We start from the raw sequence: 72,089 nt of genomic DNA, 5'->3' as shown, positions 1-72,089 counted from the left end.
CAGAAGTTGGGAAGGGCCAGCCATACCACCATTAGCTTTATTTTTTTGCAGGTGGTCCTTGTTGAGACGGGGAAGCTTACCCTGCCATATATTGGAAATAATAAGAGAATCAAATTGGTCGAAAAATGATCTAGGGATAAAAAGCGGTGGGGCCTGAAAAAGATAAAGAAATTCAGGTAGGATGGTCATTTTGATTGAGTATTATTATATTATTATATTACTGCTTCGCAGTATACCCCCCAGGTTAGGTTGCAGGCTAAGAGCTCAACTCAGTGAAAGCACCGCCCGCTGACCAATCAGATCTCAGTGTGCGGAGTTTAAAGCGATCAAGTCATATTACAGGAGAAAGGGAATACAGAAAAACTGCCGTCGCAGGAAAGACGGCCGGCAAAAATCACCGACTGTGTGAACGTGAACATTAATAGAATATCACCTCCCATCTTCAGAGCAATCTGACTATTATAACATTAGCGTTAAGAAAGCTTACTTAAATATCGGCCACAACATAAGTAACCGGATCAGAGTACATTAAGTACAGTCCGCGGCATATCACTTCATAATGTATCATATCTCCTTATCTGAGTCAGCTGAGCCGTATCTGGCCGTGCAACACTCACAGTGTCACATACTGTATGCAGAAGTATTATTTTAAGCAACACATAAGTTGACAAAACACTCGAGACAAATGTAATTGAAGTCAGATCGTGTTTTAGACGGGGCAGTGATATCATAAACCTGTTAATGTACGCATTCAAACACTTTTTCTTTTACCAGCTGTATTCACCTTGCAGGTGCAGCTATGTGGCTTTTATCCTGGATAAAGTGTTTAAGTCATGGATGTTTAAAGTTTAACTTCTTCATTTTTGACTAGTATTAAAGTTCACTTTTAATTCAGGAAGTATGACGCTGCGCTGTCAGTGCGCTTCTCCATGTTTGTGATTGGTCGAATGCTCCAAATACCACCCCTTTCATGTGAACGCGCACCTAACTAGATAGGACACGGCTGGCTTGAGCGATCCACTTGATAACCAGCGTCGTAGTACAGTTTAGCGAGAGCGCGTATGTTTTGGATTAAGCCAACCGGCTAACTCAAACATATCCAGGTTAGGTTGAACCAGGTTCGCAGTATAGGCCCCTGGTCCCGATCAGGTTAGCTGCTTAGCATATATTACCATGGAGATCTAGCCTGCTAAAAAGAGAACCAGCTTCGTAGGACCGGAAAGCCGGAGTTTTCCCTGAATTTAGCCGGCTAAGCGAAAATCCTGCTTCGCAGTATACCCCCCAGGTTAGGTTGCAGGCTAAGAGCTCAACTCAGTGAAAGCACTGCCTGCTGACCAATCAGAGCTCAGTGTGCGGAGTTTAAAGCGATCAAGTCATATTACAGGAGAAAGGAAATACAGAAAAGCTGCCGATGCAGGAAAGACGGCCGGCAAAAATCACCGACTGTGTGAACGTGAACATTAATAGAATATCACCTCCATCTTCAGAGAAATCTGACTATTATAACATTAGCGTTAAGAAAGCTTACTTTCATATCTGCCACAACATAAGTAACCGGATCAGAGTACATTAAGTACAGTCCGCGGCATATCACTTCATAATGTATCATATATCTCCTTATCCGAGTCAGCTGAGCCGTATCTGGCCGTGCAACACTCACAGTGTCACATACTGTATGCAGAAGTATTATTTTAAGCACTCGAGACAAATGTAATTAAAGTCAGATCCACTCGTGTTTTAGACGGGGCAGTGATATCATAAACCTGTTAATGTATGCATTCAAACACTTTTTCTTTTACCAGCTGTATTCACCTTGCAGGTGCAGCTATGTGGCTTTTATCCTGGATAAAGTGTTTGAGTCATGGATGTTTAAAGTTTAACTTCTTCATATGTCTAATATTATAGTTGACTTTTCATTCAGGAAGTATGACGCTGCGCTGTCAGTACGCTTCTTCATGTTTGTGATTGGTCCAAATACCACCCCTTTCATGTGAACGCGCACCTAACTATGGGACACGGCTGGCTTGAGCGATCCACTTGATAACCCGCGTCGTAGTACCGTTTAGCGAGAGCGCGTATGTTTTGGATTAGGCCAACCGGCTAACTCAAACATATCCAGGTTAGGTTGAACCAGCTTCGTAGTACAGGCCCCTGGTGATCAAAATATATTCATCTTAGCCTATTGATGTGGTTTTATTTTCCCATCAATTGAAATATGTTTTAAGTGATTCCTTGTTTTCATACTACCTGTTTGAAAGATGAACAATAGGCCACTTGTTTCGTGATAATGACTCATACTGTACATTCACATGTTTTTTTGTATGTGTACTTACAGTAAAGAGATTGATTTCCTTCCTGGTAAATATACATTTCAGTTGAATTATTCTTGAGTAGCATTCCCTTAATAAAATGTGTTGTGACAGCTTGTAACGATCAACTATCTAAACTAGTTGTGTTAATTAAACGCACAAGGGGTTCTTGAATGAAATAAGATTATAAAGGTAAACAGAAATAATAAGCGGATAATCTGCTCCTTAAACAAAATAAACAGAGACAGATTTCATGCATGGATCCATTATATTGACAGTTTTCCAGCCAAACAACACAAACAAAACTAAACAGTCCGCTCTGCGATACACAAAAAGTGTCTTTACTGCCTAATCCAAGCTATTGTTCATTGACAAAAAAACTGTTGCTCCTGCGCCCGTCGGCGGCAAAAACTGAAATGTTTGTAGGCCTTTTCAGGCTATATTCCACACAAAAAAGAAACACGAGGTCCTGCGTGGCACAAAGGAGCGATCTCACCCTGTGTCGGAGAGAATCTCTCTCTCTCTCTGTGCGCGTCCTCTCCAAGGAGACGTGCTTCCAGGTCGGTCGATGCAATATCCACATACGGTTACTTTCAGTTACTTCCCCATTGCATTTTTACATATATACACATGCTGAGAAACTGTAACTATCCCGCTGAATACCCGCATTCACCACACACAGGCTTCCTCCTCCCGTGAGAACCACCCCTGGCATCCTGTTGACGTGCCCACTAAAAAGCCTCTGGGCGCGCCGCGACAGGTGAATATGCAAATGAGGCTTGCAGAACCACACCCTCAAACCTTACATAAAAGTGGACATTTTAACGACTGTAGTTGCGAGGATAATACACATGCATAGGGTTGGGTATCGTTTGAATTTCCACGATTCCGATTCCGATTCTACTTTTCGATTCCGGTTCTTAACGGTTCTCGATTCCGATTCTTTGAGGGGCAGGGTAAAAAAATGATACATGCTTCTTCCACCAAAAAAATTACATTTATTCGAGAAACTTTTACACAGGTTAGTTTAAAGTAATATTCACATTAATCAGTCTGTTTATATTCACTGTAACTGTAACCTGAACCACTGAAGCTACAACAGTGCAACAGTCCAACTTTTAAAAACAGTTCTTGTTGAGAAAAACAAGCATATCTGCGTCTCAGGCATACCTGGAAGAAATGTTTGAACATTTTGAAGTAAAATGCTTTAATCTGGTGCACTTTAAGCAGAATTACTAGAGACTAGATCTAGGGGGTACAACTCCAAACACCCATATGAAAAAGATCGGTTTACATTTTAATAATTAAATAACAAATAGCCTACATGTAACGCATTTTATTTTTGTTGTTCATTCATATCTTATTTTACTATTTTATTTATGCATATTTTTTTATCTCTCCAGTTTAAAACGATATGTCTGGTTTACTGTCCTATAGTTTACATTGGAATGATTTCAATTATCCCAATAATTATAAAAGAGTGCCTTGGAAATATGTGTTTACATAAATTGTGATCGAAACGTTTGAGACCCACTGAGATAACTTAGACTAAAGTGAACTATCTAAACCCTCAGAGTCCTTTACCTCACTGAGTTGAAGTTATCAGCCTCTCAGTCTGACTGGAGAGGACTCTCCCTCTACATCATTGGAGACACATCTTCTTCTTCCGTTAGAGCAGCTAGCACCAGATGCTAATAACAACAGCGCCGGTTCCATTGCACCCTGCCTTTCTCCGTCGCTCACGCGCACTTTGGCTGTGAGCTGCGGTTGCCAGATAAGCCAACATCCCCCATTTTCATCACTTGCAGCGCCCATCGTACAGGGCAAATGAAAAGTGTAACCGGGATGAAAAGGGTGTTACATTTACTTAATTATGAATGTTGTTACATCAAGGCCGAAAATTAGGATGAGCACTGAAGGATAAAGATAAGGCAAAAAGTAACTGTGAATATAAGATATAGTAAATCCTGTTATAGGAAACGCTAAAAACATTGAGCTGTCTGAGTGGAAAAATAACGTGTTAAAGTTTACTGTTGAGATGCCTCAGCAGTTTGGCCGGCTACATCCTGTTATCTTCAAGGACGAGAACACCATGGTACGGTATGTGGGGCCCTGACCTTCAAAAGGCGCAACCGTCTTGTGAGAAAACCAGTTAAAACAGGTAACAAAGACACACCGAAATTAGGAAAAAGGGAGTAGGGCCCTGGCCGTGACCTTAGCTAAAACTGTGTGTGGCTGGGCAGAAAAGGCGGATTGCAGCACAGAGAGCACCAAAGGTGGGGGCTTCACAGCAAATACTATAAAGAACAAGATATATTCAGAATTCGAGACTCACTTCAACTGGGATCTCACACTGACGAGCTTGTCATGGTGGGAACTCAAGAAGGAGTCCAAGGCGCTGGCGTTTTGTGGTATAGTATGGATTGATATATCTTTGTTGAACTGTGTAATAAAGTGCTTATTTGAAGAAACAATCCATTGGAGTGCAAAGTCTAGTTTTGTACAGCTAACAGAGAATAGTGTCTAGGACACAATTCCTTTCCCCTCAGAACTAAGAAAGGTCATCGGCAGATCCGGACGGCGACCCCGCTCTGGCCATATCCAAACGATCTGCGCGGAGGACGGACCTGGTCCGGTAGACTCCAACAGCTTGGTGACCCCGTGACGTGATGGTCTAGAGCGGGTAGTCTGGACACCGATGACTTTCTGAGAGGACACCAAAAAATAACATTGAGTTTACGGCTTTTACAAGAAACCATCTCACACAATCAAAAACCCGGGTAATTTAGAATCAAGGTAAGCATCTGCCTGTTACAACAAATAGATGTGTTTGAAATACCACTACATTTTAGGATTGTGTGAAAATGGCAGAAATAATTGTCTCAGCTAAAAAGATAAAACGTAAATAAAATTGTGTGCACTAAATAGATCAACAAGGGTATAAACAAATCTGTGATGAGAAGCGGGTGAAACCCGTAATTTATGAGGATCCGCCGCGGTCCAAAGGGAAGGTGTCAAACTAGTAAAACTAGTAGCCAATAGTACAGTGTAAAACTAGGGGAGACTCTAGTATCTAAAGGGAAGGTGTCAAACTAGTAAAACTAGTAGCCAATAGTACAGTGTAAAACTAGGGGAGACTCTAGTATCTAAAGGGAAGGTGTACAACTAGTAAAACTAGTAGCCAATAGTACAGTGTAAAACTAGGGGAGACTCTAGTATCTAAAGGGAAGGTGTAAAACTAGTAAAACTAGTAGCCAATAGTACAGTGTAAAACTAGGGGAGACTCTAGTATCTAAAGGGAAGGTGTAAAACTAGTAAAACTAGTAGCCAATAGTACAGTGTAAAACTAGGGGAGACTCTAGTATCTAAGGAAAGGTGTAAAACTGGTCGCCGTATCAGTAGCTAATATATCTGTGTAGGCCTACAATGTTTGATTGTTTGAGAAAGAATAGTTTGTGGGAAACCTTCCCTGGGAACTTAAAGGAGTTGTATTGATCTATTTGTTGATTGTTCTGTCTGTTGGTTGTCATTGTTGATTCGTAAAAACCTTGTTTTATGTTGGTAAATGTTTTGGTATACCAATAGTTTGTTGTTAGTTGTTAGAAGCCCCCCTTCTCTTGAAAAGGCTGAGAGCTCCAGCCGGAGCCGGGGTGTCAGTATTTGTCTGTGAAAGAATCTCCCCCCACTTTCGGATTCTGTAGAAGAGTACTCTTTGTTTCAATCAGAAAAAGAGCAAGCTATTCATCACAATTGTATTTTTAGGTTATGAATAAAACAAAAAGTAGTAGCCTAAGTGATAAGCAGGAGGGTTTTTGAACGCTTGTCAGTCAGAATAATGTTTATATAACAGGGGAAGCTCATTTGTGGTCAGCTGCCCTCTGTTCTTCAATATTCTGTGTTGCTCCACGGACATTCAAATAAATAAGAATAAGGACATTAAGAGAAACGACAAGATTTGTCCAGTGTATTAATAAATACAAGTGAACACATATTAACCTAGTCAGATAAATAGATACGAAGTCATTCTTATTTCAAGGAAGCCCCCCTCCTCCTGGAATGCCTGTTCCAGCCGGGGTGTCTGTGAGAGTACCCACACACCCCTCCTTCTTTTTTCTCTTCTTAAATGCATGAAGAAAGAGCATTGAATTTAAAACAAGGAGTGAATAACATTGAAAATTAATAGATCAATGTGGGAGCTGAAGTAGTAGATATTGAAATAAATAAGAAACTATAATTTGCTGTTTTTAGCATAGTTTTTGTAGGATACAGTTACGTCACTTTGTGGTTTTATGAGGGGTTTTGAGAACTGATTGGTACCATTGCATTACATTGTGAATGTCATGGTATTTGTCATTAACTAAGGATTGTACTTAATTATATTTCAAGGAAAACAATTATATTACAGATAGTAACGTTAAGGGAAAGTAAAAAGTGGTTCACGTTAAAACAGAGCATTGGTGGCATTTTCAGTTCATTGCTTACTTCCACACGCCTTTCCCCCTCCTTGTCTCTTTCATGACTTTATTTAATGCATTAGAACGATTGTTATCGTAACTTTCCGTGTTTATAGAATTCAAACTCACTGTTCACATTACGGAGTATATTTCCGGAACGGCCTTTCAAAATAAAAGCCACAGGCCGCTGTTCACCAGAGATGCCTTCACAATAAAACAGTAATTAGATTAACAATATATTTAACTTATATTACGTCCTTAAACATTGATTTTAATTCATTACAGCTTTCAAATACGGCGCGGATTGAATACAGTTATTTGTATTCTGTTACAACATCACCATGCTTGTAACACAACTTAGATAAACTATTTGAAAATGAATAGAATTAACCAAGTAGATAAAAGATTAGTATAGTGGTTGGAGGGTGTCTTTGTTTTGCCTATTAACTTAGAACTGAAGTAATAAAGAATAGGCAGACTACTATCATTAGTTTGTTTTAACACTCACATGTTTCAGCATTCCTGACCTCAGCCGTTTTATTTTGCAACCTGTTGGGAGAGAGATTTAAATTGAGTTTTTCTCAGTGGCTGGATGGCTGGGATTTTTATTTATTTATTTTTTTTTTTAATTTATTCTACTAAAATCATACAAAAACAAAAACGTATAATTCATACACACAAATGAACAAAATTAGTAGAAGCGGGAGGGCTGAAGCATAGCTTATGGGGAGTAGCCCTCCCGTGCATCACCATTAGCATCAATATAGTAATGGCACATATTTCGTCAAAAACGTATAGAAATTAAGGAGTACAAAAAAATAAAGAAAACTAACGAAAACTGGAAAAAAAATAAAATAAATAAAATAACAGTTAGGGCAAGAAAAAAGTAAATGCATATATAAGCAACACTGGGAATATCAAATACTTGTTAGCTGGAGTAATCTGCAAATATAATTGTTTTTACTTTAGTTTTGAATTGTTGATGACTAGTAATACTTGAAAGGTCTGAGTGAATTGGATTACAACAGCATTGGATAGTTCTGCACCACCTTTTGGGTTCTCTGAATCAGTGTGTTGGTGAAGAGCTGCTCACTGCGAACAGAAGAAGTGTGCAAAGAACGCATAGGAGATATTGACATTATGCTTGTGCCTCGTTGTCAAGGCAACAGTGGTGTGAAGAGGTACTGCGGTTTTGGGGGATTTCTGCTGTACAGCCGACAACGTGTGTCTGTCAAGTGATTCCTTCCCTCATCCCAAAACCAGGGAGAGTTTCCTTGGAGCCCACTGACCAGGGCCGGTCCTAGCTTTTTGGGGACCCTGCCACTGACTACAGCTGCATCACTGACTGTGCTCATTATGACAAGATCTTGAGACATGCTTGTCTCAGATTGTTCTGGAGGAATGATGCAATGATTTTACAGCATAATTGTGCAAGAGTTTCCCAGGGGGTGGTGTAGAAACCTTAATGCTTAGTGTTTAGATAAGAGGCTGCTTGTTTAAATGATGGTCTGGAATACTGAAAAGATTAAAGTTTAATATTCTTGTTTAGCAAACAAGACATCTGATTATTATGTCACACATAATAATCTTGTTATAGAAACTAGCTATGGGTAAAACGTGTGGTTGTTATACCATTGTTATCATGAACAAAAGATAAATAAGGAAATAGTATCTGCTTAAAGATGAACGGATTTCATACCCTAGAGAGGATTAGTTATTGTGAATACTCCACAAGGTATCTACTAATGTATTGTAAAGAACTTGAATTGACTTGATAAATAAGTGAAGATAAGAAGATGTATTAACCATGAATTAATCAATTGGTAAATAAAAAATAGCGGTAAAGAGAAAACTATTAAAGTGAAGTGAAAAATCATCCTAAAACACACTGAAAAAGGAGGGGGAGGGCATGATGGAGGTATGCACTGGACTTTAAGTAGTGGGTGTTTGGGAGTTAGGAGTACAGAGTAGAACCCTTTTCATCATGTTTACAAATTATTCTTTTAGAGTTTTTATTCAAGTGTGAATTTGGTAGTGTTTTAATTTGTTACAGTATTGATCAGTTCAAAGGGAGAGTTTTAGTAACAGCTCTATAAGATCAGACAAATATTTCTTTATATAGGTCATGTTGAAGGGAAAGCTAGTTCTAAACAAAATATAGTATTTCAATTTGAGGTACTGGTTTTACCATTGTGGCATAGTTATTACCATAGGAGGACTTTCGGATGGACATACGAAATGACTTCTGTTTTTAAATCCTTGATAAAGTAGGGAGTAATTGTTGCATGTTCGGACATCCAAGGTTCCACGCATTGTTAAAGAGGGTAACATTGTTCTTTAAGTGCACCAGAATTGAAGATAAATTAATATAATGAGTTATGAAATACATAGCAGAGCTTTACAGATCCTGATAATGTTTTGACTCAAGAAAATAATTATAGACACAAGTTTCTGAAGTGAGTTTTGTACCAAGTTGCAGGGAATGTGGGAAACAGCTGTCCCAATGAAAAGTTAGAGATATCTTGAAAAATATAGTTGTAATCGTGAATTAATAAATGATGGCGCTCCATATATGACATATTTTTGTAGACAAAGGATACTGGCCTATGCTGACATGTCAAAGTCTCTGCAGAGCACGACACATGGCCAAAAAGACTGAGACCAAATGACCTTTGACCCTGACCGACAGTGTAACTTGAGAAGGCACTGACAATGACTGACTCTGGGGTGAACCTGACCAAACTTGACTTTACAACCTGACAGTGTGAGTGTATGTCTGCATGTGATCAGTGCAACTGCATGATTTAAAACAATGACTATCAAGCATGCTTTTGGACTAACACATTATTTTAGGGGCTACTGTGAGAGATGTAATTCCAGAATGGAATACTGAAGAAGTTGACCTGTGATAATGAAACCATTTTGTAATATTTCAACAGGTATTAAAGTAACTGGGGTTTGAAATGTAGAAAGAACATATTACAGTTAAAGCTAAAACATAGTAATGTAATGACACAGCATTTAATTTAGACAACATCATGTAACTAGCCTGGTAAAGAAGTAAAAGCCATAGACTTTATTGTTTAGGTCATTATGGGGATATACATTTCATCTAAATTCATAATAGAAAGACATTTGATGATAGTTTGTTGGAATTTTGTATTCATACGCAGTGGAGGATCAAAAAAGCTGAGGGCCCAGGAGCCCTGAGCGTAGGCTTGAGGGATTTGTATCAGATTTCTCCACACAGGTTGCTGGGGCCAAAAGGGGGACCCAGGAGGCCGACAAAGCGGAGTTCGTCTGGCTGAAGGTCATCAGGACAAAGTGGCTCTCCGGCCCCGACCGAGTGACCCAGCGGACCTCTCATGCCGTCCGCATAGGAGGAAAGGGGGACAGCTGGTGCCAGTGTGCGGCGGGGAAACCACCTGCTAGGACCAGGGATGACATCAGGACGGACGGGGCCCTCGCAGAGGAGGTCGACTCGGAAGGAGCCATCAGTGGACCGGAGAAGGAGGATCGTGAAGACATCTCTCCAGCATCGACCCGGAAGCTGCCATCAGCGGGCCGGAGGAGGAGGATCTGAAAGACATCTCTCTAGCAGGCAGCCCAGAAGCCGCAGTAAGCGGATCGGGGGGACAAAGACACGGCAAGCCAGGACGGCCTAAAAGGGGCCTACGCTGTGAGTTCGCGGACGAATCCACAGCAGCCAGAGCCAAAGGACACACAGAGGAAGCTGAGGGCAGCAGGGACGCTGAATACGTCCGCCTGAAGACGTCCGCCTGAAGACGTCCGCCTGAAGACGTCCGCCTGAAGACGATCAAACCCAAGTGGTGTGCTCCAAGGTTCTCTGAACCACTCAAGGTAACCCAGCGAACAGATCATGCAGTCAGAGTAGACGGAAAAGGAGACACGTGGTACCACTGTAGCAGGTGTGTGGAAGCACCAGCACCTACCAGGACCCTCGCTGACACCATCCAGGACCTAGGCCAACTGAACATCAGGCAAACAACCGAAGCCCCCCAACCCCCAAGTGCGGACATCGACTCAACTTCCGAGGAGGAGGAGACAACAGGAGAACCAACGGCAGCCCAGGAGATAACAGCCGGCGAGGAGGCACAACAAGGGACCGCTCCCCCAAAGTAGGCGGTACACCACACGCATCACATACACAAACCACACAAGAGACACTCACCTACACTGATACACCAAAGAACTTTTACAAGAAAAACGAAGATGAAGAAGAACTCAGGACCTAACCAACACCTCTATTGCTTGGCCTTAACACTTTGTTTTTTCATCATTGTTGGAATAATCATTATCATAGTGGGTGAAAGGGGGAGGCAAATCATTGACCAAAGTAATAATCCAAATTCCCCACAAAATGAAACTACACAAGATATCAATGGACGTGTTTGCAGCAATTTTGACCTTGTGCGGGTGCTGCTGCATCCCATGTATCCGCTCAATGGTGGACAAAATAATTAGTACCGCCATAGCACCTTCTACTCCCCTGGGCCAACAACTCGCCTTGCTATCCTTAGAAAACAACCCAGACATTGAGGAAGGCGAAGAAGAAGCAGCAGCAATGGACACTTTCCCGACAGCACCACCAGTACCACCGTATGGCAGAATGTGGGAAAGAGAGACAGAGGCCTAAAACAGCTGACATAAATGTACATAAACAATAGCGTTGTTTTGTTGCCCCAATCATTAGAATGGGGCAAAAGGGGGATTGAAGGATAAAGATAAGGCAAAAAGTAACTGTGAATATAAGATATAGTAAATACTGTTATAGGAAACGCTAAAAACATTGAGCTGTCTGAGTGGAAAAATAACGTGTTAAAGTTTACTGTTGAGATGCCTCAGCAGTTTGGCCGGCTACATCCTGTTATCTTCAAGGACGAGAACACCATGGTACGGTATGTGGGGCCCTGACCTTCAAAAGGCGCAACCGTCTTGTGAGAAAACCAGTTAAAACAGAGACACACCGAAATTAGGAAAAAGGGAGTAGGGCCCTGGCCGTGACCTTAGCTAAAACTGTGTGTGGCTGGGCAGAAAAGGCAGATTGCAGCACAGAGAGCACCAAAGGTGGGGGCTTCACAGCAAATACTATAAAGAACAAGATATATTCAGAATTCGAGACTCACTTCAACTGGGATCTCACACTGACGAGCTTGTCACGGTGGGAACTCAAGAAGGAGTCCAAGGCGCTGGCGTTTTGTGGTATAGTATGGATTGATATATCTTTGTTGAACTGTGTAATAAAGTGCTTATTTGAAGAAACAATCCATTGGAGTGCAAAGTCTAGTTTTGTACAGCTAACAGAGAATAGTGTCTAGGACACAATTCCTTTTTCCTCAGAACTAAGAAAGGTCATCGGCAGATCCGGACGGCGACCCCGCTCTGGCCATATCCAAACGATCTGCGCGGAGGACGGACCTGGTCCGGTAGACTCCAACAGCACCAACGGTCAAAACATTGATTTTTTTCTCCCAGAGCTGTCAGCGCAGCGCCTCCACAGATCTGGCGCCCGAGGCGAACATTTATAATGCCAGTGCGACGGGCCGGCCCTGGTCTCAGGTTACACTGTAGGAAATGTAGATACAACACGACATTTCCCGCCCCGCTGCAGTCATGCAGTAGGCTACGGAGAGCGGCGAGAAACATTTCCTCAGGAATCGAAAAGCGGAACCGAAATTCACATTTCTAAATGATGCCGTTGGAATCGAAATGTTGGAACCGGTTCCGAACCGGAACCGGTTCTCGGTACCCAACCCTATAGATTCTCATTTCATTTGAATCTAAACTACATGCCTTAACCCTTTCCCCTGCCCCTACAGTTTATAAGAAACACTGAGATCAATCTGCGACTGTCACAAGCTGAGTTTTACAGATATGTGTCCATCCTCTGACACACCCTCACAGCTTTCTATAAAGCGTGAGGATCTGAGAACCTGCTCAACCTGATCTCACCAGAATGCGTGACTCCACCACGACTCCTTAACACCGCATTGCGTGGTGGAGTCACGAACTTTGTTCACATGTTTTTTTGTATGTGTACTGTTGAGAGCGCTATAGTATGTTGAATACTTAAAACGAAAGTTAGTTATAATCAAATATAATCAATTATATTCTTGTATAACCCACAATGAAAATGCTTCATATTTTAGGTTTTTCTATATTTACAGCATAAACAAAACAAAGTGGTTTGTTAAGTTGAGTGTAAGATCTATAATGATTTATGCCTTACTCTCTGATAAGAGAGTAGGCAGGTTCTTTCCTCTCCTCTCACAGCAGGGAGGGGGGCTCCGGACTTAAGGAGAAACACATTGAGGCCTCAAAAGGGTGGTTATGTCATAGCCATAGAATATGTCTAGTCATGTTTTGTTTTACACAAACTTGGGAAGGTGTGTCTTATGCCAGAGCCAATAGAATATGTTGGTTGGGTATAGAGGAGGTGTTTTTGGGGTTTTCTATCCGGTTTTTTTCGTCGGGGAGAGAGGGGGAAACCCCTGGTATACTCTCTCCTGGTAAGCTCTGTCCTTCAGAGCTGGGTTAATAGCTCTCGGTAAGGTTCTCTCAGACTTGGTAAATATCTCTTGATTTTCTTCATTGAAAGCTGAGTGAATTTCTTGGATGGAATGCTGAGTGAATTTCTTTGTTTGCTGAGTGGAATGATTTGATGGGAGATGTGTTTGTGAGTATTAGTACCCGCCACCTGTGAGGACCTTCCTCCGAATTCATGCGGATAAGAATGGGTTTTTGAATGTTAGTACCTGCCATCTGTGACGTAAAAAAGCGTTTGTAAGTATTAGTACCCGCCACCTGTGAGGACCTTCCTCCGAATTCATGCGGATAGGAATGGGTTTTTAAATGTTAGTACCCGCCATCTGTGACGTAAAAAAGCGTTTGTACGTATTAGTACCCGCCACCTGTGAGGACCTTCCTCCGAATTCATGCGGATAGGAATGGGTTTTTGAATGTTAGTACCCCCATCTGTGACGGAAAAAAGCGTTTGTGAGTATTATAACCCGCCACCTGTGAGGACCTTCCTCCGAATTCATGCGGATAGGTATGGGTTTTTGAATGTTAGTACCCGCCATCTGTGACGGAAAATGAAAAGGTATGGAATTGATTTGAATGGATTTGGTGAAAGAAAAGTTGAATGTGCTTTTTATTATCACCGGTCTTTTTATGAGGAAATGCCTCTAAATTCTATTGGGAGATTTTGAAATGTCACAACTGAATTGGGCAGTTGAAGTGAAACATTTTGGTAATAAATGTAAGACTGTGAATTAAAGTTTCATATTTGAACATGATCAGAGCATCATTTTTCTTTAGTATAATTATAATGTTGTAAAGAGAGAAGGTAAAAACCCTGTATTAGTTTGGACCTATTTTTCTTCAAATAAACTGATCCCACCTTTTGGACTGGGACAACTTAAAGGACATCTGTGCTCTCCTCTCCTGCTTCAAAGGTAAGATTGCACCCTGCCACACTCACGTTTAGGTAGGAACACACCTCATTTACTGATATCAAAATCCTTCGGTATCGCTTAAACAGATTAAAAAGAGTTGTCTGAATTGAAACAGCAGTTCAGTCAGACAACTCACGTGTTCCTTTAACATGTTTATTAGAAGCAGCATATAGTTGAGTTTGGCGACTAGGCTCGGGCATCATCACTCCATAGATATACATAGCACGATGAGTGATGATTAAATAACTAACCCCCGAGCCTACAGGTGGAAGCTGGGGTGGTGGTGGGGCAGGCAAGCAGCAGCAACATGAAACACAGCAGCACGAACATGAACGCAGCAATAGCAAATGAACGCAGCAATAGCAAGTGAACGCAGCAAGCAGCAGCGACGTAGCTGCAGCAATAGCAGCAGCACGCAATGCATGGAGAGAGATCTGGCAGGTTAAATAGAGCGGCATATTAAGGAGACTCTGTTTGGTTGGTTGTAGAGCGGCAAGGGGGCGTTATGTATGAATGCAGCATAAGTGCTCGAGTTGACTGCCTGAACTAGCTCGCAGGCTTCGCCCCATTTAATTGAACCTCCTCCTCCTCCCGTGAGAACCACCCCTGGCATCCTGTTGACGTGCCCACTAAAAAGCCTCTGGGCGCGCCGCGACAGGTGAATATGCAAATGAGGCTTGCAGAACCACACCCTCAAACCTTACATAAATGTGGACATTTTAACGACTGTAGTTGCGAGGATAATACACATGCATCATAGATTCTCATTTCATTTGAATCTAAACTACATGCCTTAACCCTTTCCCCTGCCCCTACAGTTTATAAGAAACACTGAGATCAATCTGCGACTGTCACAAGCTGAGGTTTACAGATATGTGTACATCCTCTGACACACCCTCACAGCTTTCTATAAAGCGTGAGGATCTGAGAACCTGCTCAACCTGATCTCACCAGAATGCGTGACTCCACCACGACTCCTTAACACCGCATTGCGTGGTGGAGTCACAAACTTTGTTCACATGTTTTTTTGTATGTGTACTGTTGAGAGCTCTATAGTATGTTGAATACTTAAAACGAAAGTTAGTTATAATCAAATATAATCAATTATATTCTTGTATAACCCACAATGAAAATGCTTCATATTTTAGGTTTTTCTATATTTACAGCATAAACAAAACAAAGTGGTTTGTTAAGTTGAGTGTACGATCTATAATGATTTATGCCTTACTCTCTGATAAGAGAGTAGGCAGGTTCTTTCCTCTCCTCTCACAGCAGGGAGAGGGGCTCCGGACTTAAGGAGAAACACATTGAGGCCTCAAAAGGGTGGTTATGTCATAGCCATAGAATATGTCTAGTCATGTTTTGTTTTACACAAACTTGGGAAGGTGTGTCTTATGCCAGAGCCAATAGAATATGTTGGTTGGGTATAGAGGAGGTGTTTTGGGGGTTTTCTATCCAGTTTTTTTAGCATAAAAAGACTGGCTTTTTTGGATTTCGTTGGGGAGAGAGGGGGAAACCCCTGGTATACTCTCTCCTGGTAAGCTCTGTCCTTCAGAGCTGGGTTAATAGCTCTCGGTAAGGTTCTCTCAAACTTGGTAAATATCTCTTGATTTTCTTCATTGAAAGCTGAGTGAATTTCTTGGATGGAATGCTGAGTGAATTTCTTTGAATGCTGAGTGAATTTCTTTGTTTGCTGAGTGGAATGATTTGATGGGAGATGTGTTTGTAAGTATTAGTACCCGCCACCTGTGAGGACCTTCCTCCGAATTCATGCGGATAGAAATGGGTTTTTGAATGTTAGTACCCGCCATCTGTGACGTAAAAAAGCGTTTGTAAGTATTAGTACCCGCCACCTGTGAGGACCTTCCTCCGAATTCATGCGGATAGGAATGGGTTTTTGAATGTTAGTACCCGCCATCTGTGACGGAAAAAAGCATTTGTGAGTATTATAACCCGCCACCTGTGAGGACCTTCCTCCGAATTCATGCGGATAGGTATGGGTTTTTGAATGTTAGTACCCGCCATCTGTGACGGAAAATGAAAAGGTATGGAATTGATGTGAATTGATTTGGTGAAAGAAAAGTTGAATGTGCTTTTTATTATCACCGGTCTTTTTATGAGGAAATGCCTCTAAATTCTATTGGGAGATTTTGAAATGTCACAACTGAATTGGGCAGTTGAAGTGAAACATTTTGGTAATAAATGTAAGACTGTGAATTAAAGTTTCATATTTGAACATGATCAGAGCATCATTTTTCTTTAGTATAATTATAATGTTGTAAAGAGAGAAGGTAAAAACCCTGTATTAGTTTGGACCTATTTTTCTTCAAATAAACTGATCCCACCTTTTGGACTGGGACAACTTAAAGGACATCTGTGCTCTCCTCTCCTGCTTCAAAGGTAAGATTGCACCCTGCCACACTCACGTTTAGGTAGGAACACACCTCATTTACTGATATCAAAATCCTTCGGTATCGCTTAAACAGATTAAAAAGAGTTGTCTGAATTGAAACAGCAGTTCAGTCAGACAACTCACGTGTTCCTTTAACATGTTTATTAGAAGCAGCATATAGTTGAGTTTGGCGACTAGGCTCGGGCATCATCACTCCATAGATATACATAGCACGATGAGTGATGATTAAATAACTAACCCCCGAGCCTACAGGTGGAAGCTGGGGTGGTGGTGGGGCAGGCAAGCAGCAGCAACATGAAACACAGCAGCACGAACATGAACGCAGCAATAGCAAATGAACGCAGCAATAGCAAGTGAACGCAGCAAGCAGCAGCGACGTAGCTGCAGCAATAGCAGCAGCACGCAATGCATGGAGAGAGATCTGGCAGGTTAAATAGAGCGGCATATTAAGGAGACTCTGTTTGGTTGGTTGTAGAGCGGCAAGGGGGCGTTATGTATGAATGCAGCATAAGTGCTCGAGTTGACTGCCTGAACTAGCTCGCAGGCTTCGCCCCATTTAATTGAACCTCCTCCTCCTCCCGTGAGAACCACCCCTGGCATCCTGTTGACGTGCCCACTAAAAAGCCTCTGGGCGCGCCGCGACAGGTGAATATGCAAATGAGGCTTGCAGAACCACACCCTCAAACCTTACATAAATGTGGACATTTTAACGACTGTAGTTGCGAGGATAATACACATGCATCATAGATTCTCATTTCATTTGAATCTAAACTACATGCCTTAACCCTTTCCCCTGCCCCTACAGTTTATAAGAAACACTGAGATCAATCTGCGACTGTCACAAGCTGAGGTTTACAGATATGTGTACATCCTCTGACACACCCTCACAGCTTTCTATAAAGCGTGAGGATCTGAGAACCTGCTCAACCTGATCTCACCAGAATGCGTGACTCCACCACGACTCCTTAACACCGCATTGCGTGGTGGAGTCACAAACTTTGTTCACATGTTTTTTTGTATGTGTACTGTTGAGAGCTCTATAGTATGTTGAATACTTAAAACGAAAGTTAGTTATAATCAAATATAATCAATTATATTCTTGTATAACCCACAATGAAAATGCTTCATATTTTAGGTTTTTCTATATTTACAGCATAAACAAAACAAAGTGGTTTGTTAAGTTGAGTGTACGATCTATAATGATTTATGCCTTACTCTCTGATAAGAGAGTAGGCAGGTTCTTTCCTCTCCTCTCACAGCAGGGAGAGGGGCTCCGGACTTAAGGAGAAACACATTGAGGCCTCAAAAGGGTGGTTATGTCATAGCCATAGAATATGTCTAGTCATGTTTTGTTTTACACAAACTTGGGAAGGTGTGTCTTATGCCAGAGCCAATAGAATATGTTGGTTGGGTATAGAGGAGGTGTTTTGGGGGTTTTCTATCCAGTTTTTTTAGCATAAAAAGACTGGCTTTTTTGGATTTCGTTGGGGAGAGAGGGGGAAACCCCTGGTATACTCTCTCCTGGTAAGCTCTGTCCTTCAGAGCTGGGTTAATAGCTCTCGGTAAGGTTCTCTCAAACTTGGTAAATATCTCTTGATTTTCTTCATTGAAAGCTGAGTGAATTTCTTGGATGGAATGCTGAGTGAATTTCTTTGAATGCTGAGTGAATTTCTTTGTTTGCTGAGTGGAATGATTTGATGGGAGATGTGTTTGTAAGTATTAGTACCCGCCACCTGTGAGGACCTTCCTCCGAATTCATGCGGATAGAAATGGGTTTTTGAATGTTAGTACCCGCCATCTGTGACGTAAAAAAGCGTTTGTAAGTATTAGTACCCGCCACCTGTGAGGACCTTCCTCCGAATTCATGCGGATAGGAATGGGTTTTTGAATGTTAGTACCCGCCATCTGTGACGGAAAAAAGCATTTGTGAGTATTATAACCCGCCACCTGTGAGGACCTTCCTCCGAATTCATGCGGATAGGTATGGGTTTTTGAATGTTAGTACCCGCCATCTGTGACGGAAAATGAAAAGGTATGGAATTGATGTGAATTGATTTGGTGAAAGAAAAGTTGAATGTGCTTTTTATTATCACCGGTCTTTTTATGAGGAAATGCCTCTAAATTCTATTGGGAGATTTTGAAATGTCACAACTGAATTGGGCAGTTGAAGTGAAACATTTTGGTAATAAATGTAAGACTGTGAATTAAAGTTTCATATTTGAACATGATCAGAGCATCATTTTTCTTTAGTATAATTATAATGTTGTAAAGAGAGAAGGTAAAAACCCTGTATTAGTTTGGACCTATTTTTCTTCAAATAAACTGATCCCACCTTTTGGACTGGGACAACTTAAAGGACATCTGTGCTCTCCTCTCCTGCTTCAAAGGTAAGATTGCACCCTGCCACACTCACGTTTAGGTAGGAACACACCTCATTTACTGATATCAAAATCCTTCGGTATCGCTTAAACAGATTAAAAAGAGTTGTCTGAATTGAAACAGCAGTTCAGTCAGACAACTCACGTGTTCCTTTAACATGTTTATTAGAAGCAGCATATAGTTGAGTTTGGCGACTAGGCTCGGGCATCATCACTCCATAGATATACATAGCACGATGAGTGATGATTAAATAACTAACCCCCGAGCCTACAGGTGGAAGCTGGGGTGGTGGTGGGGCAGGCAAGCAGCAGCAACATGAAACACAGCAGCACGAACATGAACGCAGCAATAGCAAATGAACGCAGCAATAGCAAGTGAACGCAGCAAGCAGCAGCGACGTAGCTGCAGCAATAGCAGCAGCACGCAATGCATGGAGAGAGATCTGGCAGGTTAAATAGAGCGGCATATTAAGGAGACTCTGTTTGGTTGGTTGTAGAGCGGCAAGGGGGCGTTATGTATGAATGCAGCATAAGTGCTCGAGTTGACTGCCTGAACTAGCTCGCAGGCTTCGCCCCATTTAATTGAACCTCCTCCTCCTCCCGTGAGAACCACCCCTGGCATCCTGTTGACGTGCCCACTAAAAAGCCTCTGGGCGCGCCGCGACAGGTGAATATGCAAATGAGGCTTGCAGAACCACACCCTCAAACCTTACATAAATGTGGACATTTTAACGACTGTAGTTGCGAGGATAATACACATGCATCATAGATTCTCATTTCATTTGAATCTAAACTACATGCCTTAACCCTTTCCCCTGCCCCTACAGTTTATAAGAAACACTGAGATCAATCTGCGACTGTCACAAGCTGAGGTTTACAGATATGTGTACATCCTCTGACACACCCTCACAGCTTTCTATAAAGCGTGAGGATCTGAGAACCTGCTCAACCTGATCTCACCAGAATGTGTGACTCCACCACGACTCCTTAACACCGCATTGCGTGGTGGAGTCACAAACTTTGTTCACATGTTTTTTTGTATGTGTACTGTTGAGAGCTCTATAGTATGTTGAATACTTAAAACGAAAGTTAGTTATAATCAAATATAATCAATTATATTCTTGTATAACCCACAATGAAAATGCTTCATATTTTAGGTTTTTCTATATTTACAGCATAAACAAAACAAAGTGGTTTGTTAAGTTGAGTGTAAGATCTATAATGATTTATGCCTTACTCTCTGATAAGAGAGTAGGCAGGTTCTTTCCTCTCCTCTCACAGCAGGGAGAGGGGCTCCGGACTTAAGGAGAAACACATTGAGGCCTCAAAAGGGTGGTTATGTCATAGCCATAGAATATGTCTAGTCATGTTTTGTTTTACACAAACTTGGGAAGGTGTGTCTTATGCCAGAGCCAATAGAATATGTTGGTTGGGTATAGAGGAGGTGTTTTGGGGGTTTTCTATCCGGTTTTTTTAGCATAAAAAGACTGGCTTTTTTGGATTTCGTTGGGGAGAGAGGGGGAAACCCCTGGTATACTCTCTCCTGGTAAGCTCTGTCCTTCAGAGCTGGGTTAATAGCTCTCGGTAAGGTTCTCTCAAACTTGGTAAATATCTCTTGATTTTCTTCATTGAAAGCTGAGTGAATTTCTTGGATGGAATGCTGAGTGAATTTCTTTGAATGCTGAGTGAATTTCTTTGTTTGCTGAGTGGAATGATTTGATGGGAGATGTGTTTGTAAGTATTAGTACCCGCCACCTGTGAGGACCTTCCTCCGAATTCATGCGGATAGAAATGGGTTTTTGAATGTTAGTACCCGCCATCTGTGACGTAAAAAAGCGTTTGTAAGTATTAGTACCCGCCACCTGTGAGGACCTTCCTCCGAATTCATGCGGATAGGAATGGGTTTTTGAATGTTAGTACCCGCCATCTGTGACGGAAAAAAGCATTTGTGAGTATTATAACCCGCCACCTGTGAGGACCTTCCTCCGAATTCATGCGGATAGGTATGGGTTTTTGAATGTTAGTACCCGCCATCTGTGACGGAAAATGAAAAGGTATGGAATTGATGTGAATTGATTTGGTGAAAGAAAAGTTGAATGTGCTTTTTATTATCACCGGTCTTTTTATGAGGAAATGCCTCTAAATTCTATTGGGAGATTTTGAAATGTCACAACTGAATTGGGCAGTTGAAGTGAAACATTTTGGTAATAAATGTAAGACTGTGAATTAAAGTTTCATATTTGAACATGATCAGAGCATCATTTTTCTTTAGTATAATTATAATGTTGTAAAGAGAGAAGGTAAAAACCCTGTATTAGTTTGGACCTATTTTTCTTCAAATAAACTGATCCCACCTTTTGGACTGGGACAACTTAAAGGACATCTGTGCTCTCCTCTCCTGCTTCAAAGGTAAGATTGCACCCTGCCACACTCACGTTTAGGTAGGAACACACCTCATTTACTGATATCAAAATCCTTCGGTATCGCTTAAACAGATTAAAAAGAGTTGTCTGAATTGAAACAGCAGTTCAGTCAGACAACTCACGTGTTCCTTTAACATGTTTATTAGAAGCAGCATATAGTTGAGTTTGGCGACTAGGCTCGGGCATCATCACTCCATAGATATACATAGCACGATGAGTGATGATTAAATAACTAACCCCCGAGCCTACAGGTGGAAGCTGGGGTGGTGGTGGGGCAGGCAAGCAGCAGCAACATGAAACACAGCAGCACGAACATGAACGCAGCAATAGCAAATGAACGCAGCAATAGCAAGTGAACGCAGCAAGCAGCAGCGACGTAGCTGCAGCAATAGCAGCAGCACGCAATGCATGGAGAGAGATCTGGCAGGTTAAATAGAGCGGCATATTAAGGAGACTCTGTTTGGTTGGTTGTAGAGCGGCAAGGGGGCGTTATGTATGAATGCAGCATAAGTGCTCGAGTTGACTGCCTGAACTAGCTCGCAGGCTTCGCCCCATTTAATTGAACCTCCTCCTCCTCCCGTGAGAACCACCCCTGGCATCCTGTTGACGTGCCCACTAAAAAGCCTCTGGGCGCGCCGCGACAGGTGAATATGCAAATGAGGCTTGCAGAACCACACCCTCAAACCTTACATAAATGTGGACATTTTAACGACTGTAGTTGCGAGGATAATACACATGCATCATAGATTCTCATTTCATTTGAATCTAAACTACATGCCTTAACCCTTTCCCCTGCCCCTACAGTTTATAAGAAACACTGAGATCAATCTGCGACTGTCACAAGCTGAGGTTTACAGATATGTGTACATCCTCTGACACACCCTCACAGCTTTCTATAAAGCGTGAGGATCTGAGAACCTGCTCAACCTGATCTCACCAGAATGTGTGACTCCACCACGACTCCTTAACACCGCATTGCGTGGTGGAGTCACAAACTTTGTTCACATGTTTTTTTGTATGTGTACTGTTGAGAGCTCTATAGTATGTTGAATACTTAAAACGAAAGTTAGTTATAATCAAATATAATCAATTATATTCTTGTATAACCCACAATGAAAATGCTTCATATTTTAGGTTTTTCTATATTTACAGCATAAACAAAACAAAGTGGTTTGTTAAGTTGAGTGTAAGATCTATAATGATTTATGCCTTACTCTCTGATAAGAGAGTAGGCAGGTTCTTTCCTCTCCTCTCACAGCAGGGAGAGGGGCTCCGGACTTAAGGAGAAACACATTGAGGCCTCAAAAGGGTGGTTATGTCATAGCCATAGAATATGTCTAGTCATGTTTTGTTTTACACAAACTTGGGAAGGTGTGTCTTATGCCAGAGCCAATAGAATATGTTGGTTGGGTATAGAGGAGGTGTTTTGGGGGTTTTCTATCCGGTTTTTTTAGCATAAAAAGACTGGCTTTTTTGGATTTCGTTGGGGAGAGAGGGGGAAACCCCTGGTATACTCTCTCCTGGTAAGCTCTGTCCTTCAGAGCTGGGTTAATAGCTCTCGGTAAGGTTCTCTCAAACTTGGTAAATATCTCTTGATTTTCTTCATTGAAAGCTGAGTGAATTTCTTGGATGGAATGCTGAGTGAATTTCTTTGAATGCTGAGTGAATTTCTTTGTTTGCTGAGTGGAATGATTTGATGGGAGATGTGTTTGTAAGTATTAGTACCCGCCACCTGTGAGGACCTTCCTCCGAATTCATGCGGATAGGAATGGGTTTTTGAATGTTAGTACCCGCCCTCTGTGACGTAAAAAAGCGTTTGTAAGTATTAGTACCCGCCACCTGTGAGGACCTTCCTCCGAATTCATGCGGATAGGAATGGGTTTTTGAATGTTAGTACCCGCCATCTGTGACGGAAAAAAGCATTTGTGAGTATTATAACCCGCCACCTGTGAGGACCTTCCTCCGAATTCATGCGGATAGGTATGGGTTTTTGAATGTTAGTACCCGCCATCTGTGACGGAAAATGAAAAGGTATGGAATTGATGTGAATTGATTTGGTGAAAGAAAAGTTGAATGTGCTTTTTATTATCACCGGTCTTTTTATGAGGAAATGCCTCTAAATTCTATTGGGAGATTTTGAAATGTCACAACTGAATTGGGCAGTTGAAGTGAAACATTTTGGTAATAAATGTAAGACTGTGAATTAAAGTTTCATATTTGAACATGATCAGAGCATCATTTTTCTTTAGTATAATTATAATGTTGTAAAGAGAGAAGGTAAAAACCCTGTATTAGTTTGGACCTATTTTTCTTCAAATAAACTGATCCCACCTTTTGGACTGGGACAACTTAAAGGACATCTGTGCTCTCCTCTCCTGCTTCAAAGGTAAGATTGCACCCTGCCACACTCACGTTTAGGTAGGAACACACCTCATTTACTGATATCAAAGTCCTTCGGTATCGCTTAAACAGATTAAAAAGAGTTGTCTGAATTGAAACAGCAGTTCAGTCAGACAACTCACGTGTTCCTTTAACATGTTTATTAGAAGCAGCATATAGTTGAGTTTGGCGACTAGGCTCGGGCATCATCACTCCATAGATATACATAGCACGATGAGTGATGATTAAATAACTAACCCCCGAGCCTACAGGTGGAAGCTGGGGTGGTGGTGGGGCAGGCAAGCAGCAGCAACATGAAACACAGCAGCACGAACATGAACGCAGCAATAGCAAATGAACGCAGCAATAGCAAGTGAACGCAGCAAGCAGCAGCGACGTAGCTGCAGCAATAGCAGCAGCACGCAATGCATGGAGAGAGATCTGGCAGGTTAAATAGAGCGGCATATTAAGGAGACTCTGTTTGGTTGGTTGTAGAGCGGCAAGGGGGCGTTATGTATGAATGCAGCATAAGTGCTCGAGTTGACTGCCTGAACTAGCTCGCAGGCTTCGCCCCATTTAATTGAACCTCCTCCTCCTCCCGTGAGAACCACCCCTGGCATCCTGTTGACGTGCCCACTAAAAAGCCTCTGGGCGCGCCGCGACAGGTGAATATGCAAATGAGGCTTGCAGAACCACACCCTCAAACCTTACATAAATGTGGACATTTTAACGACTGTAGTTGCGAGGATAATACACATGCATCATAGATTCTCATTTCATTTGAATCTAAACTACATGCCTTAACCCTTTCCCCTGCCCCTACAGTTTATAAGAAACACTGAGATCAATCTGCGACTGTCACAAGCTGAGGTTTACAGATATGTGTACATCCTCTGACACACCCTCACAGCTTTCTATAAAGCGTGAGGATCTGAGAACCTGCTCAACCTGATCTCACCAGAATGTGTGACTCCACCACGACTCCTTAACACCGCATTGCGTGGTGGAGTCACAAACTTTGTTCACATGTTTTTTTGTATGTGTACTGTTGAGAGCTCTATAGTATGTTGAATACTTAAAACGAAAGTTAGTTATAATCAAATATAATCAATTATATTCTTGTATAACCCACAATGAAAATGCTTCGTATTTTAGGTTTTTCTATATTTACAGCATAAACAAAACAAAGTGGTTTGTTAAGTTGAGTGTAAGATCTATAATGATTTATGCCTTACTCTCTGATAAGAGAGTAGGCAGGTTCTTTCCTCTCCTCTCACAGCAGGGAGAGGGGCTCCGGACTTAAGGAGAAACACATTGAGGCCTCAAAAGGGTGGTTATGTCATAGCCATAGAATATGTCTAGTCATGTTTTGTTTTACACAAACTTGGGAAGGTGTGTCTTATGCCAGAGCCAATAGAATATGTTGGTTGGGTATAGAGGAGGTGTTTTGGGGGTTTTCTATCCGGTTTTTTTAGCATAAAAAGACTGGCTTTTTTGGATTTCGTTGGGGAGAGAGGGGGAAACCCCTGGTATACTCTCTCCTGGTAAGCTCTGTCCTTCAGAGCTGGGTTAATAGCTCTCGGTAAGGTTCTCTCAAACTTGGTAAATATCTCTTGATTTTCGTCATTGAAAGCTGAGTGAATTTCTTGGATGGAATGCTGAGTGAATTTCTTTGAATGCTGAGTGAATTTCTTTGTTTGCTGAGTGGAATGATTTGATGGGAGATGTGTTTGTAAGTATTAGTACCCGCCACCTGTGAGGACCTTCCTCCGAATTCATGCGGATAGGAATGGGTTTTTGAATGTTAGTACCCGCCATCTGTGACGTAAAAAAGCGTTTGTGAGTATTATAACCCGCCACCTGTGAGGATCTTCCTCCGAATTCATGCGGATAGGTATGGGTTTTTGAATGTTAGTACCCGCCATCTGTGACGGAAAATGAAAAGGTATGGAATTGATGTGAATTGATTTGGTGAAAGAAAAGTTGAATGTGCTTTTTATTATCACCGGTCTTTTTATGAGGAAATGCCTCTAAATTCTATTGGGAGATTTTGAAATGTCACAACTGAATTGGGCAGTTGAAGTGAAACATTTTGGTAATAAATGTAAGACTGTGAATTAAAGTTTCATATTTGAACATGATCAGAGCATAATTTTTCTTTAGTATAATTATAATGTTGTAAAGAGAGAAGGTAAAAACCCTGTATTAGTTTGGACCTATTTTTCTTCAAATAAACTGATCCCACCTTTTGGACTGGGACAACTTAAAGGACATCTGTGCTCTCCTCTCCTGCTTCAAAGGTAAGATTGCACCCTGCCACACTCACGTTTAGGTAGGAACACACCTCATTTACTGATATCAAAGTCCTTCGGTATCGCTTAAACAGATTAAAAAGAGTTGTCTGAATTGAAACAGCAGTTCAGTCAGACAACTCACGTGTTCCTTTAACATGTTTATTAGAAGCAGCATATAGTTGAGTTTGGCGACTAGGCTCGGGCATCATCACTCCATAGATATACATAGCACGATGAGTGATGATTAAATAACTAACCCCCGAGCCTACAGGTGGAAGCTGGGGTGGTGGTGGGGCAGGCAAGCAGCAGCAACATGAAACACAGCAGCACGAACATGAACGCAGCAATAGCAAATGAACGCAGCAATAGCAAGTGAACGCAGCAAGCAGCAGCGACGTAGCTGCAGCAATAGCAGCAGCACGCAATGCATGGAGAGAGATCTGGCAGGTTAAATAGAGCGGCATATTAAGGAGACTCTGTTTGGTTGGTTGTAGAGCGGCAAGGGGGCGTTATGTATGAATGCAGCATAAGTGCTCGAGTTGACTGCCTGAACTAGCTCGCAGGCTTCGCCCCATTTAATTGAACCTCCTCCTCCTCCTCCCGTGAGAACCACCCCTGGCATCCTGTTGACGTGCCCACTAAAAAGCCTCTGGGCGCGCCGCGACAGGTGAATATGCAAATGAGGCTTGCAGAACCACACCCTCAAACCTTACATAAATGTGGACATTTTAACGACTGTAGTTGCGAGGATAATACACATGCATCATAGATTCTCATTTCATTTGAATCTAAACTACATGCATTAACCCTTTCCCCTGCCCCTACAGTTTATAAGAAACACTGAGATCAATCTGCGACTGTCACAAGCTGAGGTTTACAGATATGTGTACATCCTCTGACACACCCTCACAGCTTTCTATAAAGCGTGAGGATCTGAGAACCTGCTCAACCTGATCTCACCAGAATGCGTGACTCCACCACGACTCCTTAACACCGCATTGCGTGGTGGAGTCACGAACTTTGTTCACATGTTTTTTTGTATGTGTACTGTTGAGAGCGCTATAGTATGTTGAATACTTAAAACGAAAGTTAGTTATAATCAAATATAATCAATTATATTCTTGTATAACCCACAATGAAAATGCTTCATATTTTAGGTTTTTCTATATTTACAGCATAAACAAAACAAAGTGGTTTGTTAAGTTGAGTGTAAGATCTATAATGATTTATGCCTTACTCTCTGATAAGAGAGTAGGCAGGTTCTTTCCTCTCCTCTCACAGCAGGGAGGGGGGCTCCGGACTTAAGGAGAAACACATTGAGGCCTCAAAAGGGTGGTTATGTCATAGCCATAGAATATGTCTAGTCATGTTTTGTTTTACACAAACTTGGGAAGGTGTGTCTTATGCCAGAGCCAATAGAATATGTTGGTTGGGTATAGAGGAGGTGTTTTGGGGGGTTTTCTATCCGGTTTTTTTAGCATAGAAAGACTGGCTTTTTTGGATTTCGTTGGGGAGAGAGGGGGAAACCCCTGGTATACTCTCTCCTGGTAAGCTCTGTCCTTCAGAGCTGGGTTAATAGCTCTCGGTAAGGTTCTCTCAAACTTGGTAAATATCTCTTGATTTTCTTTATTGAAAGCTGAGTGAATTTCTTGGATGGAATGCTGAGTGAATTTCTTTGAATGCTGAGTGAATTTCTTTGTTTGCTGAGTGGAATGATTTGATGGGAGATGTGTTTGTAAGTATTAGTACCCGCCACCTGTGAGGACCTTCCTCCGAATTCATGCGGATAGGAATGGGTTTTTGAATGTTAGTACCCGCCATCTGTGACGTAAAAAAGCGTTTGTAAGTATTAGTACCCGCCACCTGTGAGGACCTTCCTCCGAATTCATGCGGATAGGAATGGGTTTTTGAATGTTAGTACCCGCCATCTGTGACGGAAAAAAGCATTTGTGAGTATTATAACCCGCCACCTGTGAGGACCTTCCTCCGAATTCATGCGGATAGGTATGGGTTTTTGAATGTTAGTACCCGCCATCTGTGATGGAAAATGAAAAGGTATGGAATTGATGTGAATTGATTTGGTGAAAGAAAAGTTGAATGTGCTTTTTATTATCACCGGTCTTTTTATGAGGAAATGCCTCTAAATTCTATTGGGAGATTTTGAAATGTCACAACTGAATTGGGCAGTTGAAGTGAAACATTTTGGTAATAAATGTAAGACTGTGAATTAAAGTTTCATATTTGAACATGATCAGAGCATCATTTTTCTTTAGTATAATTATAATGTTGTAAAGAGAGAAGGTAAAAACCCTGTATTAGTTTGGACCTATTTTTCTTCAAATAAACTGATCCCACCTTTTGGACTGGGACAACTTAAAGGACATCTGTGCTCTCCTCTCCTGCTTCAAAGGTAAGATTGCACCCTGCCACACTCACGTTTAGGTAGGAACACACCTCATTTACTGATATCAAAGTCCTTCGGTATCGCTTAAACAGATTAAAAAGAGTTGTCTGAATTGAAACAGCAGTTCAGTCAGACAACTCACGTGTTCCTTTAACATGTTTATTAGAAGCAGCATATAGTTGAGTTTGGCGACTAGGCTCGGGCATCATCACTCCATAGATATACATAGCACGATGAGTGATGATTAAATAACTAACCCCCGAGCCTACAGGTGGAAGCTGGGGTGGTGGTGGGGCAGGCAAGCAGCAGCAACATGAAACACAGCAGCACGAACATGAACGCAGCAATAGCAAATGAACGCAGCAATAGCAAGTGAACGCAGCAAGCAGCAGTGACGTAGCTGCAGCAATAGCAGCAGCACGCAATGCATGGAGAGAGATCTGGCAGGTTAAATAGAGCGGCATATTAAGGAGACTCTGTTTGGTTGGTTGTAGAGCGGCAAGGGGGCGTTATGTATGAATGCAGCATAAGTGCTCGAGTTGACTGCCTGAACTAGCTCGCAGGCTTCGCCCCATTTAATTGAACCTCCTCCTCCTCCCGTGAGAACCACCCCTGGCATCCTGTTGACGTGCCCACTAAAAAGCCTCTGGGCGCGCCGCGACAGGTGAATATGCAAATGAGGCTTGCAGAACCACACCCTCAAACCTTACATAAATGTGGACATTTTAACGACTGTAGTTGCGAGGATAATACACATGCATCATAGATTCTCATTTCATTTGAATCTAAACTACATGCATTAACCCTTTCCCCTGCCCCTACAGTTTATAAGAAACACTGAGATCAATCTGCGACTGTCACAAGCTGAGGTTTACAGATATGTGTACATCCTCTGACACACCCTCACAGCTTTCTATAAAGCGTGAGGATCTGAGAACCTGCTCAACCTGATCTCACCAGAATGCGTGACTCCACCACGACTCCTTAACACCGCATTGCGTGGTGGAGTCACGAACTTTGTTCACATGTTTTTTTGTATGTGTACTGTTGAGAGCGCTATAGTATGTTGAATACTTAAAACGAAAGTTAGTTATAATCAAATATAATCAATTATATTCTTGTATAACCCACAATGAAAATGCTTCATATTTTAGGTTTTTCTATATTTACAGCATAAACAAAACAAAGTGGTTTGTTAAGTTGAGTGTAAGATCTATAATGATTTATGCCTTACTCTCTGATAAGAGAGTAGGCAGGTTCTTTCCTCTCCTCTCACAGCAGGGAGAGGGGCTCCGGACTTAAGGAGAAACACATTGAGGCCTCAAAAGGGTGGTTATGTCATCGCCATAGAATATGTCTAGTCATGTTTTGTTTTACACAAACTTGGGAAGGTGTGTCTTATGCCAGAGCCAATAGAATATGTTGGTTGGGTATAGAGGAGGTGTTTTGGGGGTTTTCTATCCGGTTTTTTTAGCATAGAAAGACTGGCTTTTTTGGATTTCGTTGGGGAGAGAGGGGGAAACCCCTGGTATACTCTCTCCTGGTAAGCTCTGTCCTTCAGAGCTGGGTTAATAGCTCTCGGTAAGGTTCTCTCAAACTTGGTAAATATCTCTTGATTTTCTTCATTGAAAGCTGAGTGAATTTCTTGGATGGAATGCTGAGTGAATTTCTTTGAATGCTGAGTGAATTTCTTTGTTTGCTGAGTGGAATGATTTGATGGGAGATGTGTTTGTAAGTATTAGTACCCGCCACCTGTGAGGACCTTCCTCCGAATTCATGCGGATAGGAATGGGTTTTTGAATGTTAGTACCCGCCATCTGTGACGTAAAAAAGCGTTTGTAAGTATTAGTACCCGCCACCTGTGAGGACCTTCCTCCGAATTCATGCGGATAGGAATGGGTTTTTGAATGTTAGTACCCGCCATCTGTGACGGAAAAAAGCATTTGTGAGTATTATAACCCGCCACCTGTGAGGACCTTCCTCCGAATTCATGCGGATAGGTATGGGTTTTTGAATGTTAGTACCCGCCATCTGTGATGGAAAATGAAAAGGTATGGAATTGATGTGAATTGATTTGGTGAAAGAAAAGTTGAATGTGCTTTTTATTATCACCGGTCTTTTTATGAGGAAATGCCTCTAAATTCTATTGGGAGATTTTGAAATGTCACAACTGAATTGGGCAGTTGAAGTGAAACATTTTGGTAATAAATGTAAGACTGTGAATTAAAGTTTCATATTTAAACATGATCACAGCATCATTTTTCTTTAGTATAATTATAATGTTGTAAAGAGAGAAGGTAAAAACCCTGTATTAGTTTGGACCTATTTTTCTTCAAATAAACTGATCCCACCTTTTGGACTGGGACAACTTAATGGACATCTGTGCTCTCCTCTCCTGCTTCAAATGTAAGATTGCACCCTGCCACACTCACGTTTAGGTAGGAACACACCTCATTTACTGATATCAAAATCCTTCGGGATCGCTTAAACAGATTAAAAAGAGTTGTCTGAATTGAAACAGCAGTTAATTGAACCTCCTCCTCCTCCCGTGAGAACCACCCCTGGCATCCTGTTGACGTGCCCACTAAAAAGCCTCTGGGCGCGCCGCGACAGGTGAATATGCAAATGAGGCTTGCAGAACCACACCCTCAAACCTTACATAAATGTGGACATTTTAACGACTGTAGTTGCGAGGATAATACACATGCATCATAGATTCTCATTTCATTTGAATCTAAACTACATGCATTAACCCTTTCCCCTGCCCCTACAGTTTATAAGAAACACTGAGATCAATCTGCGACTGTCACAAGCTGAGGTTTACAGATATGTGTACATCCTCTGACACACCCTCACAGCTTTCTATAAAGCGTGAGGATCTGAGAACCTGCTCAACCTGATCTCACCAGAATGCGTGACTCCACCACGACTCCTTAACACCGCATTGCGTGGTGGAGTCACGAACTTTGTTCACATGTTTTTTTGTATGTGTACTGTTGAGAGCTCTATAGTATGTTGAATACTTAAAACGAAAGTTAGTTATAATCAAATATAATCAATTATATTCTTGTATAACCCACAATGAAAATGCTTCATATTTTAGGTTTTTCTATATTTACAGCATAAACAAAACAAAGTGGTTTGTTAAGTTGAGTGTAAGATCTATAATGATTTATGCCTTACTCTCTGATAAGAGAGTAGACAGGTTCTTTCCTCTCCTCTCACAGCAGGGAGGGGGGCTCCGGACTTAAGGAGAAACACATCGAGGCCTCAAAAGGGTGGTTATGTCATAGCCATAGAATATGTCTAGTCATGTTTTGTTTTACACAAACTTGGGAAGGTGTGTCTTATGCCAGAGCCAATAGAATATGTTGGTTGGGTATAGAGGAGGTGTTTTTGGGGTTTTCTATCCGGTTTTTTGAGCATAAAAAGACTGGCTTTTTTGGATTTCGTCGGGGAGAGAGGGGGAAACCCCTGGTATACTCTCTCCTGGTAAGCTGAATTGTCTGTCTTTTTTTATTTAGTTTTGAGCATATCTCTATACACCGGTCATAGCCTTAGGAGGTTCATTTATACAGAGGCTTTCATCAATGTGAAATTACACATCACATCAAAGGGCAAACATCAAAGGCTAATTAGATTAGACAACGAAGGGCTATGAGGGGCAGGGGTCAAAGAGACTATCTTATTCAATACATCAAAAGACCTATACAACAAAGGGACTGCCTGGGGCTAATCTAATTACTCCACTCTCAGGGGCAGGGGTCAAATACCTTAACTATCTTAATCAATACAACAAAAGACCTATACAACAAAAGGGGGCACCTGGGGCTAATCTAATTGCAGTCTAATTACTCCACTCTCAGGGTCAGGGGTCAAATACCTTAACTACCTTAATCAATACAACAAAAGAACTATACAACAAAGGGGGTGCCTGGGGCTAATCTAATTGCAGTCTAATTACTCCACTCTCAGGGTCAGGGGCAAATACCTTAACTATCTTAATCAATACATCAAAAGACCTATACAACAAAGGGGGTGCCTGGGGCTAATCTAATTCCAGGGCAATTACTCCACTCTCAGGGTCAGGGGTCAAATACCTTAACTATCTTAATCGATACAACAAAAGAATCACGCCGGGGGGCCTTTCACGCCAATCTGACATCAAAGAATGGGAGGCGGGACATGGGAGGCAGGACTTAGCTCATTGGCCAATGGGAGACGGACTTAGCTCATTTGCATAATTGGGGGCGTGTCCACCTGTTACTTTTATGCATACTAATGTGATTGAAACAGTATGATTACTACTACTCACGTTACTAGATCACGGCCTCCGTTACGGGTAATATAGCACTAAAAACATTGCATGGGAATATATGTAATTTATGTAACTAGTTTGTCTGTCTCTGTTTCCTGGTTTCATGTTAAAAGTGTTCCCCTTCCCCCATGTCTGTGGCTGTTGATTGTGTGCACCTGGTGCCCTGTGTTGTCTCCTCCCCCCCCCACCTGTGTCGAATTGCTGATTAGTGTGTGTATTTAGGGTCTGTTTTGAGGCTGGTAGTGTGTGTGAGATCCTGGTGGCTGACCAACTCCCAGGACGAGACATGGTAGAGTTCAGCCAATTTGATCTGATTTTGAAAGAAAAGGACAGATTTAAGTCATAGGTTGAAGACGTCGATTGTTTTGTAGCCATATTACAATATGTGACTTCTTTCTTTGGACAGACATTTTTTACATCTGTTTTTCTGAGTGTCATAGTCTCTTCACCACAGAGCCCTCTTACATAGATACAATGACAGCAAAAACATTCTTCTTTCCAGGCAAACCTAGTTTGTACTTCTTTTAGTTCAAGAGCTTATTGAAAAGTTCCACAGTATGTTATGACAATTCAAGCCTTTGAGAAAAAGGACTAAAAACCCCTGAAGCGGGAAGCAATGTGAAAACAAAGGTCAAGTGACAAAGCAAATGTGACGGTGTCGGGTAGGTAATGACAGATATCTGCCTTGCAGTCTGACCGATCACATGTTACTGTACCTACACAAACATGACTTTGTGTAAGTAACATGTCATCGGTGTTTCAGTTTGATTGTTGTGTAAGAGCTATCTGGTTGACCAATCTCTCCATTATATAATCAGTCGTTTATGGTAATGTGGTATGTAAATGAAGGTATAGATATATTTGCTGGCACTCAACATCCTATCTTCAATACAATATAATATATATCTTTTTTTTATTGGACATTTTTTACTCAAAATCCTGTTTATATCTTATTGTATATTTTTATTGCACAAAGTGACTTTGTAATTATGTAAAAATATTTAATTTTCAAATTATTTTATTATGAAATGGAACAACTTTTACAATTTCCCCCAGGATAAATGAAGAATTTGTTAATTGTGATTCTGTACGCATTATATGTTTACAATAACAACTTTTACATGCTTTAGACTTTGTAAGAAGGTATTACCGTGTTTTCAGGTTAAACTTTCTGAAACAAGGGACCACTTTTGAAGAAAGGAAAAAAACATAAACCTGTGAAGGTTAAATATAACATGGAAGCAAAGCTGTTTACTTAAATAAACTGACATATACAGTTATTATTATTATTATTATTATTATTATTATTATTATTGTTGCTATAATGCAGGGGTATTCAATTGCATTTCAAAGAGGTCCAGTAAGAGAAAGTGTCATTAAATGCTCTGTTTTCGCTGTCTAGCTTTCTCTTTTTTGAGCACGCCATTTGAAATTACTGCGACTGATTCTCTCTTCTTGTCTCGTCTCTGTGTGTGTGTTTGAATATTACATGCTGACTCACTGACTGCACCAATGTGATTGGCTGAGTAGCGTCACCTCCTTAAAACATTAACTTTTTAAAACCTTTTTATCTTTATGTTTTAAACATTTTTTTTTAACATTTTCAACATCGTGGATAAATCCTTATATGCCCCCGGCAACACACTGAACGTCAACTTTTCCTCCTTATTACACTCACTCACCGCTACTTTAGTGGGAACAATGTCATCTTTGATGCGCACAGGCGGATGATGCGGGGATGCAATGTAGACCGGTAGGTCGCATCTAGCTTGGCAGCAGCAGCTTCTCCCATCATTACCGAAACCATATCTTTAGCAGCAGAGAGGAGTAACTTTTCACCAATGTTGTGGGGTTTACCTGCCTTAGCTATGATGAGTGACGCCACTCGGTATGATGCTTCGGTTGCTTTTGTATTCACAGTGCTAAATGTGTCAATGACATTTTTCTGTGACTGCAATTCCTTGAGCTTCAGATAAAAAACTCCTGTGGCTTGGTCACCAAACTTGGGTGTTTCGTCTCAATATGACGCCGGAGTTTACATGGTCTCATAATGTCATTAGCTAGCACCTCGTTGCAGATAACACACTGTGGCAGTGGAGCAGGGCCGTCCCTGGCCAACTTGGGGCCCCAAGCGCCAAATATAATTCCTGTTTATCATTATTATCAACACAATTACTTTTTTATACAGTGAGGTAAATGGTAAATGTGCATGTATGTCGTTCAGTATGCGTTTACAGGTGAATACGTCTGCATTTCCTGCCAAATACTAGCCTCAAAAAGATTAAAATAGAATTAATGCAAATAAACTACTTCTACTAATAATCATAATCAATTCAATAATTTAAATACTATATTATTTTATTATAATATAGTTGTAATAGTCAAGACAAAACATGCTTATGACATGCTCAAAAACTGATGTTTCTTAAATCTGTATTCAAATGTAGTTCCCTCTGTCAGCAATGTATCAACAACTACACACACATTTCTATCAGTATTTCTCTGTGTTGTGGTTCACATGACGATGACTGTTAGGAGTTAAGGGGAGAGGCTGAGCATCACCATGGAATGTGCAAATTGACATAAAAACGAATAAAAGGGGGAAAAATGCTCCATGTTTTTTAGGCTGTAAACTTTAACTGTTATGTAAGCCAACTAGACAGACAGTCTAACTTAACTAACGTTAGAAAAACATGTGAATGCATAAGTCAACTTTCAAGTAACAAATGACCAAGTGTAAGCACTTTATTTTACACTCTATATTTTTTAAATGTATGGGCATAAAATGAATAATGATACATATGAAGAGATACCCTTCAGCAGCACATAACAGAAAGGTATGATTAATACGGAAAGTGAAAAGTAAATAAAAGGTATGGATTCAATTGTATTTATTTATCATAGCATCTATGGTAAACATACAGATTTGCCTACCATGCACTTTTTGGCAAACAAAAGGAACGTACAATATGAATTTCTTAGTGCATGGTTCCTATAACATAATTACAATAGTAATTAAATGCTTTGTATGTGATGATGTCATTGTTATCATCACTGTTCAAGCTGAGTTATTGACAATGGAAAAAATGCAATACTTTTCTACACTTCTGTCAGAAGGAAATTAATTAATTTGTGTTTTGAGCTTTTTGCAGCCTTTTGTACTTGCAGCGTTTCGTTTATGCAGTGCTTTTAGTAAACGTTGAGCATGTTTCCTCAAGTTGGTGAATGTTTTCTAAATGCTGCGCATGTGTTGTTAAATTGTTGAAGATGTTTCTTCATTTGCAAAACACATGCAAATGAAGAAACATCTTCACCAATTTAACAACACATGCGCACAAAATCTGTATGTTTACCATAGATGCTTTGATAAATAAATACAATTGAATCCATACCTTTTATTTACTTTTCACTTTCCTGGGGAAAATATTAATTAATTAATTAAATTCTTCTTCTTGAATAGTTTCACTTTAACAACATTTTTGACTGACAGCTGAGGTTTACAGATATGTGTCCATCCTCTGACACACCCTCATAGCTTTCCATAAAGCGTGAGGATCTGAGAACCTGCTGCATAGAGCATCACAGTCAGCTACAGCAGGTAAGCTCCACTGATCCTCTTCTCAGTATTTTTGTTCTTGTAAATAATTTAGAACGTATGTATACCAAACGTTTTCCTTAACCACCATACACTTTTCAGATTTTGACTTTCAGATTTGAGGTTTATCTGCAGAGGACCACCGTCATGACTCCTGTTTTGCTTTTCGTCCTCTTCCTCTCTTTGTCGGCCATTCCTCCGGTAAGTCTGTCTCTTTCATGTTAACACAAACAATTGCTGTGGGATTGACAAACATAAACTTTTTTGTAATAATTTAAAAAAGAAAAAATGCCATGATTACTTTTATTGGTATGAATTGAAATGGAATAAAAATAATATATTTTATATTTTGCATTGGTGTGCATTTGTGTTGCAGGGTGCTACTGATAACGGAGAAAGACGTGAGTTGAAAATGAAGAATTAATTTAACATTTTTGTTCCTTCTTAGTTTCTCTTGATTCACATCTGACATTTGAATGATTAACAGGCTGAACTGCTGGTAATAGTTTGTTGTATCATTGGTTTTCTCTGTGTGTTTGTTCTTTCAGAAGAGTTTCTGGACGCCTCTGATATCATCGAGAGAGCCAATGCTAACATAAGTAAGACACAAGTTTTATATTTTCTAAACAAAATGTCAGACATTTATTACAAATTTTCCCTGACATCTGATGGTTCCAGCTTCTTAAATGTGAGAATTATTTTTTTTATAGTTGGTCAGACGTGCTTGTACATTTTCTAACTTCTAAAAATCAATTTTTCCAGTGTTTTCTTAAATATTTATCAACAATGGAAAGAAACCCATAGCCTTAACCCATTGGTCAATGTCAATCAAACTTGTACCACTCCATACTCCTGGTACGGATATTCATGAACATGTCTGTTTGACTTATTGTTCTGCAGCAACGCGCCTGGTCGACGGCGACATTGTGGCAAATTTAAGAAGGAATGCAGATCCCTGCACGGCTACAGGCTGCAAATGGCCCAAATATAGAAGATACGTCTACGTACCCATCTACATCTCGACCAGCTACAGTAAATTCACTTTTGAGCCCTAAAATGTAATCTCAATGTGAGATTTTATGCTGGAAGGTAGACCAGGTTTGGCGAGAACACTGCTCAGCACCCTGTTCTTTGTCTCTGCAGCCACAACAGAGCGCAACATCATCATCCGAGCCCTACTGACCTTCCACGCATCCACCTGCATTCGCTTTGTCTGGAGGACCAGCCATCGAAATTACCTCTACTTCTACTCTGGATCTGGGTAAGAACACACATACAAGACAATACAATTACAAGACAATACAATTACGAGTACCTTTTGTTTGAGTACAGTACTTGAGTAAATTAGTTTCTGTCAATTCGGAATGTAAAAAAACAAATGATCCCCTTTGCTAGTTAAAGTTGAAATTTCCCAAACAACACAAGAGGTCAGGAATGTATCAACAATACCTATTCTTATTTTCGTATTTTCTCTGTGTGTGTGTGTGTGTGTGTGTGTGTGTGTGTGTGTGTGTGTGTGTGTGTGTGTGTGTGTGTGTGTGTGTGTGTGTGTGTGTGTGTGTGTGTGTGTGTGTGTGTGTGTGTGTGTGTGTGTGTGTGTGACAGGTGTTGGTCCTACCTGGGCCGACAGAGTAGAGGACAGCTTATCTCCCTGCAGAAAAATGGTTGTTTGTACAGAGACACAGTGCAGCACGAGGTTCTCCACGCTCTGGGCTTCCACCACGAGCATGTCCGCTCCGACAGAGACAGCTACGTCTCCATCCTCTTCCAGAACATTAAGTCAGGTCAGCTCACACACAAACGCTCTTATTTACAGTCCTGTATGTGTGTGTTGTATACAAAAGATGAGATCTACAGAGAGGTGAGTATAAAGTGTATGCCTCTTGACTGAAAATCCACCAACATCAAAGCTTTCTTGTTATCTCTCTGCAGGAACAAAACAAAACTTTATGAAGCGGCAAACTAACAACTTGGGTACTCCCTACGACTTCGACTCTGTCATGCACTACGGAAAGTGAGTGTTTGTGTGAGTGCATGTATGTATGTATGTTCAAATGTGATGTCAGTCAAGGAAAAAGTACTCAAATGTTCGTAGTTGTAAAAATATTATTTTACATGTAAAAGTCCTGCATTCAAAATCAAACATTTAATGATCATTTTTATTTCAAGTTAGGGTATTGTGAAGTTAAATTGCATCCAATATTTAATTAAATCAGTTTTAAGTCTTAAATCTAACTTGCCTAGTGCTGTAGAACCCTGTATTAGGTTGCCTACAACAGCTCACAAACGACTCCACATTACAACATCATTTGTGAGTCAGAAACAAGTGTCTGTGTGCTTGTGATGCGTGTGTGCAGCTCTGTTTGCCAAACATGTTGTCTTCTTTTGATCCTCAAGACACGCCTTCAGCAAAAACGGGGAACCAACCATCCTCGCTAAGAGCAATCCGAGTCTTAACTTTGGGACTGCTCGTACGATGAGCAAGAATGACATTGCCCGTGTCAACAAGCTTTACCAATGTTAATGTAAGTGGGAAATAATGCTATACTCTCTCCAAAACTGCGGGAAACTTTAACACAGAGGATACATTAAACTACTAATACAGCTGTTACAGCAGAACAAGAAAAAAGTGGTTGAAATATTATTTATCTGAATCTCATTGTTTTTTTTACTCACCAGCAACGGAAGGAAAAGGTCGGCCTTGAGATACTTCAACCCCCCGGCTTCTTATGATTCAACAGATCTGCTGTTTAACAGTGGCTAGCTTTCTGCTGAGGTCTATCAATCTAGATGGCTCAGCCTTTCTTTCAATCAATGGTTAATGGGTTTAAATCTATCACTCACTTTACTGATTTTGAAATATACACTTTAGTTTGATGAAAAACATGTTTATGTAATGAAATTGCTGATCCATACTGATGATTTTAATGACTTTGTATTTGTCTTTGCAATGAAGTTAGCAATTTGCTCAATAAATATTCTGAAAAAAATGTGATTTTAAATGTATTTTTATTAGAAATTAGGCTGTAATTACTCTCACTTTGCTCGATGGATGAAATGCAGAAGAAGGGGTTTTTGTAGGTTTAGTCAGAGCCATAGAGAGATAAGAGTTACGACACTCTTTGATGTCGCCGCCAGCCGGTCACGTGGTTTATGTATGCCGGGATAGTTCAAAACGCACTTCCGGGGCAATGCTTCTCTATGGCAAAAACAGCACAAACATGGTCAAAATAGTCATAGATTAAACCAACGCTGTTATTTTTTAAAGATTGCTTTCATATTTACATGATGTGGTTACACTTTGTATGGATTGGCAATATTTACAAGTTTTGTTATTTAACGATATTTTGAGGGGAAAGTGTGGCAGCACAAGCAGGCTATGTTGCTGTCACTGTCAGGTCAGTACTTTTTATTGACAGTTTTGCATTTGGAGAGGCAGGGTGACAACGGAAAGCTTGGTAGCCTATTACTTATTAAGAACAGTGTATGGAAAAAGTGATGTGTGTTAGAACAAAACAAAGTCAAATGAATGAGAAGGAGAACAAAGAGGGTTAGGGTTCAACAGAAAAAGATTAATTCAGCCAAAAAACACAATTTTGATTAATCTAAAGTGTAAAACAATCTTCAACACAGACCAAATGAGTGCCCTTGGACAACAAAATATATGGTGGGGCAAAGAAACGATAAATTAAATTGAGAGAGTGGGAGACTGAAAATGATACTATGATAAATATTCAAACTATTTACAAAACTATTTACAGAAGCTCCTGTTGAACCATGGTTCAACAGAGCAACAAAAACAGGTTTGTCAACAATACAAATTAAAATGACGAGGCCACTTTGCCAGGGGGAGGTGATCCAGCGATGAGACAATAAAGCAATTCATATTAAGTTCTGTTGAGACAACACAGGATATAAAACCTTCCAAGCGATGACCTCTCCTCACCTTTCACCTGTATTTCCTCAGGAGACTCAGGTCCTTCAACGTCTGCAGCACAATAAGCACCCACCTACAATTGTTGTTCGCACAAGCATAATTGTGCAAACAACAATTGTGGGTGGGGGCATTTTACAAATATTTACAAACAACTATTTGCAAAAAAGCAACTATTTACAAAAAAGCAATACAGAACTCTAGTCTAGGGCAGTGGTTCCCAAACTTTTTGTGCCCAAGGCACACCAAAGGACAAGTCAAAATCTCAAGGCACACCTATTGTGCAAAATAGCCCTGATAACACGTGTTATCACTCATATGTAAAATATCTGTAAATGTGCATAATTATTTACAAATGCCAAATAAAATGTAACAAAGACAACTATATTACTCATGAAATATTTAGTAACGAAATATTTCAGAAATGAATTTGAAACGTTATCAAATTAGGCTTCATCAAAGCAGCAACACACTCATTTAAACCAGACAGGTCACAACATTAAAAATGAGACAAAGGAAATTCAGCACAGATAACTGTCAATGCAAGGAAGCTGCATTGTCCATGGTCCTGAACTACAAATTATAAATGTAACATTTCAGCAGTCGTTACTAAGAAAAAGTAATATATTACATATTACATATTACTTAAGTATTACACTACTTCGTTACTCTCTACATAAAGTAACTCGTTACTTTACTCGCAGGGCCGGCCCGCCCCTCCCTGCAGGCAGATCACGCAGACTGCTAAAGTTTCAAATGTTCTCTTTAGTTCAGTTTCCATCCTGAATGTTTTCCTATCTGTCTCCTGCTATCTGTATATTTTGCGCAGTCTATCTCTGCTCACTCTGTTGCGTCGGCGTGTTCTCCTGCGTGCTGGCCATGTGTTGCACTGGAACCAGACACCGCAAAGACTTCAGCCGAGCACGTACGAACTGCGCATGCGTGAGTGGCAATAACTCTCCTTACCAGCAGGCGGCGGTAGTGTGTATTCGTCATTCAAAACAGGCAACAACCGGAAGACAGAGAAGAAGAACAGACTGTGATATAAACAAACACATAGCGTGTGCGGTAGCTCCACCTTAGCATGTGTTCTTTGCAGGTGCTTGTTGAGGTTTGACGTGGTGTTTACAGCAGTGGATAACAGCTTCTGGCCTGGACACAGTTTGCACCTCACCGTCACATTCCTGTCTATTCTTCGGATGAACTCAAAATAATGGGCATACGTCCTCCACCCCTCGAGAGTTATCGCTGACTCAGCCATGTTTATGCAGCACTGCAGGTGGAGATGTAGTCGCGCAGATTACGTACATATAAACCTACAAAGTACTGATATAGTAAATAAAAAAATAATTATTTTTATGTACTTTCGTTTATATTGCATTTTAATAGATCAGTTGTCATACATAGCATTTGGGTGCTCTAATCGATCCGAGAAGGGGTTCTGGATGTATGGCTTCCCTAAGGACGTAGAGCGAAGGAAGAGATGGATGCCAATGGTCAACAGACAAATCCCTGTGTCTGACAGAGGACAACAACAGCAGAAAACTCTGTCATGTAAGTAATGTTCACAGAGGTGACATGACTTGTTAACATTTTAAAGGGCATCATATTTCCAAGTGTCGAGAATTATGACTCTTCAATGACATTTGAAGTGTGCAGGGGAAACTGATCAAACCTACCTACCCACAGGTACACTTTGAAGACGACCAATATATTGGCAACAAATCAGGAGGAAATTTGAGGTTGAGGCCAGATGCTGTTCCAACAGTATTTATACATCGGCCTAAACCGAAAAGGAGAAAATTCACGTCAAGGAGTATGCCTCCAGCTGTCAGGAATAATGACCACACCTATTACTGCACATCAAACATTGGTATGATATATGAAGCTAACAATGTTTCCCATGTTATATAATTCAAGGATAGACTACACTCCTAATGCAACTTTCAGATTATACAGCTTCAAAAATACCAGGGTTCAGGGACTCTCTGAAGACTCATATACCACATGTAGATCATCTACAGATTTCTTCATACTGTAACATTGCCAATAGACGAACTTAGATGAATGTCACTATAGGAGTGTAGTGTAGTGTAGTGTAGTGTACCCTTAAACGACAATAGGTGCACATGTAAAGGCAGCATACACATATAACAGCAAGATTGCCTTGTTATTGTTACAGAGATTCAGGGAGATATTGAGGTGGAGTTCCAAGGGAATGAAAGGGACATCACAGACAGAGAGAGTGAGACAGATGTCAGCAGACTGCCAGGGGCCAGTATGTCAGGGGCCGACAATCAAGAGGCCACCTTACCAGAGATCAGTGTGCCAGGAGCCAGTCAGTCAGGGGTCAGCTATGAAGAGGCCAGTTTGCCATGGTCAGGTGCTCCAGGGACCAGACTGCCAAGGGCCAGTTGTGACCGGGCTCACGTGGAGGATCTAATGAGGCAACTGAGAAGGGAGAGATTACTAAGAAAGAGAGCCGAGAGGGCTCTGGTAAACCAGAAGAGGATTCATTCGGCATTAAAAACAAAACACAATTTGATTAATCTAAAGTTTCAAAAAATCTTCAACATAGACCAAATTAGAGCACTTGGGCAATCAAAAAAAGGTGGGATACGTGGGGGAAAGACACCGTGAAAAAAGCAATACAACTAAGGTTCTGTTGTGGCACTACAGGATATAAATGAGAGAGCTGGTCTGCTGGTATTAAAATAATTTAAAAGGGGTGCACTTTACCGTCCATCAGATGAGGTTTTCACCCTTGTTCAGAACGTGGAGCAGCTGTTCCGTGTGAGGATGAGCGATTCCCTCATGGAGTCCTCAAATGCAGTGTCACAGCTGGAACAAGAAGCCATGTTGCTGGACAGCAACCTGCCTTCATGCCATGACCTGAAGAAAAAAATCCTCTCAACATACATCAGGCTGAGGTTAAGGATTGCATCAGGGCTGAGAGGAAGGATAAACATAAAGGGTATCTTGGCAGCAGGAGTCAGAGTAAGAAGGCAAAGAAGACCCAACAGACCTCTGCACCGAAGGTCATAACATCTAGGCCACTGCCAAACACCTTACTCTGCCACACACCTATTCCCGGTCCTCCGTCAGCAGCCTCCAGCCTCCTCTTCCTTCAGCAGCAGCACCCTCCAGCAGCAGTACCCTCCTCCAGCAGCAGCCCCCTCCTTCAGCAGCAGTACCCTCCTCCAGCAGCAGCCCCCTCCTTCAGCAGCAGCAACAGCCATATGAGGCTGACATATTAGGCTGAATAAAAAAAAGTGCTAATTATTTTTTTTAAGTGTTTATTTTGTTAAAAATAAACATTTTGGATGCATGACCATGTTTTAGGCTCACCCTTCATTCACTGCTGTAGAGTAGCCTATGCAGTAGGCTATTATACTTTTAAGACTGAATAATACCTTTGAAGAACAATCATTAAACTAGTGTGTATATTACAACACAAAGGAATCTATCCTAGCATGCCATCAAGCATTAAAAAGTAGCGCTAGGCTAGTTGTACAGTACAGATAAGTTAACACGGAACAGTACAAAAAAAAAGTACAGTCAACATGTCACATAATGAAATGTTAGTATATCCCAAAATGCAATGAAATATTTATCACAAACGCCACTAGTGCTAGCAGTTAAGTCATATCATACAGAAAAAGTCATATCATACAGAAAAAGCCGACTAAGGATGGCTGACACAGTCAGGTTCAGCAGATAAAAACCAAAATAACAATAAAAACACATAATCAATCTAAATCCTGCTTGTTAGTTACCCAGCATCATTGATATATAAGCTGCTAGCGATTCATTACTGAAATCTTACCTTCAAATCAAAGCTGAGGAAGTCGCGCTAGCTAACTAGCAGGCAATGCTAGCAAAATGGGTTGTAATAACCAAGATAAAATATAGATAATTACGCTGTGCATATACAAATGAAGACCAGTATAAGCATCATAAAGGGCCTCTGATACAATATAGACAGTTGACAATTCAAAAGAGTTCGATATTTCAGCAACTTACCTCTGGAACTAATCGACGCGCCGTAATGTAAGTGAATGAGGTCCAACGCCCAAATGACAATATGTTGAACTATTTCGATGTCCATACCCCGGAAGTAGGCGCCGCCATTTTTTACAACGGAGGTCTATGGGAGTGTCGTAACTCTTATCTCTCTATGGCTCTGGGTTTAGTCATACGGTGCATCAACAGAAATAATGCACATTCTAAGCAGTGTTGGGAGAAATACTCTAGTAGTAGATATCTTACCAACACTGTAAAAAGAAAAAAAAGTTCAATAAATAATTGTCATACCGCCTGTTTTATGGGAGCATGTTTGTATACATTTCAGACAATTATATATCCCCCCCCCAAGAGGGGGGGGGGATATAGCCAGTCTCTGATTGTGTTACGTTATTATGAGAGTACTCTCATACTTGTTGATTCTGTATATATTTATATAAATATATATATAAATATTAATGCTGTCAAAATTATCGCGTTAACGGCGGTAATTAATTTTTTGAATTAATTGCGTTAAAATATTTAGTGCATTTAACGCATGTGCAGAATGGCCCGCCCCATACATCCCACCAGTGGCAGCGCCAGGGTATGGCTGGGGTAGGCTACACCCCATGGGCGTGGGAAGGGGGGTGCTGAGGGCGCTGCAGCACCCCCTAGCGGCAGGCAGGGGGTGCGGAGCTCCCCTGTCTGAATTATTATTTGACGGTTATTGCTGCTCCCGCTGTGCATAATCTGTGTAATATCTATGTAGCCAATAAATTCCACATTGTTGGTAAAATAATATTTTGGCCTGCCCCGAATGTTTTTTCCGTAGCACGTAGTAGTGTGTGAGAGAGAGAGAGGGACCGGTGCCAGCAGCAGGGTCCGTGTTGTTAGCATCTGGTTAGCTAGCTGCACTAACAGACATACGGAGCTGTTTGTTCCACAACAAGCTGGAGGAGAGTCTTCTCCTCTCAGACTTAGAGGCTCAGGTGAGCTAAAGGACTCTCTGAGTGTTTAGATAGTTAACTTTAGTCTAAGTTATCTCAGTGGGTCTCAAACGGTTTGGTCACAAATTATTCAAAAGATTATTTCCACGGCACACCTTCATATGATCATTATAGTTATACAAACAATAAGAGAATAAAGGAAAAACAGTTATGAAATACTATATGGCAGTAAATCAAGAATACAGTTTGAAAGGGGAGTGATTTGTAAAATATCCATAAAGAAAAAGAACATCTGCTTAGAGTTGTGTTTCATCTGGGCGTTGAGAGATGTATGGTCCATAGATCTCTTAATGTTGCTCTCAAAGTGCACCAGATTGATGCTTTTAACTTCAATATTTAAAACAAATCTTCCCGGGGGAGCATCCCCCCGGACCCCCCTAGAGGAGGTGAGGTCCGCTCCCCACTCGTAAAAAATAGCACTTTACCCCTGCCTATATGCAGTGAGCTGATTATGGAGCCTTTATAGAGAACCGCAGTGACGCGTCCTAAAACCCGGATGTAAACTTCTTCCGGTTCCTTCGTCAAAAGCGCAATGCAATTTCTCCATAGGATTTTGGAAAATAGCTCGAAATAAGGTCTGTGGTTGACACACATTTAAGAGAAGGATCACGTTTTGTTCAGCCGGATAATCTCCACATGTCTCCCATACTTTTATAATTTTTGAATCATAAATCTAGTCGCCAAAAGCGAAATGCTAACGTTATGCTATAAACGAACTACAAGCCAGTACAGCAGCAGGGTCGCACGACTTCAACGTCACGCCAACTTAAGATCGTTTCAACTGACTTGCACTGAAACTGCACTTTGAACACTTTAAATATATTAACATTTTAAACTGTATACCCCGGTTATCTAGGCCCTTTTTGTTTTGTTTTATGTATAGGCTACATGTCACACTGTGGGAAACGATATTTCTGGATGTATAACACATGTAGAATTTGTTTACAATAAAGCTGACTTTAACTTCTGCGTGCTTGCATATTTTAACAAAGCTTTTCATTTTAGCCACACTGAATTTAACTAGAAGTCATGGCTGTGTCAATTACCAGTCTGATATCGTTTTACAAAGATGACAAGAAGAATGGAGATAGAGGAGAGAACCACTACAAGTCAGGACACGTGCAGCCTCGATGAAGGTGTACTTACCGGTGTTGTCAGGGCTAGCATGAGGGACAAGGTTTATAGAGTGTCGGTGAGTAGTTATAGCAAGAGTACCGTTAACCTAGAGTTAATTTATTCACATTAATTCCCATCAACAAATCCATTTTATGTGTCACATGAAATCTTTATTAGGCAAAGCAAGTTTATTTATATAGCACTTTTCAACACATGGCAATTCAAAGTGCTTTACAAAAAAATGAAAGACATTAAGAAAATGGCATTTAAAATCAGTCATTAAAAAGAAAAGCTAATAAAATAAACATTAAAAGAAAAAATACATGGATACAAGTTACAGTGCAGTCTAAGATATGTTAAATAGTTAAATTAAAAGCAGCGACAAAAAGAAAAGTCTTCAGCCTGGATTTAAAAGTAGTCAGAGTTGCAGCGGACCTGCAGGTTTCTGGGAGTTTGTTCCAGATATTTGAAGCATAATAACTGAACACTGCTTCTCCATGTTTAGTTCTGACTCTGCGGACAGAAAGCTGACCAGTCCCTGAAGACCTGAGAGATCTGGATGGTTCATAATTTAGCAGGAGGTCAGAAATGTATTTTGGGCCTAAACCATTCAGTGCTTTATAAACCAGCAGCAGTATTTTGAAATATATTCTTTGACACACAGGAAGCCAGTGTAAAGACTTCAGAACAGGAGTGATGTGATCCAGTTTCTTAGTGTTAGTGAGGATTCGAGCAGCGGCGTTCTGAATCAGCTGCAGCTTCCTAATAGATGTTTTAGTGAGACCTGTGAAGACACCATAGCAGTAGTCGAGTCTACTGAAGATAAAAGCATGGACAAGTTTTTCCAGATCCTGCTGTGACATTAGTCTTTTAATCCTAGCTATGTTCTTTAGGTGATAGTAGGCTGATTTAGTAACTGTTTTAATGTGACTGTTGAAACTCAGGTCAGAGTCCATGACTACACCTAGATTTCTGGCTTTATCTGTTGGTTTGAACATTGCAGACTGAAGCTCAGCGCTAACTTTTATACGTTCTGACTTGGCTCCAAAAACCATTACCTCAGTTTTATCTTTGTTTAATTGGAGAAAGTTCTGACACATCGAGTCATTGATTTGTTCAATGCACTTACTCAGTGTTTGAATTGGAGCATAGTCTCCTGGTGAAATGGTTATGTACATGTGTGTGTCATCTGCATAGCTATGGTAACTTATTTTGTTGTTCTTCATTATCTGAGCCAGTGGTAGCATGCAGATGTTAAAGAGAAGAGGCCCCAAGATTACAAATATTACACACCAGAAAACACAGAAATATCCATGAAATAAACATACAGTAGGCTATAAACAATTAAAGGGATAATTGGGAAGGCATTACAAATGTAAATATATTTTAAATAATAAAACAATGCCACCACCACAGGTATCTACAGGAGAAGAGGGAATTCTCTCCACAAAATGTGAATGCCCACGTGGAGAATGGAAATGCAGTCATGCGGCTGCATTAGCCATCTTTGCCATCCACAGTTTCAGCTGCACTGACGTGACACCCCCTGTCAGTGGAAGAAGCCAACGGCAGCTAAACATACGCATTCAGTGGAGGAGCTATTTCCTCCAACCAATAACTAATTCAACCCGCTGACAAGAGAGCCCACCTCCGAAGATCGTGACTGGCTGAGGGACAGACTCGGGGGCAGGTTCTCAGGAATATCTTGGCTTCTCTCCCCCGAGCCAGAAGAGGAACACTACAGCTTGGAAACACATGTAGCTCAGTGTAAGTTCAATCAGGAAGACAACAGCATCGGGTGTCACACGTTATTTCAATAAGTGATCAGGGGCATTACGCCCCGGCTAGCCAATCATCGCACCTGCTAACCTCTTTAAATCTGCTCTCCCCTTCCTGTCAGTTGTCATTTCAGGTGTCAACGCAAAAGGTAGTAAACGAATACTCCTCCGTAAACACTCAGAAAAGAAAGAAAAACAAACCACAATGTCTAACACAGACTCTTCCGAGAACGAACCGTTTTCGAAGGATCTCGATCCTGGCTCCGATGTACCTCCGGATGCAGCTTCGAACTCCTCAAGCCTCCGGCGCATGAGCGCCCGCCTGGCTTCCCGTGACAGCTCACAATCAGCAGAAGCAAACTTCATAATCACCCATTTACGGCAGCAGGGTATCTCTGCAGCCTCAGATCTCCCTCTCTCCCAGCTCAGGGAGCTCTCGGACCAAGTCTCCGGCGCGGTCCATCAGCCCAGGGCAGCAGCCCCAGCAGCTCCAGCCAACTCTCCAGCTATCACCCCCGAGAGGCCGGAGCGAGGACGCGGGCGGAGCCGCGGGGGGAAAAGGAAAAAAAAGTCAAGTCCCTCTAGAGCCGGTCCATCTAAAAGGTCCACCTTTCCACAGGCTCACCCAAGCGTCGCCCAGCCCGGGAGCCCCGGTAATCAGCCACTAACGGATAGCATAGCAAACTCCCTGCAATCGTTGGCTAGCTCTATGCTGCTAATTGACGCTCGCCTGCAGGCCATGGATAAAGGCCCCATCGGAGCTTCAACCTCTTCTGCGAACTGGGCCTCGGTCCCCGCTTCGCTGCCAACAGGATTTATGCCAGGTCTCGGGGGTTTCCCTCCACAAATCATAGCTCCCCCTCACTCCCTGGCTTCAGCACTCCCAGCGCCTCACTCAGGTAGGCCTCATATTCCCCAGAGCGCTCACATTTCCTCTCGGCTGAGAGCGAAAATCCTCGAAGGGAAAGACATACATTTAGTCACCCTCATCTTGCCTTCCCCGGAGTGCGACAAGTCAATCGCCACGGGAGGAAGCATCACTGCCGTTTTTAAGTCCGCAGATCCTCGGCTCCTCAGAGACCTCAACATAGGACAATTTCTGGTTGCTTTCGGCATCTTCCGCGATGTCCTGTGTTCCGTTTACCCGGAAAGAAGAGTTGAGTTAGACGCTTATCTGGGCCTCATCGGCGATCTTTATCTCAAATTCGGGAAATCCACGTTCTACTCCTATCACAAGAGCTTTTCTAGCAAAGCAGCGCTTCACTTAGCCCACTGCAACGTTCGCCTGGACTGGTCCGTGCTGGACACCGAGCTGCTCGTGATGGCGACTGGCGGGCAACAAGTTGTTTCGTGCATCAGCTGCGGGACGCAGGGCCACACCTCCCCCTTCTGCCCATCAGTGCCTTTCTCCGGGTTCAGAGCTTTTCCTGCGTCACAGTCGGGGAATAATAAACAAAAAAACCAGGTGCAGAATAGGCAAGAGGCGCAGATTAGGGCAGACGACAGGATCTGTTATAAGTTCAACGAAAATATCTGCACCTTTGCTTATTGTTCTTATCTCCATATCTGCAGTACCTGCAGGGAGGCTCACCCGAAGTCAGTTTGCCCCAGGCGCGGGCACGTGAAGTTCCCGCAGCAGAAACCACGTGGGGGAAAAAACTCCTGAAACATCACCTTTCCACCCCCATCAACATCCCACATTTAGCAGCAGCGCTTTCTACTCACCCAGATCCCGTGTTCGTAGAATATCTTCTGTCAGGGCTCTCAAGGGTTCAGGGTCGGGGTTATTTCTCCTCCCTCCGTGTCCCTTGTTTCAAAAAATCTGCAATCAGCATTTAAAGAACCCACCATAGTCTCCCAGCTTATCGAGAAAGAACTCAACAAAGGATACCTTATCGGTCCGTTTCACTCACCCCCGTTCTCAGTGTTCCGGACAAGCCCAATAGGAATAGCCACGAGTAAATACTCTGAGAAAAAAAGGCTGATTTTCGATCTGTCCGCACCCCGCTCCGGCCCGTTTTGCAGTATTAACAGCCTTATTCCTCCAGAGCCATTCTCCCTTCATTATGCCTCAGTCGATAACGCAATCAAACTAATTAAGTTTGCGGGGCAAGGAGCCTGGCTCTCCAAGGCAGATATTACTGACGCATTCAAGATCATTCCCATCCATCCATCCCAGTGGAACATGTTCGGTATTAAGTGGGAAGCTAAATTCTACTTTGCAGTTCGCTTGACTTTCGGGTGCAGAAGTAGCCCCTGTATTTTTAATTCCTTTTCCGAAGCTCTCTGCTGGATTCTGCTGAATAATGTCAGGATTCCCTCCGTTCTCCACTTGCTGGACGATTTTCTCCTCATAGATCCCCCTCGGGATAACTCAGGCGCTTCCCTGGCGAAACTCAAATGCTGCTTTCAGGAGCTAGGCGTCCCCCTGTCCGGAGAGAAAACCATAGGACCCGACACTAGCTTGGAGTTTTTAGGCATCACACTCGACACTATAGACATGAAAGCATCTCTCCCCATCGCCAAACTGCAGCGCATACGCGACATCACTAAATCCTATTGCGAGCAACAAGTCATCACCAAACAGCAGCTGCTCTCCCTCCTCGGGCACCTCAACTTTGCCATGCGCGTCATCCCCCAGGGGCGCTCATTCATCTCCCGCCTCCTGGACGCAGCGTCGGCTGTAACAAACCTCCACGACCGCGTGTTTCTAGACGAAGGCTGCCGCTCAGACCTATGCTTCTGGTCTCTCCTGCTCGCCCACTGGAATGGCATCACCTTCTTTTACGACGACCTCGTGTACTCCTCTGATTCCATGAGGTTTTTCACGGACGCTGCCCCATCCGTGGGTTTTGGGGGTTTCTTTCAGGGAGAGTGGTTCGCGGGCCCGTGGCCTCCCTCATTTCCCAATCATGCCTCATCCTCCGCCCTGCACGAGATCTATCCGATTGCTGTTGCCTACCACGTGTGGGGCCACCTCTGGCTACGGAAACGCATCTCGGTCCTCTGCGACAACCAGTCAGTGGTCTGGATCATCAATAAAGGTCGCTCCTCTTGTAGTGACATCATGCCGTTCATGAGAAGCATCACGTGGTCCTCCCTCACTCACAACTTCCTCATCTCAGCTCGTCACGTCCCCGGCCACCTCAATATAGTGGCTGATTCCCTCTCTCGCTTTCAATTTCAGACCTTCCGGAACCTCTGCCCGGAAGCCAGCCCGCAACCCGTTGGGATTCCTCCTCTGCATCTCCTCTCTCTACATTAAACAAGAGCCCCTTAGCTAGGCACCTAGAGTCGGCCAGATATTTTATGAGGAAAGGCTTAGCCACTTCCACCCTCAGAACGTACGACTTTGCATGGAGAACGTTTGCGTTCTTTTGTGTTTCCGTAGGCATCTCACTTAGACCCGTTCTCATCCCCACCGTGTGCGCCTTCATGTGCTACTGCGCCACTGATCGCCACCTCAAACCCCAATACATCCGGGGCCTCTTAGCAGGAGTACAATTTAACGTTCGCTGCTTCGATCCCAGCTTCCCCAGCTTGCTTGCTAACCTATCCGTTAAACTCATACTTAGAGGTCTTCTAAAAACGTTTCCCCCAGCGTTAGACCATAGACGACCCATTACACTCTCCACTCTGCGCCTTATGCTCTCCAAACTTAGAGAAGGATTATTTTCTCCCTACATCGACGCCCTACTCGACGCCGTATTTCTGCTGGCATTTTATGCTTTTCTTAGACCAGGCGAATTTACCACAGCTTCACGATCATTCAATCCCAATCAAGACGTCTGCCTTAACGACCTATCCTTCCACGCTAGCCATTTTAGTTTAAACATTAAACACTCAAAATGCGGAGGCGCTTGCTCCGTCATCGCAGCTCGCAACGATTCCCCGTTCTGCCCTTATGGATCCATGATCAAATTCCTGCGTCTTAGACCTTCCATTAATCCTCTCTCACCACTATTTCTTATTTCAGGGGATTTTCCCTTAACTCAACACCAGTTCAATCATTACCTTAAGCAAGTTCTCATTAGATCCGGCTTATCGCCCCAATTATTCTCGGGGCATTCGTTCAGGATAGGCGCAGCTACCTCCGCTGCTAATCAAGGCGTCTCATCCTCATCCCTGCAACAACTCGGACGATGGTCCTCCTCTGCCTTCACATCCTACATCCGCCCGGACATCAGTGCCGTGCTGGCTATCCAAAGGTCCCTCAAACACTAAAAGATGGTAAATATACCTATAACTGGTGGTGGTAACATGTCAGCATGTATACGTGTCTACGGTTCCGGATCTGTCAGGCTATGACTCCGGATCTGCGTATGCTAATCCCGCAAGTGCAGGTCGCGAACGTGGGTCCGAGTCAAGTTGCCGACTCAGGTCCGCGGTTAGGTTTAACCCTGCGGGCGCAGGTTGCGGACACAGGTCCGCGCTTAGGTTTAACCCTGCGGGCGCAGGTTGCGGACACAGGTCCGCGCTTAGGTTTAACCCTGCGGGCGCAGGTTGCGGACACAGGTCCGCGCTTAGGTTTAACCCTGCGGGCACAGGTTGCGGACACAGGTCCGCGCTTAGGTTTAACCCTGCGGGCGCAGGTTGCGGACACAGGTCCGCGCTTAGGTTTAACCCTGCGGGCGCAGGTTGCGGACACAGGTCCGCGCTTAGGTTTAACCCTGCGGGCGCAGGTTGCGGACACAGGTCCGCACTTAGGTTTAACCCTGCGGGCGCAGGTTGCGGCCAGTGGGTCCGCGCTTAGGTTTAACCCTGCGGGCGCAGGTTGCGGCCAGTGGGTCTGCGTCATGGTAAACCTGCGTGCAGGTTTCGGGCAGTGGTCCCGCACATGACTAACCCCGCAGCCCGGAAGCGATTCCGGCGCTCATCATGTCCCCATGTTAATCTCCTTTTCATCCATAGATCTCCGCAGCCAGCCGCAAGGTAAGGATTGCTCACAGCTCCGTACTTCATACTTCACTTCTTTTGGGGGTTCATCAGAGCGATTCTTTCCCTCCTGAATGATCATCCTGCAAACCCGGGGCCTAGTCGCCAAAACATCATTACAGTTACTTGTTGTAATACGTCAATCACTATTCCCGCATATCATGTGTCCCGATAAATAAACATGTACTCATACATCACGTCTCTCCTGATTGAAATGTAGCTCAGTGTAAGTTCAATCAGGAAGACAACAGCATCGGGTGTCACACGTTATTTCAATAAGTGATCAGGGGCATTACGCCCCGGCTAGCCAATCATCGCACCTGCTAACCTCTTTAAATCTGCTCTCCCCTTCCTGTCAGTTGTCATTTCAGGTGTCAACGCAAACCCTCCTCCACCCCTTCGCCTCCTGTCTCCTAAATACAGGGCCAAGCTAAACCTTCTCCCTTCAGATCGGACTGAACTACTATCACCACCACCAGTGTCTAGACCCCGGGGGTTCATCAGAGCGATTCTTTCCCTCCTGAATGATCATCCTGCAAACCCGGGGCCTAGTCGCCAAAACATCATTACAGTTACTTGTTGTAATACGTCAATCACTATTCCCGCATATCATGTGTCCCGATAAATAAACATGTACTCATACATCACGTCTCTCCTGATTGAATTACTGTTCCTGAAATTCTCAAATCTGTTGGGCATCAGGGACCTGAGGCAATTGTGGCAAGCATGGCATTGTCTGAGGAGCAACAGAGGGCAATTCAGGTGGCTACCACTGGTCAGCGAACCAACCCAAACTGGCATTTGTTCAGGAAAGGAAGGTTGACTGCCAGCAACTATGGAGCTGTCCTGAGGTCAAAGCGTGTGACTGCTTCCCTTATTGCCAGGGTGCTAGGGCAACAACAGGCCCTTGATGGTGTTTTGTCTGTACAGTGGGGGACTATGAATGAATGTGAAGGCGTCAGGGCATTCACCACTGCAACCCAGATGCAGATCCATGAGTCAGGTTTGTGGCTCTCCCAATCAGGAGTGTTGGGGGCATCTCCAGATGGTCTGGTAGGGTCTCCCGCTGTGCTGGAGGTAAAGTGTCCCTACGGAGCCAGGGAAATGACAATTAGTGAAGCATTGCAAATCAAGGGCTTCTGTGTCAGTAAGGAGGGAGAAACATTCAGCCTGCGTGAGGAGCATCCTTACTGGCACCAAGTGCAAGGTCAGCTTCACCTCACTGCAAGAAAGAAGAAGACATTAAGAAATTGTGAATCGTTTTTAATTTACCTTTACTCGCCTTTGCAATGTTGTGGTTGTTAGAGTGTTAGGCTTCCTGTCAGCTCGTCTGTTGGGAAGATATAAAATATTAGTTTCATGGAAGTCACACCGTCACATATAAGAGCATTAAGACATACAGTACATAGGCTAAAACAAAACATCTAAAGATATAACCTTGCACTTTGTCTCGTGAACATTTTCACTATTTTGACATTTTTATAGATCAAAATTGAACTAAAGAAATAAAGGTAGATTAATCCATATTGAAAATAGGTGTCAGCTGCTACACTAATTATAATAGTTATATTTCTTAATTAATTAAGATATTACTGTATTGATCCCAATTGGGGAAATGTTTGTGTTGCAGCAGCATAACAAGAAAAAAAATATATAAGTTATTATATATACAAAAGTATGTGAGGGATGGAATATTAAATTGAATATAAATGTAAAATGTACAAGAGAAGCTATGGAGCAGAGAGTTCTCTGCCAGGCAGAGGTTATTTGTTATTAGTTCAATATGTCAAACTGATTTCCCTGAATACAATCTTTAGTTACATGGTGAAACGTTATGCTGCTTGTACTAATTAGACTTATCATATAAGCCACACAGGTTTTAATAGGATGTATTCATTATCTTTACTTATGTTGCGGTCTTTTCAGCAGTGCCATCTCTAAAACGGCGATACACTACCCATCATTTACATTTCACCATGACATGGACAAAAATGTAACGTCAGCTTACCTCATGACACGAATCCAGACTCTCCTTTGGAAAACATTGGCCGGGAAACGATAGAACGAGCACGTTTCATGCAAAGACCTGTGGCTGCAACCCGGAGCAAAGCAACAAACCATTGCGTAGCTAACTAGTAGCGCTAGCTTTAGCTAACGTTAGCCAACTAAACGAACTGCCGAGTCAAATTGGAAAACACTGGTAATTAATTGTTCTATAATTTGTAAAACTACGGTGTTAAAAATGACCATTTCAAAAATAGAGATTCTAATGGTAAGATATAGATACTAAAGATACTACAGATAGGCTACTAAAGATAGGCAGGTAGGCCTACTTGCTTTCAAGCAGAACACAGGGGAAAACAAACTTAGCGGGAGTGTTTACGTGTGTAGGCGTAATGACGTACAACGGCCTCGACAATTTCTGTAGTCCTATTCAGCCACTCGGTAACAACCATCATTTTTCAGACACGTAAACTCTTCAAAAATCACCAGTGGGGTCACTGCTGATGTATCTACTGTCATAGAACAAAACGTGATTTATCTCTTAAATTTGTGTCAACCACAGACCTTATTTCGAGCTATTTTCCAAAACCCTATGGAGAAAATACATTGCTTTTTTGACGAAGGAACCGGAAGTGCTAAAAATGCTAACTTACTTCCGGGTTTTAGGACGCGTCACTGCGGTTCTCTATTGTAACAGTCGCGGGTGTACTGTGTGTTTGCGTGTGGGGAGTGCTTTTGTGCGTGCTCTATAGTGCCCGTAATAGTGTTCACTGGAGTCCAGCACCTCAGCACCCCCACTCAAAATACCTTCCCGCGCCTCTGCTACACCCATACCAAGAAATGGCTTAGCCCCACCATGAAAAATGATGTTAAAGTAAGCAAAATAATGTCTGCCAACTCGTGCGGAGTAAATTGCACAGACAGCAGTTAGTAAGATTGATTTCAGTAGCCACTTGTCTGGAAATACCGAAGACCAGAAACGGTTTTGAAAACTTTTGTCACGTAGTGATCGTCTTCTCAATAGAACATCTTTGATAATGTCTTCTGGCCAATCAGAATCAAGATAACGGCGTGGTGTTGTTGCAGGAAGTCCCGACGGAGAATAATTTTACTGTAGTACAGGTAACACATAACTGGTACGCAGGTTATGTGCTTAATCTGAAATGCGTACCGTCACTTGTGTCACAAAGCGCATTTGCGTACCGACGTACTTGTGAAGCTTTTCCAGAAGGCGGTTAGATCACCGGACGAGAGATTCGGTCTCCGTGTGCACAGACAGGGCTGCTGTTAACGTCGGTCTGGACAACGGAATTGTGCCAAAAAACTACGCCAACCGGCTGCGGAGGGAGACTCCCCCCCCTTCACTGGAGAACTGCGCTAAAACAGCTGATCACAACGTTCACACTCTGTGGTCATGAAGTACTCCACTAGCCCCCCCCCTGTCGACTTTCCTGATGTACTCCCCCGTTGATAGAAATCAACACGAATTAAGACCCCACGGTTTGATGATTGATAGGTGTGTGGGCTGTCTTTCATTTTGACACGCAGAAAAATGTTATAATAAACATAGATACTGTATGTTAAATGGATATATCCGCCTTCTTTCATTTATCTTTCCATTCCCACAACAATATACATAAAGAAATGGCATGTTTTGGACATAGTTCGAATGGTGATTAATCATGATTAATTAATTTTTAAGCTGTAATCTGATTAAAAATTGTAATCGTTTGACAGCCCTAATAAATATATGTGTGTGTATATATGTCCGCATCTGTAGCCTGTTATTGTCGTCATGAACACATCTGTCCATCAGACAGAGTGCTGCTGTGCCTCCTGTCATCATTGATGGACGTCTCTTTAAAATGACCGCTCAGAGGAGAGGATTTCTCATTTCTCTAACGGCCCGTCCACACTACAGCTTTGACAGCTTCAAAAACGGTTTCCAACGCATCTGCCCATTCACTTTGAATGGGGTGACGTCACGTTGCCTTGCTTTTCGCCGAACTGAATTGTGTGTAGCATAGCGGTCCGTCTCCGGCGTCTCCGGCGTCAGAAGTTGAACGCCGGAGTAGCCAGCGCCAGCCAATCAAATCATATGCCAGTACAAGCTCTAGCCAATCAAACCGCTGCTTGTGTGTCAGGGGCGGGAGATTCATGTGATTGGTTGTTGGTCGAGCTTCAGACGCGCCCAGCTCCAGGCTTTTTTTGAAGCTGTAGTGTGGACGGGCCGTAACCGCCTGCTGCTTCCCCTCCTCTCTCCTCGGTTCCACTCCTCAGTCCTCCGCTCGCATCTCCTGTGGGCGGGACTAAGTCTCGAGGATAGGAGTCGAGGATAGGAGTCGAGGATGGGAAATTAGAGTATTGAGAAAATTCTAGTGGCGTTTTCCCCTGGAGGCCAAGGGAAGCCAGGCTTCCCCTGAGTGAAATAGCGCCCCTCTAGATGTTATGGTGAAACAGTAGATTGCACTCTGTTGCGAGAGGAGGCTAGCCGAAATTGGCTTCCCTTGGTGAAAAAAAATGGAGGAATTGACCAATCAGATGAGGCTCACGTCATGCCTCACAATCCAATCAAATCACATCAACTTCAGTTCGTACTGTAAATGTCATCACCACCCTTAAAAAGTAGCAAGCAACTGAAGCAAGTGCAATTATGGAGGGTGGAGATTATCAAAAATAATTTTACTAAACTTCCGCTACAGCAGCAACTAAAAATGAAATTTGATGACAGGCCAATGCCCAAACTGGAGCTGTGTACAGAGAGGAAAAAAGGAGCTAATCGGACATAAAACTTTAAATAATAAACAGCGGATTTCTAACATTTGACATTTCATGTGGCCGGACTGGGTCAGTTTCCAGGGCTGCATTTTAGTCCCAGTCCGCCCCTGGTGATGCCCCTGCACAACATAAAGGATAGAGGGCAGTTTCAGTTTACTTGACATGAAGCTCAGCGCAAGTTCAGACAGGAAGACCTAACACTCCGTATTGCTCGTCATGGCAATACTCGCTCCCTCCACTGGATGACAGGGAGCGCCACTCCTTAGCCAACATATCACTTCCCTCCATTCACAAGCCTAATTATCGCACCTGTTAAACCCTCTATATATGCTCTCCCCTTTTCTATCAGCTGTCTTCCAGGCGTCAACGCGCAAGCAGCAGCAGGGCTTCGTCCCAGCTCCAGGCATTATTCATCAGCTCCGCAGTCTTGCGGATTAAGCTACAGATGGCGTTCCCCAGTTCGGCTAGCGGGTCCAGCCGGCCGCCCCGCAAACCCGGACGCGGGAGGAAAAGACAAGGAAATCGGGCTCCACGGAAGTTCCTCCGGGCTTAATGGAAATGGGCTTCTTCACGCAAACAATTGACGCACGCCTTCAGTCTCTCGAGAGGGCATCACTGGCTCAAATGCGGCGCTTCCGGCTTCACGCGGAACGGTCCTCATCGCAGGCAAAGCTTTACCCATTCTGGCTTCAACCACAACCCCTCCTGCAGGCAGGCAGGCAGGGGTTAAGCTACATCCCATTGAAGTTACTTCCTCCTGCGCCTCACCTCTAAAACAGGCGTCAGGGTAGCGCTGGCAAAAAGGCAGTTGCAACAAATTCACGAGATGTTTCGTTATATTGTTATGACATTTGGGTCATAACAATATGGGTATGGTAGAGCGAGCGAGCGGGATACATGTTTTCTAGAAGTAAACAAGGCAGCAGAAAAAGGAAGGTCTGTGATCTTGCGAATCTATCTCGCGAAACAGAAGAGCTAAATAAATGCAACGACCTCCCAAGAAGAGCTCGCCTCTCTCCAGTCTTTCCGATAAAATGGGTTATTGAACCCGAAGCGTGTTGCTTCTGCTGGGAGACGACAGAGAGTCAACCCCCCCCCCCGTTTCCACGACTACGGTCTGGGAGCCGACAGGAAATTCAACACTATACATTTCTACCTTTAGTTCAGGGTTAAGGTGAGTTCCAGGCAGTGTTGGGTGTAACGTGTTACAGTATGGAGTTTCAGTAACGTATTACTTGCGTACGAAGAACGTAATGCATTACTAATGCAGTTCGGGTAATTACTACCCATTACAATGCTCAGTAACTAACGCAGTTTCAAGCTTCAACACAATATTACCTGAAATGAATGGTGTTTCGTCGGGCTTCTTCTCCTCAATGACAAGTCGCTGCACATTATCCTGGTTATGACATGACCAGATACTAAATAAATTAGGAATTCACTCCCAATATTAATTTAATGATTATTGACTAAATGATCGTATTTTTCTCTTTTTTCTTCCCCAAAAAAAAAAAGATTCCGTTTCTCGGTGCACCAACGGCTGAATCTGCTACAACAACATCTCCTCGGCAGTAGGGGTGCAACAATTAATCGACTTAATCGATCAAAATTGATTACCAAATTAGTTGCCAACTTATTCAGTCGTCGATTCATTGGTGATGTCATCACGTGTGTTTTACGCGCCGTTAAGCTCCAACGTATTGGTCTTTTATCGGTACCGGAGACATCTATAATAGGCTATATGTCATGTATATTGCTAAAAAACGAAAATCGCAACGATTCCCCGTTCTGCCCTTATAAATCCATGATCAAATTCTGCATCTTAGACCTTTCATTAATCCTCTCTCACCACTATTTCTTATTTCAGGGGATATTCCCTTAACTCAACGCCAGTTCAATCATTACTTAAAGCAAGTTCTCATTAGATCCGGCTTATCGCCCCAATTATTCTCGGGGCATTCGTTCAGGATAGGCGCAGCTACCTCCGCTGCTAATCAAGGCGTCTCATCCTCATCCCTGCGCAGGTTGCGGACACAGGTCCGCGCTTAGGTTTAACCCTGCGGGCGCAGGTTGCGCACACAGGTCCGCGCTTAGGTTTAACCCTGCGGGCGCAGGTTGCGGACACAGGTCCGCGCTTAGGTTTAACCCTGCGGGTGCAGGTTGCGGACACAGGTCCGCGCTTAGGTTTAACACTGCGGGGGCAGGTTGTGGCAGTGGGTCTGCGTCATGTTAACCCTGCAGTGCAGGTTGCGGCCAGTGGGCCCGCGCATGTCTAACCCCGCAGCCGGAGTGATTCCGGCGCTCATCATGTCCCCATGTTAATCTCTCTTTTCATCCATAGATCTCCGCAGCCGGCCGCAAGGTAAGGATTGCTCACAGCTCCGTACTTCATACTTCACTTCTTTTGGGGGTTCATCAGAGCGGTTCTTTCCCTCCTGAATGATCATCCTGCAAATCCGGGGCCTAATCGCCAAAACATCATTACAGTTACTTGTCGTAATACGTCAATCACTATTCCCGCATATCATATGTCCCGGTAATAAACATGTACTCATACATCACGTCTCTCCTGATTGAAATGTAGCTCAGCGTAAGTTCAATCAGGAAGATAACATCATGGGGTGTCACACGTTATCTCAATAAGTGATCAGGGGCATTACGCCCCGGCTAGCCAATCATCGCACCTGCTAACCCCTTTAAATCTGCTCTCCCCTTCCTCCCATCATCCTCACTCAGATGATGGAAGACAATCTTAATCACTCAATCAGTTTATCAGCATCTATGACTCATCCTGGCGCACTTAACTGCTATTAAGCTATACTATATCGTGGGTCATGTCTCAGCATTTAACTAAGTGTACGTCTTTTCTGCGTGCATTCTGCACTTCATTCATATTCTCGGGTTTGCTCACTTGGCTCGCATCAATCCAGGCTATGATATTCATGCATTACTGTACTCCAGCTAACAGCTCGTGCTTACTTATTTACATCTCCCTCTTCGCCCGGACATCGGCTCGTGCTGCAATCCAAGAGCTCTTCAGTTTACCGATGGTAAATAATGCATAACTGGTTGTGGCGTCTTAATAGCATATCAGGGCTTTCGTTCAGATAGGCGCAGCCACCTCTGCTGCAATCAAGCATTTCTCCCTAATCCCTGCAACTCGGGCGGTGGTCCTCCTCCGCCTTCACATCCCACATTCGCCAGACATCAGCGTGTGCTGGCTATCCAAGGTCTCTCAAACACTAAACAAAATGGTAATTATGCCTATACTGGTGGTGGTGGTTTCATAGCACGTCAGCATACGTGTCACTGTGCTCATGTTTAACCCTGCACGTCAGGTTGTGACCTCCGGGTCCGTGTTCATGTTTAACCCTGCACGTCAGGTCGTGACCTCCGGGTCCGTGTTCATGTTTAACCCTGCACGTGACTCAGGTTGTGACCTCCGGGTCCGTGTTCATGTTTAACCCTGCACGTGACTCAGGTTGTGACCTCCGGGTCCGTGTTCATGTTTAACTCTGCACGTCAGGTTGTGACCTCCGGGTCTGTGTTCATGTTTAATATTATTGCCATATCTAACCCTGTATGCCAGGTAGTAAACCTTCGGGTCTGTATAAATGTGTCCCTGCTAAGTTCAGGTTGCCCCGCACGTTCAGGGTGCCCCGCACGTCCGGGACGCCATGTGCGGCCAGGATGCCCTGTATGGCCGGGATGCCCCGTATGGCCGGGATGCCCCGCATGGCCGGGATGCCCCGCACGTCCAGGATGCCCTGTATGGCCGGGATGCCCCGTATGGCCGGGATGCCCCGTACGGCCGGGATGCCCCGTACGGCCAGGAAGGATGCCTGGGAGGCATCAGTACGTCTAAATTCCCACATGTATTAACCTCTCATTTTCATCCATAGATTTCCACTGCATCCCACAAGGTAAGATGTCTTCACGTTCAGTACTTCATACTTCACTTCTTTTGGGGGTTCATCGGAAACGATTCTTTCCCTTCCCGAATGATGTCCTACAAAACCTGGGCCTAATCGCCAAAACACATTTCATTCACTTGTTATAAACTGTCATCCTTATGTTTCATTTATATAATGTGACCGATAATAAACATGTATTCCATACATCACGTCTCTCCTGATTGAAATGAAGCTCAGCGCAAGTTCAGGCAGGAAGACCTATCACTCCGTATTGCTCGTCATGGCAATACTCGCTCCCTCCACTGGATGACAGGGAGCGCCACTCCTTAGCCAACATATCACTTCCCTCCATTCACAAGCCTAATTATCGCACCTGTTAAACCCTCTATATATGCTCTCCCCTTTTCTATCAGCTGTCTTCCAGGCGTCAACGCGCAACCCTCCTCCACCCCTTCGCCTCCTGCTTCCAACTCAGGGTCAAGCTCAACCTTCTCCCTTCCAACCGGACCTAACCACTTATCACCATCACCAGGTCTAGACCCAGGGGGGTTCATCGGAAACGGTTCTTTCCCTTCCCGAATGATGTCCTACAAAACCTGGGCCTAATCGCCAAAACACATTTCATTCACTTGTTATAAACTGTCATCATTATGTTTCATTTATATAATGTGACCGATAATAAACATGTATTCCATACATCACGTCTCTCCTGATTGAACTAGTAGGCCTACTAACTAACTTGACTATCCGTACTCCTCTTCTACTATTTTTATTTGAAAACATTTTGATCACTTGCAGAATACAGAATGTAATCAAAAAGTAAATTATGATTCAGTATTACAGCTTATATATTATTAAGATAAAGCTGTATTGCTCCTCAGGCTTGTTGTAAGACTTGTATTCCTACACTGTGTTATTGATGCTTTTACTTAATGCTGTGCACGTTCAAGTGGCCGGAGTAACTGACACCAGTGAGTGCTGCTGAGAGCTGAAACTGGAGTAAAGGGTCTGTTGGAGCCATTTTCACTGAAAAAAGCTGATACACAAACCGGTCATTCATGGTTATTATGGACATCTTCCGATTTCTGTCGACACAGTCGTACATTCCCAGAGCTATGTGCAGTAACAATAAACATGACAATTCCGACTCACAGGATTTTAAAGTTTATTGTTGTTACAGTTTTTCTCGATTGCTAACACACTAAAATTCTACATAAAGCACAATTATTTTAACTGACACTCAAAGAGCAAAACATCGGCTCAAATCTCCAAAACTCTAAACACGTTTTCAGCTTTTCACAAAATGTGCAAATCAACATGGCACTTTCTGCAAACCACTGCACACGTTTCTCCACGTAAGACACAGGAATCTGACATAAAGTCACGTGTTAGCAGGTTTAAAACACTGATATTCAAAATGCCTCATACATGGACCAATGATCAAGAAACACGTTCCACCTGATCAAACACCTCATTTCATTTTCATTTCAAACCTTTATTTATACAGATAAAATCCCATTGAGATCATTGATCTCTTTTCCAAGGGAGACCTGCTCAAGTAGTTCCACATGAAACATAAAAACATAAATAGAACAACAAAAGGACATCATCCAGCATCATTTACAAAATTATCCACATAAACAGGTACCAATAGCTTCCGATTGAGTAGCATCCAACCGAGCTTTAAAAACATTTAGTGGCACCAGATTGTTCAGTTTCCATTTAATTTGCAGACTATTCCAAGACAGAGGAATAGTACCTGGTAGCATAATGGTTGGCTCATCAATCAGGATGTTAGCACTATCTTGGCTCTCCTTGACTGTTCTTTTATATTTTAAAGTTATTGCTAAATACGCATGTAAATAGAGATGACAGTTTACAATGCCATTTATTTTCTGAAAACTAATTCCACACAACGAGATCATATCAATAATAGCCGTTCTCTTTCTGCAAAAACACAAACAGTAAAGTTATCTCACCCTGCTGGGTTAAAGTCTAACTCTAGCTTAAAAAAAACTAAACAAAGACATATTCATATCAAATATACAATCATGTAAAGAGTTCTGATGAAACTGAATAGATTTAGATTGTAGTTGCTGTGCAGATTTCTAGATAAATATTGAACTTAAAATAAGACACATACAAATTAAGAATGCAAAAATGTAAAATAAACTATATATTTCTAGATACAAATTTGAGTTTATATAATAATATAGTGTATAACATGTACTGATTCTGTTTTAAATGTATCGCTCCAAATCACAACCACCTCTTTTCCAGCTCCTAACAATTGAAGGCCAGCTGGTAGGACAATTGCCATCATTTCAAGGTCACATATAATAGTGTATTTCAACAATATATTATAGGTGTCAGATATATACAAAACATGTCTTTGAAGTGTTTGGCTCAAAAATACCTAATAGATTATGAATCATAGCATGACATAAACCCCTCTGTTTCAACCAAAAATACACAGACACACAGAGGGGCTGCGGGAGGGGATTCAGGTAAGAGGGTGGGCGGGGCTTACAGTGGTTGGTTTGTTGCTAATGCCGTACAACCCACAAATTATGTCAAAGATTAATATTACGTCACGTATGAACCTGAAACCTAACTCACCTAACACACTTGGATCAGGAGGGAAAGAGACAAAAAAAATTCTGAAACGTTCTGTGTCTCTTCACAGGGGAGACATATATATCTATTAAAGAAATTAAAAAGTGCATTTTGCATAATAGGGGACCTTTAAATACATTGGGACAGATATACCTCCTTGTCCTTTTCTTTTAAATACACTGTTTACAAGAATGATATTACCCATAACCAGACCCCCTTAATAAGTGGTTCACCCAAACCTTCACTGACCCTTCCAATTACACCCACCAGGTCAACTCTGTTATGTAAATTGTAGTTTGAACAGTTCAATGCTATTTGTGTATGTGCACACATGTTTGTATAAAGCGTATCTTATCTTGGCTTCTCTTTTTACCATCTATATTGGCTTAAGAATAGGATTTGTGTCTCTTTAGCTTTTTAACTTAGCATTGCCACATTATTTGTTTATATCCACAACATGCCACATGCTAAGAGTTTCCTTTAAAGTCTGCTTTTAAATCTTTTGACTGGCTCATGTTTCTGTGAGCTCATATGAATGATTTCAGCTGTAAAGGTAACTTTTTCTACACCATTTGTTCTTCTTAAGGTACTGTCTTAAGACATCTCAGTTTGGAGGGGATTGTTCAATCTGTGACAGACAAACTGAGGGATGTGTGGATCTTAAATCCTTTGCACCCTCACGCATTCGTCCAAACCCAAACGCGGGGTAGAGGGGCTCAGAGAAGGTCGTGTGGAAGGTGAAGAGGTGGATCCGTTTGTCTGAAGAGAAAATGGAGGGGAGACAGTAGAAGGCCAAAGTGCCAGCAGGCCAGTCCAGATACACTGCTACCTTCTTGCCGCAGGGGGCTTTTTCTGTGTCTTCAGGTGTGTTACTGTGCCAGGCCGTGTAACTCTGATCGGTGCAGAGCAGACTCCAGGACTGATCGTTCCATCCAATACAGCAGTCATCGCTGTCACCTCTCCTTTTGATTCCCCTGTATGTCACACCTATATGAACCCTTCCTTTCCACAGGACCTCCCAGTAACAGCGCCCAGTCAGACCTTCACTACACAGCACCTGTTTCCAGCTGTAGAATCTCTCTGGATGATCAGGATACGGCTGCTTCTCTTTCCCCACCAGCGCTCTTCTGTTGTTGTCACACAGGAAGAGGTTTCTTTCTGCTGTGTTTGGGTCCAGAGAAAGGTCACCGAAATCTGACGGAGGACATAAAACACAACTGTATGTTAACTACCCCTACAACCACTACTGCAGCTTTTACATCAACTGAAAATGACATGGATTTGACGGATACATCATTCACTACTGATTGGTACAGGAACAACTCATTAAGAATAGTGCCAGGCTAAATGAAGTTCAGTCACCTTATACAATACTTTCACTTTTTTTGTAGTTTGTTTAACGAATGATGTGCTAAATCATAAGATATCATTGCGCCTGCACGAGCTAGTGCAGGGCGATGTTGTTGTTTTACCATTTCTTTTTTCTGCGGATTAAACCATGAGATATGATTTATTGTTGTAAGCATTGGAGTTGCTGGAAGACGTATTATGCTACCTTTGGACAGATCAGTGACCAAGTAAAAATGCCACTTACACCTAAGAGGTGCTGGTTTCAGCCGAAGCTCTCCACAATGGTCAATCCTGTGGAAAAGGAAGATAATTGTGAGTGACAGAGAAAGACAAATGAACACAAACACTACATCTACACGTATACGACAGGCAAGATGTATCTGACCAATAAATATAATCTACTCTACTTGAGAGTTTCCAGTTTACAGCATTGGTCATCCAGTAGAGCATGTAGCTGGGCCACTCCTGAGTCTCCAGGGTGGTTGTAGCTCAGATCCAGCTCTCTCAGATAGCGGTTAGACTTCAGAACTGAAGCCAGAATCTCACAGCCTTTCTCTCTGACCATGCAGCCTGACGGCCTGCAATTACATTTACAAACGCTTACGTTTTCACAACATTGTGAAATCCATGCTCGGTTATCAATCTATTTAAATTGAGTCAAGAAATACTGACCCAAGAATCTCTAGTCTACTGTGTGAACTCCTCAGTCCAGCTGAGAGCAGCATAACTCCTCCATCCTGCAGGTCATTGTGGCTCAGGTCCAGCTTTCTCAGGCTACAGTTCTTGGAAGTGAGAACTGAGACCAGAGCTTCACAATTTCTCCACGAGAGGTTACAGCCACTCAACCTGAAAAATAAAACGAGTACTTTGAGTGTAAAGTGTGTCCTCGTCCTCAGCCACATCAATTATTATATGCAACAAATGTATTCTATTGTGTATCTGTACACCTACAGAGCGGCGTTGGATGCTTTGACAACTGGCAGCAGCCTTTGAAAACCCTCCTCAGAAGAAAATAATTTCCTCAGGTCGAGTGCGTCCAGATCCTTTTGCGATGACATTAGGATGAAAACCAGCACTGACCACTGTGAAGGCGAGAGATTCTTTCCAAAGACATTCCCGCATCTCAGGTACTGCTGGATATCCTCCACTAGTGAACTGTCGTTCAACTCTTTCAGACAGTGGAAGAGATTCATGCTCCTCTCTGGAGGACTGTCCTTGATCTTGTTCTTGATGTACTGCACCAGCCTCCCTTTGACTTCTTGTTTACTTTCCCCTTTTTTCAGCAGGCCTTGTAGGAGTTTCTGATTGGTTTCCAGTGAAAGGCCCAGAAGGAAACGGACAAACATGTCCAGGTGTCCATTTGGACTCTCTAAAGCCTTGTCCACTGCAGTCTTGTAGAGAGTGAAGTGAAACTCACGTTGTAATGGCACACTCTGCACTGAGGGGAATCGCCTTTTTTTCAGGAGATCAATGCCAGTGTTGCTGAATGTCAGGAAGACATAGAGTGCAGCAAAAAACTCCTGAACGGACATATGGACAAAACAGAACATCTTGTCCTGGTTCAGTCCAAAGCCATCTTCGAAGATCTCTGTAAAAAGTCCTGAGAAGACTGACGCAGCTTTTATATCAATGCCAAACTCTTTTAGGTCTGCTTCATAGAAGATGAGGTTTCCGTTTTCCAACTGCTCAAAAGCCAGTTTTCCCAGAGTGAGAATGGTCTCCTTGGTTTCTGTGGTCCAGACTTGATCTGTTGCCGCACTTCCATGATACTTTACATTCCACTGTTTGGTCTGAACCACAAGGAAGTGGGTGTACATCTCAGTCAGGGTCTCGGGCAGCTCTGCCCTCTCTCTGTTTTTCAAGACATGGTCCAGAACTGTAGCAGTGATCCAGCAAAAGACTGGGATGCGGCACATGATGTGGAGGCTTCTTGATGCCTCAACGTGGGAGATGATTTTGCTGGCGTGCCCTTTATCTCTGAATCTCTTCCTGAAGTATTCCTCCTTCTGTGGGTCATTGAAGCCTTTCACCTCTGTCACCATGTCAACACACTCAGGAGGGAGCTGATTGGCTGCTGCAGGTCGTGTTGTTATCCAGAGGCGAGCAGAGGGAAGCAACTTACCTCTAATGAGGTTTGTCAGCAGCACTCCAACTGAAGTTGGCTTTGTAACATCAGTGTGTATCTCATTGTTTTGGAAGTCCAGGGGAAGTCGAAACTCGTCCAGGCCGTCAAAGATGAACACAACCTGGAACTCATCAAACCTGCAGATTCCTGCTTCTTTGGTTTCAGTAAAGACGTGATGAAGAAGTTCCACCAAGCTGTATTTTTCTGCTTTCAGCAAATTGAGCTCTCTGAAAGTGAATGGAAAGATAAACTGTATATTGTGGTTGGCTTTGCCTTCAGCCCAGTCCAGGATGTACTTCTGCGTAAAGACGGTTTTCCCAATGCCAGCCACTCCCTTTGTCACCAGAGTCCTGACTGGTGTCTCTCTTCCAGGTAAAGGTTTAAAAATATCCTCATGTCTAATTGTTGTTTCTGAACTGACCTTTCTACCTTTCCCCTCTGTGATGAAGAGTTCTGTGAAGATACTATTCAGAAATGTTGGGTTTCCTGCTTTAGCAATTCCTTCAAACAAACACTGACACTTTTCCTTCAGTTTAGACTTCAGTTTACGTTGGCAAATCGAAATAAGACTTTCTGAGAAGAAAATAGAAAACATCAGTCATTAAATGTTATGGTTAACATGTTCACATCAATAAACTCTGAACAACTAATTCAGATATTAGACTAATCTCAAACATCAGATCTTCAGTTCAAAGATGTACCAGTAAAATGCCATATTTCAATGACTGTTATGTAATTGAAAAACGTGTCTTACTGCTCTGTAGAGAGTCAGCCAGCTCTTCCTGCTTCATGTTCCTCAGGAAGTTGAGTGTGAGTGTCAGAAATGCATCTCTGTTGCTGCTTCCCTGCTCTTCGTCTTCACCTTCCAGAGAATCATCCTCTTCTTTCAGCCCCTCTAAGCGTTCTGAACTTTCTAGAACTCGCTTGAACTTCTTCAACTCCTTCTTCACAAATGTCACAATGCTCTCCTCAAGAAGCTGGAAAGTAAAGTGTATCATTCAAATATAAAGATTTTTTCCTGAATCTACTGTACAGTATAGCTTACCGTCTGCTATGTTGTGTTCAAGTGGTAAAAATTACTGCACTCTGGCCTATTACGCACTTGGAGCTTAGTCAATAAGTGAACTGTAACTGCCTGTGATGCACTGAATATGTGGTGAAAGTGTTTTGAATGTGAGGCACTGTCAAGACAATAAAACGGAAAAAGGACTAGAGTAACCAAAACAAAAGAAATAGACAATTCCGTTGCCTTTAAATTTGTATTTGAATCTCTAATATGGCAATTAAGCATTATTTTCCCTCACGTACATACAAATTCAGAGCATATTATTCATACAGTTGTGTTCAATGTCCCTTCTCTTACCATGAAAATGGAGTCCAGATGTGGTGGATGTTTCTTTGCAGGCCTCCCTTTGATGACCACTGACCTCATCCGTGGAAATCTGTACACCCAGAAAACACGAGGTCATTTTACAGGTGTCCCACTTCAACAATGTGCGAAATCTGATTCTCTGGAAGGTATTTATTCAGTTTAAATCATTCTAACACCTGTGACAAAGATTAACATTTTCAGATGACAATTATTGGGAATGTAAAGAAGGCAACGGTGAGGCTTATGATAGCTAAATAGCTTGGATCTAGGATTATTAATGTAACCGATGTGTCCAATCAGAAAATCAGTGATGGAGGAAGCTCTCATTTAACAAAAGGAAAATACCACATAAGTTCTGTACGCCCCATGGACGATGAAAAGCTAAGAAACAACTAACACACTCTGTAGGATGAATCTACCTCTTACCATTACATGTCAAACTTAGACCTAGCCTCAACCTGAACTTTAATCAAACTTAAACCAGGTCAAAACCCTCAAGTTCCAAATCCTCTTGAACAACTACAGCACTTTAGAGTGGCCGATTAATCTAAAAATAGCATCTGTTTGTGTGGGAGGAGCTCAGGTATCCTGAAGAATGTTGATCAACTGCCAGGTACCTTCCAGTGACTGCCATTAAAAACTATTCCTGCATGTTCAGTGACTCACTTCCTTGAAGTCCAGTTTTTTCGTTTTGTTAATTATCCACGTCATTAATTGTTTTTAAATAAATGTCTGAATCTCTTGAAGTGGTGTTATTCTTACCTTGACTCAACAATTGGCCCCTCATTCTTGAACTCAATAGGTGCAGTCATAGACTGGTCACTCCTCACAGACACACAGGTCGGTCCAGGTGAGTCTGGTCTCTCCTGCTTCATTGGGCTTTAACACAACATTAACAGTAATAATTCAAATGTGCAGGTTATGAACTCTACTAATGCCCTCCTCCCCTTAACATGTAGTTTGTTTATTGACATGTTGTTGGATATTTGGCTGTTTTCACTTTAATCTGAATAAGCTTTAATAATTATTGAATGAGTTATAATACAGGTCAACTGCAAAGTCATACTCATGCTTTAAATTCTTACCTTAGCTCAACACTTGGCCCCATGTTCTTGAACTGAATAGGGTCAGACATTGACCGGTCACTCCTTGAGGACACACAGGGAGGTCCAGGTGAGTCTGGTCTCTCCTGTGTCTGTGGGCTTTAACACAACATAAACACAACATATTGTAGAGCTCTGAGAGGTTACACAGTCACAACAAGCAGAGAAAAGTTGATCTTACTGCACAGCTCTGGTCTTGTTGTCATGTGGATCAGATAGAGTGACTTCAGAGGAAGAGACCCCATGCTCTCTCTCCTTAGACACATTCATGTTGTAGCGTTTACCTTTACAGAAAAAAGCATGATAAGGGCCCATTAAGCCTCAATGGAAATGATTCCCACAACCATCAAACCTAACACAATTGATTTATAGATAGATTCTTACCTGCAAACACTCTCGTTTTGATCCAATGGAAAACCGTTTAAACAAGCACATCTCACAACACTTCTCATTCTCCGTCTGTTACTCTTGCTTTGTTTGTGTCTGATTTATTTTCGTCACATCCTCATTTTTTGTTTCCCCAAACTGCTCTAACCTGTTTACAAAAGCTATATCTCTGCCAGAGAAATCACCTGACATAGTTCTGTTTTGAATAGATGGTGGAGACATGAATTTGACGTTGTCTCAAAGGTTCTAAAAATAATTAAACAACACTGCAACATTCTAAAACAACAACTGAACAACCCCTAAGACATTTTAAGTGCATGATTTATTTATTTGTTAGATTAGACTCCAGAGAAAAGATATAAAGATGGAGCTTATAATGTGTTCAATGGGATAGAAATGAATACTAAAAAATAACAGAGGAGCAACAATCCAAAAAAACATCCGGACTGAAAAATGGGATTGCATTGGATGTGGTGGTCCAGGACAGGAAGGCTACGTTCATACCTATTAACCAAAGTATCTTAATGTAGATATGTAGATGATTAAATTAGTATAATGATTTGTATATATTGTTTTATAAAATGTTTTTAAATTCAAATCGTTCCTGTCCTGACTTAAAACCAAAGGTAAACTGGCCCAGTACTGCTAGGACCCCTCAGCTCACCTGGAGCTCCCTGCCTAAGGATCTATAATAGTCCAGTTTTGAAGTCTTTACACTGACTTCCAGTCTACCAAATAATTGATTTTAAAGTACTATTGTTGGTTTTTAAAGCACTGAATGGTTTAGGACCAAATTATATTAACGATCTCCTGCAGAAGTATGAACCAGGAGTCTCAGGTCTTCTGGGACGGGTCTGCTCTTTGTTACAAGAGTCAGAACTAAACATGGACAAGCAGCGTTTAGTTTGTATGCCCCGCCCATCTGGAACAAACTCCCTGAATCCTGCAGGTCCGCTGCAACTGTTGATACTTTGAAATCCAGACTAAAAACGTATATTTGTGTTGATGCATTTGAGTGAGTTGTTCATATTCACACTGCAGTATGGCTTTTATTCATGCATTTTATACCTGTTGTGTTTCTTTTATTATCTTCGCTTTTTAAATGTCTGTTTTTAAATGCCATTTTATATGGAAGCCCATTTCCGCCACTTGAAAAAAAATAAAATCCCCATGGAAAGTCATAATTATGAGATAAAAAAGTCGAAATTATGAGATAGAAA

General features: G+C 42.4%; 3 protein-coding genes and 1 long non-coding RNA gene across 5 annotated transcripts; 2 read left to right on the top strand and 2 right to left on the bottom strand.

Moving 5' to 3' along the window:
* The first annotated feature begins 36,592 nt into the window (after positions 1-36,592).
* LOC117442055 (high choriolytic enzyme 2-like) lies at positions 36,593-38,969 on the top strand. The gene is made up of 8 exons (XM_034078060.1): positions 36,593-36,646; positions 36,822-36,846; positions 36,994-37,044; positions 37,346-37,477; positions 37,589-37,706; positions 38,051-38,229; positions 38,378-38,459; positions 38,843-38,969. The coding sequence occupies exons 1-8, from the start codon at positions 36,593-36,595 to the stop codon at positions 38,967-38,969; spliced, it is 768 nt and encodes a 255-aa protein (XP_033933951.1).
* A 2,994-nt stretch (positions 38,970-41,963) lies between these two features.
* LOC117443204 (uncharacterized) lies at positions 41,964-44,536 on the bottom strand. 2 transcript variants are annotated; one of them, XR_004551632.2, is made up of 5 exons: positions 44,403-44,536; positions 43,464-43,624; positions 43,119-43,271; positions 42,694-42,830; positions 41,964-42,162 (listed from the first exon to the last, which is right to left on the bottom strand). It is a non-coding gene; the product is annotated as an uncharacterized lncRNA (long non-coding RNA). The 2 variants fall into 2 exon arrangements; XR_011642633.1 differs by having other exon boundaries at positions 43,119-43,624.
* A 3,954-nt stretch (positions 44,537-48,490) lies between these two features.
* Positions 48,491-53,708, top strand: LOC117442049 (uncharacterized). Its single transcript, XM_034078046.2, has 4 exons — positions 48,491-49,750; positions 49,858-49,881; positions 50,045-52,710; positions 53,070-53,708. The coding sequence occupies exons 1-3, from the start codon at positions 48,491-48,493 to the stop codon at positions 51,548-51,550; spliced, it is 2,790 nt and encodes a 929-aa protein (XP_033933937.2). The 3' UTR covers positions 51,551-52,710; positions 53,070-53,708.
* A 9,394-nt stretch (positions 53,709-63,102) lies between these two features.
* On the bottom strand, positions 63,103-69,025 carry LOC117462034 (NLR family CARD domain-containing protein 3-like). Its single transcript, XM_034104072.2, has 6 exons — positions 68,762-69,025; positions 66,834-68,580; positions 66,555-66,728; positions 66,290-66,460; positions 66,127-66,173; positions 63,103-65,726 (listed from the first exon to the last, which is right to left on the bottom strand). The coding sequence occupies exons 1-6, from the start codon at positions 69,003-69,005 to the stop codon at positions 65,137-65,139; spliced, it is 2,973 nt and encodes a 990-aa protein (XP_033959963.1). The 5' UTR covers positions 69,006-69,025; the 3' UTR covers positions 63,103-65,136.
* Between the last annotated feature and the right edge of the window lie 3,064 nt (positions 69,026-72,089).

The sequence above is a fragment of the Pseudochaenichthys georgianus genome, chromosome 3 (assembly GCF_902827115.2).
Source record: "Pseudochaenichthys georgianus chromosome 3, fPseGeo1.2, whole genome shotgun sequence".
Classification (NCBI taxonomy): Eukaryota; Metazoa; Chordata; class Actinopteri; order Perciformes; family Channichthyidae; genus Pseudochaenichthys; species Pseudochaenichthys georgianus.
Note: the sequence above shows the minus strand (reverse complement) of the source record. Positions and strands in the feature narration are given on the sequence as shown.

Bases quoted from the DNA above. Each gene is read 5' to 3' on its own strand.
- LOC117442055 (XM_034078060.1), top strand. From the start codon at position 36,593: ATGACTCCTGTTTTGCTTTTCGTCCTCTTCCTCTCTTTGTCGGCCATT. The intron at 36,847-36,993 runs GTGAGTTGAAAA...TTGTTCTTTCAG, and splicing joins TACTGATAACGGAGAAAGAC to AAGAGTTTCTGGACGCCTCT. The intron at 37,045-37,345 runs GTAAGACACAAG...ATTGTTCTGCAG, and splicing joins GAGAGCCAATGCTAACATAA to CAACGCGCCTGGTCGACGGC.
- LOC117442049 (XM_034078046.2), top strand. From the start codon at position 48,491: ATGTCTAACACAGACTCTTCCGAGAACGAACCGTTTTCGAAGGATCTC. The intron at 49,751-49,857 runs GTGCAGAATAGG...CCATATCTGCAG, and splicing joins ATAATAAACAAAAAAACCAG to TACCTGCAGGGAGGCTCACC. The intron at 49,882-50,044 runs GTCAGTTTGCCC...ATCTTCTGTCAG, and splicing joins TGCAGGGAGGCTCACCCGAA to GGCTCTCAAGGGTTCAGGGT.
- LOC117462034 (XM_034104072.2), bottom strand. From the start codon at position 69,005: ATGATACACTTTACTTTCCAGCTTCTTGAGGAGAGCATTGTGACATTT. The intron at 66,461-66,554 runs GTCAGTATTTCT...ATGTAATTGCAG, and splicing joins AGTAGACTAGAGATTCTTGG to GCCGTCAGGCTGCATGGTCA. The intron at 65,727-66,126 runs GTAAGTGGCATT...GTCCTCCGTCAG, and splicing joins GAAACCAGCACCTCTTAGGT to ATTTCGGTGACCTTTCTCTG.